Source organism: Monodelphis domestica, chromosome 5 (assembly GCF_027887165.1).
Source record: "Monodelphis domestica isolate mMonDom1 chromosome 5, mMonDom1.pri, whole genome shotgun sequence".
Taxonomy (NCBI): domain Eukaryota; kingdom Metazoa; phylum Chordata; class Mammalia; order Didelphimorphia; family Didelphidae; genus Monodelphis; species Monodelphis domestica.
Window position 1 is genome coordinate 37,055,675 of NC_077231.1, and position 67,156 is coordinate 37,122,830.

Sequence of the window (67,156 nt, forward strand, 5' to 3'; positions counted from 1 at the left end):
ATACCACTAGAAAAGTCAATGAGAGCACAGGTAAATGAGCTAAAAGCCCCACCAGCACAGAGCAGAGATATTCCAGGTACACTCTGAAGCCTTCAGCATTCTAAACTGAGGCACAGGAAAATCAGAGTGCTCAGGCAAGGAAGCTTCATGGTGTTGGCAACCTGCAGGTCTCGAAAACTTGGATGTGAGGCCCAGGGGCCAGGAGCACTGAGAGCAGGACATGTAGGGGCTCTGAAAGAGTGCTGACTCTGATTCTAGATTCTTCAGAGGGCTCTGAAAATCATAGCATTCTGAATGTTGGTGATCTAGGGAGCACTGAAACTTCCCAGGGTACAAGTGAGTGGAAATATGCTAGGGATAGTAGAAATCATGACCATGATCCCATGAAATGGAGATCTGGACAAAATAAGGCTACCTTATCTAAAAATCATAGGAGGGGATGGAGTCTCACTCTAGCACAAAGTCCCAAATCAGGAACTAAGAAAGGAGTTATGAATAAACAGAAAAAAGTACCAAAATATTATAGATCCAGAGATATCTAAGAGACAAACCTGGAGGAAAAGAATAACTCCATAACAACCATAATCAGAATCTTGGAGAAAAAAGTGGCTTGTTCATCAGGGCCATACACATTCCTGAAAGAAAAGAAAGTAAGAGTAAAAAATGAAGTTATAAGTGATCTAGGAATTTCAGAAGAAAAAATTATAAGAGAATAAATAGCCGAGAATGGAAGGTTGAAAAATCTTATCCAAAAAGTGTACTCCCTAAAAATTAAAATGAAACAAGCAGAAGTCAACCATGCCATGACACAACAAGAAATATTAGAACAAAATCAAATGGGTTCAAATCTGGCCTCAAACACTTCTTAGCTATGTGTGGGCAAGTCACTTAACCCCAATTGCCTACCTCCTAACACTCTTCTGCCTTGGAACCAATACACAGTATTGATTCTAAGATGGAAAGTAAGGGTTAAAATAAAAAGAACAAAGTCAAAAGATTTTAAAAAATATAAGAAAAAATTTTAATTTACTATTAAAACCAACTCTTCTGGAAAATAGGTTAAAGAAAGATCAGTATTAATAATTTATATTAATATTATATATTATATATATAATTATATATATAATTATATATATATATTATATATATAAAATATAATAATATATTAATAATAAATTAAGAGTCAGTAGATTGAGCGCTATCCACATTCAGAGAAAGAACTTTAGGAGTAGAAATGTAGAAGAAAAACAACTTCTTGATCACATGGTTTGATGGGGATATGATTGGGGATGTAGACTCTAAACGATCACTCTAGTGCAAATATTAATAATATGGAAATAGGTTTTGATCAATGACACATGTACAACCCAGTGTAACTGCATGTTGGCTATGGGAGAGGGGTGAGAGAAGGGGAGGGAAAGAACATGCTTCATGTAACCATGGAAAAATATTCTAAATTCATTAATTAAATAAAGGGGGAAAAAGTCAGTAGATTTTCTGAAAACTAGTCAAACAAAAAACCTAGAACCCATAAAAGAAAACTGTCCAGTTCTATTAGAATCAGAGGACAAAGTGAAAATAGAAAGAATCCACCAGTTATCTCCTAAAAGAAACCCTAAGCTGAATTTACCAAGGAATGTCATGGCCAAAATCAAGAACAAATTCCTGGGGACACATGTGACTCAGCATTGTGCAATCTTCAAATGATCACTAAGAAAAAAGAGCCACTGATTTGGGGAACCATGAAAGGGAATGAGTGCCCTCTCTTGCTTCAACTCATCTCCCTCCCCTCTGTTCTCCCAAGGAGTGGCATAAGAGTGGCCCTTCCTCAGCTCCAGTGGAAATGGTGACCTGGGGAAAATGGAAGCTAAAGTACATAAATTGGCTTAAGTAAGCCTAAGGTTAGAACCTTGGACTCCTGGGTATCTCTTTTGTTTTCTGTTCTTCCCTTGAGTATAGATGCCTGAATAATGATCTTGAAATGGACAATTTTAACCTCAATGACATGCTTGTGAGTTTGAGAGACTTAGTGATCCCAAATCCCAATAAGGGATTAGAGTAAATTTGCAGCCAAAGAAGTTTGTACCACCAGTGAGTACCACCAAGAGAAGGAGCTCCACCTCTGACCTAACTTGTCAGAAAGACATGGAGCAGGAGGCAGTTGTTCAGACAGTAGAAACTCAGGGTGAAATAGGAAAGCCAACTTAAGAGTCTTAGGAATGCTTCACAATTAATGTTTTAAGTATCTACCTCCTGAGAAAATATAACAATCGTTGAGTTTTTATTGATGCTTAAGTCTTAGTCAATGTGCACATATGTGTTTTTAGCACATCTTTTTTTTGTGGATGAAATAAATAGCTGTCTCATACCTGATCTACATTGTACATTGAGAACCATTCTATCCTCACCTTTTGGGGAGAACCTAGGCCAAAGTGAAACTCAAGTTAATTTCCTTTGGGGCTCTAGGTTCTGGGCATAAAGAACCAGAGAGCACAAGAATAATCCTAACAAGGACAGCTGGGTAGCTAAGTGGATAGAGTGCCAAGCACTCTATTCTAAGACAGAAGGTAAGAATCTAAATTTAAATTTTTTTTAATTTAAATTTAAATTTAATTTTTTAAAAAGTTGATGCTAAGATAGAAGGTAAGTGTTAAAAAAAATCCTAACCCTGTTTATTTGAATTGTATTTTGAGTTCTTCCAAAGCCTGTGTCCAATTTGCTGGAGTTTCTGTGTTTTTGTTTGGTGTTCCTTGATCTTCCTCTGTTACATTTGTTCTTTGTTCATTGCCTGGAGCTTGAGCTTCCCTGCCCTCTGATGGCTTGATAAGATTAAGCCTAGCAGAGTTGAATTTACAGAACTGGATGTGCCCTGAGGCCAAAACCTCAAGAAGGGGGGGGGGAGGCAATATGGAGTGTCTCCACTGAGTATCTGTTGATTCAGTGGATAGAGTGCTAGGCCTGGAGTCTAGAAGATGTGAGTTCAAATCCAGCCTCAGGGGGACAGCTGGGCAGCTCAGTGGACTGAGAGCTAGGCCTAGAGATGGGAGGTCCTAGGTTCAAATATGGCCTCAGACACTTCCCAGCTGTGTGACCCTGGGCAAGTCACTTAACCCCCATTGCCTAGCCCTTACCACTCTTCTGTCACTCTTCCCTAAGGTAAGGGTTTTATTAAAAAAAAAATCCAGCCTCAGACACTAATAGCTATATCAGACACTTATTAGCTATATTACCCTAGACAAGTCACTTATCCTCTTTGCCTCAGTTTTATCATGAGGATCATGCTAGCACCTACCTCATTGTGAGAATCAAAGACGACATTTGTCAAAAGTATTTAGCATAGTGCATGATATATAGTAGAGATATGTAAATGCTTATTCTCTATTTCTCTCTATTTCTTCCCCTTTTTCAAGTCATTTTTAGAAACTGAGAGATATAATGGCAGGCTCTTTTCATATTATCTGGGTTTTCATTATATATTTCAATATATTCCTATTATCATACAGCTAGTGAGTGGATAGAGTCAGGAACTGAACTCAAGTCCTCTGATTCCAAGCCAGCACCCTTTCCATTCCATATGGTACCTTCAAAACAATGATCTTAGCTGCATTCCCACAAATCCTCCTTCCTCAGCTCTAATCAAAGCAGTCTCTTCACTGTATTGAAGAGACCAAAGCCCATTCACTCCCTTTTCTGCCCCGTAATATCCTTGCATCCATTTCATCCCAATCTTGCCCTTCTTTCAAGGTCCATTTTGTTTAAGCTTGGTCCTTTCACGTCTTCTCTGTCCTTCAGTCCTCACGATCACCTGTGGACTCTTTGAAGCGCCTGCTCCCCACGTTAATGCTTGATTTTATGACAATCCTGCATTTCTGACTGGTATTTCATTTATGCTGGTCATGCTTTCCCACTTATACTGTATAATTCTGGAAGGCAGAGGCCATGTCTTCCACTTCATGCTCCCCACACCACCTAGCGTGATTTGGGGCATGGAGTGGGTGCTCAATAAAAGCAGAATGATCATTGTGCTGTGGCTCTTTTAGTTAGCATTTAATATTTGTCTCCGGTGCCACAGAAACAACAAAAATAATTGGCTATCAGCCTGCCTGAGCACAGACTCCTCTTGGGGGAGGTGGCCAATAGCATGCCAAAGTACCACAAAGGAGAGGAGAAGCTCATTAAAAGGCCAACTCCCAGACCTAGTCTGTGATTATCTTCATTTATTTTTATCATATGCTGAGAAGGAAGGGCTCTGTAGTGGTTAAAAAAGAAAGGAACGGGGAGTCGGGAAGCTTACTCAGTTTACTCCCCTCCTCCTGCATGCCTTTGGACTGCCCATGAGCAAGACTTTGCTTTCTACACCAAGTAATAAATACCCACCACTCGCTAGCTGGCTGGCATCAAAACTTTGATCTGATACACTATGGTGCTCTAGTAAAAACTGAATCTTAAGCAGAACTCTGAGAACTCGGGTCATCTATAGAGATGGGAGGAGATCTCCATAGTGTTGAAGCATCAGTCATGACTCCACCCAGAAAATACGCCAAGGGTTTCCAGCTCTATCCTGCCACCCCATGTTCATTTCCTCAGAGAAGAAGGGAATTCTAATTCTCCAATGCTGCCCAGGACACATACACATATGGTGCCTCCCAGACCAGTAGGGGAATTAGAATTACCCCATTACATTTTGCTTCCCCCCATTCCATTAGTGCTCTCAGATGTAGACCATTCACACTTGGGAGAAATTCTGTCTCTTTTCTGTTAGCTGGAAATTTCCTTAGCAACAACATCAAATTTCACCATCTACTTTCTCTGCTCCTGCCAAATGCTTCTGGGAGAAATCATATGACTAAGCTGCCTGGCTGCATGATAAATGCATGTCAGCCAGTCTCCCAGGGGCCTTTACTGTTGGAGACTTTCTCTTCTCTTTTCAAGTCACTAATACAACCATTTCCCTTTCCCTCGCAACAGAGGAGCTGGTCTCATATTTTACTGAAAAGCCTCACATCTTTCCTTCTTTGGCTACAGGTACAAAGACTGAAGTGGCCCTTTCCTTGGCAATCAGCTTCCTCTTCTTGTGCCCCTGATGTCCTCAACTCCAGGAGCTTGCCTTGCTGTTTCCCTAATGTTCTTTTTTAGATACATTTTTATTGCTATACTTTGTTTTCACACCACCTAAAATTCTCCTTGTATCTTTCCTCTACTCCTTCCAAAAAACTCATCCTTTATAATGAATTTTTCTTTTCCTAATCTTTTAACCCCTCCTCAGCCACTGATTCTTTTTCTGCTTCCTACAAAAATGCCCAGATACTCTCCATCCTTAAAAATGTTTATCCTGGGGGGAAGCTGGGTAGCTCAGTGGATTGAGAGCCAGTCCTAGAGATGGGAGGTCCTAGGTTCAAATCTGGCCTCAGACACTTCCCAGCTGTGTGACCCTGGGCAAGTCACTTGACCCCCATTGCCTAGCCCTTACCACTCTTCTGCCTTGGAGTCAAAAGGTAAGGGTTTTTTAAAAAAATATTTATCCTGCCCCCCCCCCCTCCAATCTATCTTCCTTTTATTGCCAGACTCTTAGGGGGAAATGTCCATTATTACAATTTTTACAATTATACAATTGTACAATTACAATTTTACAATTACAATTACAATTATTACAATATTACAATATCCTATTTCCTACTTTTCAGGCTCTTGAAAATCTAACCTCTTTCCTTATCATCTGACATCTTAACATCATCCTTATTATGGTCACCTAGTGATCTCTATTGCTAAATCCAATTGTCTCTTCTCAGGCTTTATTCTCTTTGATCTCTCCTTAGCATTTGATATTATTGACCACCCTTTCCTTCCAGAGACCCTCTTTTGGGGGAGTTTTCTTCACACTGCTCAGTCATGATTTTCTTCCTACATGTACCTTCTCAGCTTTCTTTCGAAACTTATTATCCACATCCCATTCCCTCTCTGGGGATTTGCTCTGGCGTTCTATCCTAGGCTCTTCCTCCATCTCTCTCTTTGATCTCCTGCTGAGGAGGCCCAATGAAATCATTCAACTATCATCTCTTTATACAAATGATTTTCAAATCTATATTTACATCCCTTATGTCTCTTCTGAGCTCCTCCTATGTCTCCAACTGCCTTCTTGATGTGTTTATCTGGACGTGTCATAGACATTTTAAACTTAACTCATCCAAAACAGGACAAAAAAGAACAACAGAACTTTCTCCCTAAACCCACTCTTCTTCCTAACTTTCCTATTTCTCTTAAGGGTACGATCATCTTTCCAGATAGGCTGCACATCTGTAATATGGGAGTCATCCATATAACTTTGCTCACTCTCAAGTCTCTACATTCGGTAATTGCTAAGTCTTGTCAATTCTACTTTCTCAATATGTCTCATACCTTTTGCTTGGAATACTTCAGTAGCCTTGTGATTTGTCTCCCTCATCCAGGCTCTCTTTTTTCTAGTTGGACCACAAGTGTGAGAGTGACCGTGTCACTTTTCAGTTCAATAAGCTCCATTGGTCTCTTCACTGTCTAGTATTTCAGATCTTTCAAAATCAAGCTCCATGCTAGCCTTTCAATTTGAATACAAATGAATCTTCTCATGCAGTCTATGTTCTGGACAAACTAGAACCTATTTACTGGTCTCCATCCAGAACCATTCATACCTAGAAGGCTTTCCTTCCTCATTTCTCTCTCTTGAAAACCCTATTGTCCCTTCAAAGGACAGCTTGAGTGCCATATCCTTCAAAAACTGTTTATTGAGGGGCAGCTAGGTGGCACAGTGAATAGAGTATAGAGTCTGAAGTCAAGAAAAGTTATCTTCCTGAGTTCAAATCCAGTGTCAAGATGGGAGTAACCTTCCCCTATTTATTCTTTAGATTTTAATCACCAGGAATGTATAGGGTGGAGGTCTATGACCCATGTGTGCTAGCCAGTGACAAATCAAAAATAACTGACTGCCCCCTGGGCAGTCTGAAGCAAAGTTAAAGCCGCCATTGGTATACCAAAGGCCCAAGAAGTGATGCAAAGAACTATCTTTAAATTTGGTGGTAGCTACCTGTGAGGGGTTCTTCCCCTTTGAACTTGGCCTTGGAGGAGCTTGAGACCTGACTACTTCCCTTTGTACTGACTCGTGGGTGAGTAAGAAGGGCTGATTCCCTTTCCTTGGCTTTTCTGGAGGCACTAGCCTCTGGAGAGGCCCCTTGTCTTGGAGGAAGCCTTGTGGCTGGAAGCCTTGTTTAATTAATCCTCTGTGTCCCCCTTTGCTGGGGCCTCTGAAGCCCTGCCTGGTTCAGACCAAGTTGGAGTATCTACCTCTCCCTCTCCCTCTCCCTCTCCCTCTCCCTCTCCCTCTCCCTCTCCCTCTCCCTCCCCCCCCCCTCTCTCTCCCTCTCTCTCTCTCTCTCTCTCTCTCTCTCTCTCTCTCTCTCTCCTCTCTCTCTCTCTCTCTCCCTCCCTCCCTCTCTCTCCCTCTCTCTCTCTCTCTCTCCCTCTCTCCCTCCCCCCCCTCTCTCTCTCTCCCTCTCTCCCTCCCTCTCTCTCTCTCTCTCTCTCTCTCTCTCTCTCTCTCTCTCTCTCTCTCTCTCTCTCCCTCCCCCCCCTCTCTCTCCCTCTCTCCCTCTCTCTCTCTCTCTCTCTCTCTCTCTCTCTCTCTTTCTCTCTCTCTCTCTCTCTTCTCTGCTCTCTCTCCCTCCCTCCCTCTCTCTCTCTCTCTCTCTCTCTCTCTCCCTCCCCCCCCCCTCTCTCTCCCTCTCTCCCTCTCTCTCTCTCTCTCTCTCTCTCTCTCTCTCTCTCTCTCTCTCTCTTTCTCTCTCTCTCTCTCTTCTCTCTCTCTCTCCCTCCCTCTCTTCTCTCTCTCTCTCCTTCCCTCCCTCTCTCCCTCTCTCCCTTCCTCTCTCTCTCTCTCTCTCTCTCTCTCTCTCTCTCTCTCTCTCTTTCCTTACTTTCACTCTCTCTATTTGTAAATAAACTATCATAAAAAGTCATTCTGACTTTAGTAATTAATTTGGAATTGAGTAATTAAATTCCCAACGACCATACTCTTAGATAATCAGTCCGACCATAAGTTTACCCTTCAGACATTAACTGGCCATCAGACTTTGGACAAACCTTTTAAACCTATTTGCCTTAAGAAAACCAACAACCAAACTTGTTTATTGTTTCTCCCAGTAATTAGTGCTTCTTCCCTTTTAACTGTGCATTAATTATATAGATATTTAAACGTCACATATGAATACCAGCATACATGTTCACATAAATCTACATGCTCATGTTTCTTAGGTATGTATATGTATATGCACACCTGTGCATATATAAACCCAAGTCCCCCTATGTTATTCCCCTGTCCATAGAATACGTTCCTTGGGCACATTAACTGTCACTTTTGTATTTACCTCCAAGTAGAGCGGTGAGTTGAATTGACTTCCTGGGCAAAATGGCACAGTTGGGCCCAAGACTCTGTTTCCAAAGTTGAAGACCCTTCTAGCTATCAGGACATTTAAGGGGACGAAGCAGAGATGAGTGACATTTTTGTCGCTTGACTAATCATGACTAATACTCGATGCAGAGCATGTAAAATACTCTCATTTCAAATCATATTCCATGAGAAGCGAAATGCACCCTCGAGGCGATGGTGGTATATTCAGAGATCTAGACCAGGTGGTAGAATATTACAAATTGATCCTAATCCAGCGAGCAATCAGAAACAGGGATGTATCAAATGCCAGGCACTAAATGATGGAAAGATGAAAAGATTTGAAAAATGAAACAGTGTTTTAAAAATACATACACTTATAAATAGCAAACATCTCTGCCCTAAATTTAAAACATACTCACTCTCTCTCAACAAATACTCATAATCAAGAAAAACAAATTCCTGCACTGACAATGTCCAAAAACATCAGTCTCCTTCTGTACCCTGAGGTGTTCCATCCATTCCCTTTCTGTGGGGAGGGTGGGGAGCATGCCTCCTCAGCCATTGGTCCTGTGGAAGAAAAAATTCTGCTTACATTCTGGAGGGATCTCAGCTGCGTCCCAATTTATCCCACAAGTCCTTTCCCCCCTGTTCCATTTGGATGGGCTCTTTTCCAATTGCAAACCTTCAAAAAAGTGCCGAGAAGTATTAAAAAATCGTAATGCTCTTCTTTTTCCTGCCAGCCTGAAGATTCAAGGCATAAAGATCCAGTGACAAGACAGCTGCTTTGCATCACACCAACCTTTTTACTATTTATATCATGTGCTAAAAATGCTAACTGTGTTACTGAAAAGGTTTATTTGAGATTTATTTTTACCTTTCCTTGAAAATGTGATATCGTAATTTTAAAACGATATTCATCTTTTAAACCCCAGAATACAGAGCTGCCAGAAGTATGCCAGAAAAAGCCCTGAAGTCTAAAAAGATCGCCTGCAATTAATTTTGTGTCTACAGAATGTCCACAATCCATTTGTTTATGCACCTTTTTTGGGAGCCATTTGCCCATTTTTTCCCTCTCAGTGTGGTGGTCCACAAAGAACAAAGAGCCTGCTCCTGAATGGCTGGCAGGGAGAAGCTCTCCAAAGCAGGCAAAGGGGCACAGAGCAGAACAATAGTTCCATACAGAGGCAATGAATATACTGCTTCTCTCTGTTTGCTGTACGTCCCATTTCCCTTAAATACTTATTCAGAATCAGGCTCTCCTGTAAAGTCTCAATAATTCCCCTTTTCTTCAAGGCTGGCTTTCTCAATGTGATCCTCTGATATAATTTCTGAGCAGGCAGTCAGTATGAAGAAAAAGGACTGGGTCAGCTTTCTTTTTGCAGCCTTGCTTGGCACCAAAATTCCTCTGGGACATGCCTGTTGGCCCCTTTTCAGCAGCACCATCCACAATAAAAGCCTCTTTCCTGGAGGTCAGAAATCAATCTCCCCTCGCCCATCTGCTTTCTTAGCAGTGACTTCCCGTCCTTCATGGTTAGGGTGGACTTTAAAAGATAACAGGTCCACTGCTTCAAAGATGCTCCCCTCCCCTCCTATCCTGCCTCTTTTTTAGCTTGCTTACAGCAATTTTCACCTCCCCTGCAAGCCACATTCACATGGGAAACTTGAGGCACAGGAACTCTCAACAGTCTTCGAGATGCTCCAGCTTTTCTGAAATTTCCCTGTTTGGGGGTGCAACAGGGAGGCTGTGCCTATGATTTCACTCATCAGCGTCTAGGCAGAGAGTTAGCGGAGGCACTGAGAGATCAGATGACTTGCCCAATGTCATACGAGCCTGTGTAGTGAAAATGGGACTAGGACTGGCCTGTAGGGCTCTGGGGCCACATTCTAGTCATTATGCTACCTCTGCTTTCTTAACCCCACATAAAACTTCCTGTCCCACAAAAGCATTTGCTAAAAGCAGACATCCTCAGCAGCGGAGAAGGCGAGCGTTTATTAATAGCCCCAGAATCCCCCATTGTACCAAGGCAGCCCATTTGGATTCTCCTGAGAAGCACCAGGAGTGGGACTACAGACCGCTTAGAGCAGGTGCTCCAATGGTTCCAAATGGCCAGAAGAGTTTGTTTTTAGTCCTAGAGAAACGCAGCCAATCTACGATGCAAAACGAAATCAATAGTTCTCAAAGTTCCTTCAGAAACACTCATTAAAACCTAATGTTATTGCTCTGAGGGAGCCATGACTCATTTCCATTTTACGGCAAGGGGATAAGAGGTTAAGTGCAGGGTTCTCTATTGAACAGGAGTGAGGAGTCCTGAGTTAGTTCTCAGACACTGCCTGAGCAAGTCTCTGTTGAATTGGTTGTTCTCAGATTGATTTCCCCTGGCAGCCAAACTGGCCACGGTGGCTCCTTTAATCTGTCATCCACGTTTTTGTTGAGAGCCTAGAGTTCAGAAAGGAGGCCTGCTATGATCACAGGACAGGTATGACAGAAGGAAATCTGCTCTATGAACTCTGTCCTTGAAGGGGAAAATAGATGCCTGGTTCGTCCAAATTTTCCCTCTGCTGAAATGCCAAATGGTGCTGGAAAGATTTTCATTATGTTTCCATGATTTTGACATTGATTCCTCTTCATTTTGTATCTCTTTCCACTCTCCAGAACACATACTCTACTGATAACGATTCAATCTAGTGTTCTTTTTTTTTAATTAAAAAAAATTCCCAATTAAAAAAATATTTATTTCCTTCCCTCTCCACCACTAGAAAAAGAAAACCCAATGAAACAATGGGAAATCCATTGAAACAGTAAGAAATATTGAGAAAAAATAAAGAATTCTTAAAAAGAAAATTGAATAGATCTGTAATTATTCATGTTAACGATCATTATTTTAACATTCAATTAACAAATATTAATAAAAATTAATATTTTAATATTTTAACTTCTCAACTCATAAAAATGTAATAACCTTTCCTTCATTCCTTTTCTTTGTTTCTGTGTTTTTTCATTTTTTTCTTTCCCCTTACCTTCTATCTTAGAGTCAATATAATATTGATAGGTATGATTGACAGCTAGGAAGTGTTTGAGATCATATTTGAACCCAGAACCTCCCATCTCTAGGCCTGGCTCTCAAACCAATGAGCTACCTAGCTGCCCCCATAACCTATTCTTTATCAATCGACAAACAGCAAGAACTTATATAGCAGGTACCATGGTATGATGTTATAGAAAGATGTTCACATCTCATAAAGGTTAAACATTTTGTTAATGTACTAACATCTCTGATAACAACTTTTTTCCCTTCTGTGACTCCATCAACTACAGCTGCAGAAGGGGAACGAAATCCCCTCTCCCTTATACATGTTGCTCTTTCAGGCCTGTGATGCTGCTCTCCAGGCATGGATATAAATGTAAATATGTGGCAACATCACCTGAAAACATCTTCACTTTCCGTCTAGATTTGTGATCTCTTTCACATAGCTAAAGAGGTGGGGAGGGTTGATCAGGAGAACTCTTCAATTGAATGAATCTTGCATCGCCTCCCTCATCAATCTGATAACACTGCAGTGTGACCCTTTGTCAGATGGGCATCTGTCCCACTTGAAATCTCCCCAGCCATTTGCCAATAGGGCTCCTGTAATTGATCACTAGTGACCGACCCTTTCCCAGTGAATGCAATATAAAAACAAAAGACATCAATGAAAATAAGGGGAAATTTTTTAAATATGCAAATCAGTAGGGAAAACTAACATACATACATACATATATATATATATACGTATATCATATGGTCTCTTAGCTGCAGCCCTCTTTGGCGAGTTCCAGGGCCCTTGCAGAAGGTGTGAGATCAAAGAAATCTTCAAATTGTGATCTGTCAGCCATAAAAGGGAACATAAACCAACTTGCTACTGAGCATTCTGCAGAAGTCAGCCTCACACATTAGCTTTGTGACTCCAGTGATTTAATCTTGTTTCTCCCCCCCCCCCAAAGAATATTCTACAAAAGGATACAGATAGAGATAGACTGAGGCCATCACTTGAAGACTGAGACCGAAGCTGAATATTGAGGCAAAGTGCAGGACCTGGTACTGGTTACCCTATCCAGAGGACCAGTGGTAGTGGAAGTAGCTTCCGAACTCCAGAAATCTGTATGCCTGTATACAGAACCCTGTATGAAAGGGTGTCTATACCAACCCCTCCAAGAATGCTAACTAGCTATACCAGTATCAATAGACCTTAAAAAAACAATCACAAGTATGACCATTACTGTATAAGGAAAAAAGAGCAAAATAGTGCATATCTATCAGATAGATATTTCTGTTGCTACATTTGCAAAGTAAATAAACAAATACTCATGACAAATAAAACAGATACATAACTCAAACATATGGCAATTAACATGTGTATTGATAAACATACATAATTACATTCAAGATACACTTTACATGGGCAGCCTCTTGCCTTATTGCCTAATTCAATATGTAATTTTTGATTCATCTGTAATACCACATTAGTTTGGCCACTGGCCAGAGGATCTAGCTGTTTTGCAACCTGCTGACCTTTCTTTCCCTATTTATACCTGAGCTGGTTGATGGTATGTATGTATGGTGATCATTATCATCATAGTTATAAATCCTGCCTCCCTGTTCCTGAGCTTATAGGAAGTACAGGTTGGCTAACAGTACTCCATACTCTACAGGTTGTCTCTGTTCCCTAAAAATCTATACAGCTGGATTTCTAGGCAGCAAAAGAGTTGCCTCTGGGGTCATTCCTCTTGTCCTTTCTGAACTAGGTTTCTTCTTTGTTCAAGGTAATGTCTCCTTTACTGGAAATGTCATTTTCAGAGCCAGTATATGGCTCAGTCTTTGCAGAACTGGGGTGATTTCTTTTGCCAGAGTTTACTCAGTCCACCTCTTTTCTCCACCTGCTCCTCGGAAAATTCAGTTAATTCTCCTATAAGTCACAAACAAGTTTGCAAAACAATTGTCTTGATTCAGCCTCCTCTCTGATGCTTTTCTGTAAACAGGTAAGCTGCACATTCTCTCAGTAATTTCATCTTGATTAGTTTTCCATCTGTCTGCTAACCAGTGTATCCCTTGAACACCAAAATTCCTCAGCTAAACTTTATCTTCTTGTTGGAAACTTGACAGGATCCTTAGGCATCACCATATTATCTATGTTTCTTGTTATGGTTCTATAGCTCTTATTGACCAAAGTCATGGCTACTTTCAGCTTCTCTCTCAGCTAAAAGATAAGGGTTCATTTTATTTGGCACCCACTGTTTCACCTGGTTTTGACTCTACTACCTCTACTACTACTACTACTACTACTACTATCACCACCACCACCACCATCACCATCATCATTCCTCCCCATTCCAAGTATCCTCTGGCATTTGAATCCCAGTTTTCACACTCCTTTTGTATATTATAGTCCCCAATTAGTTTATAAGCTCCTTTTTCTTATTTGTATCCCCAGAGCTTAACACAGTGCCTGGCACTTAAAGATTTATCATATCAAACCTTACTGGTCGCCAGGATTTATAGCATCTTCATTCTCCAAAATTCCAAAGCAAAGGTGGTTCTTAGCCAAACATAAAAAACTATAGTGTAAAACCTATGGCATCATTCATGGTGGAATTGTACACATGCACTAGAAGTACCACAAGTTGGTTCCACTGAGAGTTTTACTCTGGGACTAGAGTTTTGAATAAGTTCATTTGAAAAGTTCCGAAGCTAAGGGTCTTCTTCCAGAAGGTAACGAGTAGTACTATACTGTTGATACCTGTCAAAGCTAATATTTCTGTGGTGCCTTGCTCTTAGAATGGATCCTTGGGGGCAGCTGGGTAGCTCAGTGAATTGAGAGCCCAGCCCAGAGATGGGAGGTGCCAGGTTCAAATCTGACCTCAGACACTTCCCAGCTGTGTGACCCTGGGCAAGTCACTTGAGCCTCATTGCTTAACCCCTTACCATTCTTCTGCCTTGGAACCAATATACAATATTGATTCTAAGAAGATATGGGTTTGAAAAAAAAGTCAATGCACACAAGTGCCATAGTTCTAATGGTACTTAAATTCACCAAATAGACAGCACATGAGTTGGCAGAGCTTTTCTTTGCACACACTGGCTACAAGTTTCATATTTCTTGGTGATATCTGCTAACATTTTAGGCCAATAAAATCTGTTTCTTATTAGTTCCAGGGCCTTTCTCAACACTTATATCCTGTAAGCCAGTCTAGTTTATCCTTAAAAGGTATTGAAACTGCCCTTGAGACTTAATTGGCTCAAGGAGGATAAGGCTTGGCTATTTACACAGCTTCCTGGTGGCCTAAATACAAAAAATCCACAGCCCAAGGAGTCAATGGCGACTTCCTTAGGTTTTTGACTGTCAAGCCAACAAGACCAACACCGAGGCTGTCATTTGATCAACAAAGAGTAAGTAAGCACTTACTATGGATCAGAAGCTGTACTAAGTACTGATCCAAAAAAAGGAATAAACAAGCAAAACAGAACAACAATGCAGGCCTGCCATCAAGGAGCTTACATTCCATTGAGGGAAATGACATGTAAGTAACTAGGACTACAAGACATAGAGAGAATTCATGGGAGACAATTCAAGAGGACAAGGCATTAGTATATGGGAAGATCGGGAAAGAATTGCTAAAGAAGATAGTATTTGAGCTGAGTCTTGAAGACAATCAAGAAAACTGAGAGGCAGAGGTGACGAGGCAGAACACCAAAGCTTGGGGAACTACATTTTGCTCAAATGTACCATCGGTACCTTTATAAAGGGAAAAATGAAGTTATATCCAAAAGTTTTACAGCAGGTTTCTCTAATAAAGGCTTCATTTCTCAAATATATCTGAGTATAGAACTAAACTGAATTTATAAAATAAGAGCCATTTCCCCAAATGACAAATAGTCAAAGGATATAAACAGACAGTTTTCAGATGAAGGAATCAGAGCTCTCCATAGTCATCTGAAAAAATGCTCTAAATCACTATTGATTAGAGAAAGGCAAATTAAAATAACTCTGAGGTACTACCTCATAGCTATCAGAAATGACAAATCCTCGGGGGGACAAGGGGGAAAAAGTCACACTAATGAACTGTTGGCAGTGGAGTGAACTGGTCCAATTATTCTGGAGAACAATTTGGAAATATGCCTAAAGGGGTATATTATAAAACGTATCTCTTTGACCCAATAATACTACTAGGTCTGTAAAAAGGGATCAAAGAAAATGGAAAAGGATCTTTATGTACAAACATGTTTATAGCAGCTCTTTTTATGGTGGCAAAGAACTAGAAATCAAGGGGATATCCATCAATTGGAGAATACCTGAGTTTGTGACGGAGTACTACTGTTCTATAAGAAATGACAAGGGGATTGCTTTCAGATAAACATGGTTAAAACCTATATGAACTGATGCAAAGTGAAGTGAGAAGAATTTGTGCACAATAACAGCAATGTATGATGATCAACGGAATGACTTGGTTACTCTGACCAATACTATGATCCAAGACAATTCCAAAGCACTCAAGATGGAAAAAAATGCCACCCCCCTCCAGAGAGAGAACTGATGAGCACCAAGTACAAACTGAAGTGTAATTTTCTCACTTTATTTTTCTTGATTTTAAAAAGTATGGCTAAAATGGAAATATGTTTTGCATGATTTCACACATATAATTGATATATTGCTTACGTTCTCAGTGGGGAGAGAGGGAAAGAATTTGGAACTCAGGATTTAAAAAGAAAAGAATGTTAAGACCAAATAATACTTTTCTTTAAAAGAATGCATGCAGAGGGATTTATTTATTTTTTTAATCTTTTTTTATTATATTTTATTTGATCATTTCCAAGCATTATTCATTAAAGACATAGATCATTTTCTTTTCCTCCCCCACCCCCACCCCACATAGCCGACGCTTAAATCCACTGGGCATTGCATGTTTTCTTGATTTGAACCCATTGCTTTGTTGATAATATTTGCATTAGAGTGTTCATTTAGAGTCTCTCCTCTGTCATGTCCCCTCAACCGCTGTAGTCAGGCAGTTGCTTTTCCTCGGTGTTTCTACTCCCACAGTTTATCCTCTGCTTATGAATGGTGTTTTTTCTGCTGGATCCCTGCAAATTGTTCAGGGACATTACACCGCCACTAATGGAGACGTCCATTACGTTCGATTATACCACAGTGTATTAGTCTCTGTGTACAATGCTCTCCTGGTTCTCATGCAGAGGGCTTTATAAGGAGAAAGGCTGCCTTTATAGGAGATAGTGGGGAAGGAGGAAAGAGAGAGTGGGAAGATGTCTGAATAACATGAGATAGGAGCAAGGAAGGAGTTTTTTGTTAATGGTCTCAAATTTTTGGTGAAGTATGAGGCTCAAAAGGCACTGCTGGGTACGTGAAGCTGAGCCCAAGTGAATCAGTGATAAAAATCCTTTCCCTGCCATGGCTAAGTAAATTTCCTTTTGCTAAGTGTTAGATGGTCCGGGATGCCTAATTTTGGTCCTTTTCCTAGCATGAAGCATGATGCTGCCTTGAAAGAAGCCTGACCTACCACATTTGGCATGGTCAGCAGGATTGGATTGGAATGAACCTACTGAGGCAGGGAAAGGCAATGCTGAGGAAGAAGGGCTAGGAGTGGCTTCTCTGCTCCTGGCAGTGCTAGCTGAATACAAACAGGAGGTCCCCATAGACCAGGGGAGGGGTTAGGAAAGCTCCAGGGAAAGAGATCAGAATGTAAATTGTCTGCATGAATTTAATAACTGGAGATGTGAATGGGGTTTGCGTGTTTAAGAACCATATCCTAAAGATGATCATTGCTATCACAAGTCATTTGCTGAATTTGCCTGGTTTTTTTGGTACTGGCATATGAGATAGTGACCTCCAGAGTCATCACCTCTGGTGGGTCTGTGCCCTTCCTAAAGAACTGAATTGTGGGACTCCCCAAGAACTGTGCTCTCAGACTGCACGGCCCTTTTGTTATCTAAATGGTAGTTATTATTATGAGGCATTTGAGAGGTCACTGGGAACTATGCTGTGCAAGCATTGTTGGGAATCTTTGGAGTAAGGCATTCTGGAAGGAACTTAGAATGCTTGATCTTTCCCAGGAACTCAAAGACTTGTCCAAAATCGGAGAAATGAACAAATATGCCAAAGGTCCCGCAGTTGATTTGCTGAGGAGTTGGAGAGGGGAAGTATCCCATCAGTTTGAAAGAAGAAGAGACAGTTTCTGTGAAATGTCACTTTATTTCTCTCTTGACCTTCCCATGAGGGGTGGGCAAGGAGCCACTGTGAAGTGTTTGCCAGTACAGGCCCTGGCATGGGGATGGAGGGAGGCAGTAGCACTAAAGCATTCACGGTCTGGCAGACTCCACTGGTAGCAGCATCTGTGGCAGGGCTTGGCTGGATTGGAGTGGGATGGGTAAACAATACGCGAAACCCCAACATAGTGGGGCAACCAGGTCCTGCCTCAGGAGGGCAGTGCATTGGAGTGACCAACAAGCAGCAGGATGGACAGTGATAGAGGTCCCAAAAGCATTGCAAGGGGCATGGGCATGGGCAAGGCGAAAGCATACTCAGCAGAGATCTGCACTTAGCAGATCATCCAGAACTGATAGGGTGCCTCCATATTGTTTCAGATATAAAATTCAGTCATCGTTGGACAACTCCTTCCCAGGGGAAGTTTGAAAGACCGAGGTGGTTTGGGGTGGCTTGGTTTGGGGAGCTATGGGGGAAGGTGAAACTGGTGGTTCTGGATTATCCTGAGTATTGCCTCTGGAAAGGAGACAAATTGCCTGCAAGAAAGTAATGATTTTTGACTACCTTACTCCAGATGACCGTAACCCATGATGAGGATTGGTGACTGTTCTGGAAACATCCCCAGCTGTACTCTCACCCTGATAATCCAGATGCTACTGTTGACTGTCACCAGTTCATAGTAGGGAACCTACTGTAAACTCTAACAGTCCAGATCCTTACCATTCAGATGCAATATTTCTAAGGGATAGGAGAAGCCTGGAATTTCTGGTCTTTGATCATCTTGGTCACTGCTTCAGGGGGCAGTTGTTTTCCTCATTGTTTTGTGTTGTTTGGGGAGGGGCATTATTGCTTTTCTGCTTTCGTTTTTTTTCCCCCCTCCTCCAAGGCTGCATTTAGCAAATGTCTCATTTCCCAGAGACTAGTGCTCCCCATCCCCACTTAATTCTAGTGTGTTCCCTCTGCTGATTTTTTCCATTTATTCTGTAAGCAGTTGGTACTAGTTGTTTGCATGTTGTGTCACCCATTAGACTAGGAGCTCCTAGAGAACAAGAGTTGTCTTTTTCCATTTTGGTATGCTAGGCCTTAGCACAGTGCCTGGTACATAATAGGTGCTTAAATAATTCTTTATTGAATTATTGACTAAGTATCTAGTAATGGCTTTAAAGTCATTTAAATGGTGGAAGAGCCCCTAGAATACATTTGTTAAAACAACTCTTACCTTCTGCCTTAGAATCCATGCTAAGTATCACTCCAAAAGCAGAACTGTGATAAGGGCTAGGCAATTGGGGTTAAGTGACTTGCCCAGAGTCACACTGTAAGGAAGTATCTGATGCTATTATAGAATGCATTTATGATTTTTCCATCAATGGTTGGGGTATATTATTTCCCTTTTAGCTAAGTTAGTTTATTGAAACTTGAGGGCAGCTGGGTGGCTCCATGGATCGAGATCCAGGCCTAGAGATGGGAGGTCCTGGGTTCAAATTTGACCTCAGACACTTCCTAGTGGGGTGACCCTGGGCAAGTCACTTAACCCCCATTGCCTAGCCCTCACCACTCTTCTGCCTTGAGACTAATATACAGTATTGAGTCTAATGGAAGGTAAGGGTTAAAAAAAAAATAAAGTTTTTGAAACTCTGCTTGAGACTTAATTGTCTCCAGGCTACTGGCATAGCTTCTTGATGGCCGAAGTACATAAATTCAGTTCTCAGGGAGTCTGAAGCTTTTCTTGCAGGCTTCTGACCAGCACACCTTCATAGCCACCACAGAGAAAGGGATGCTACCCCCAACTTATTTAGCGCCGTATCTTTGCTGATGATCCTTTCCATGCTCCAGTCGACTAAGCTTCCTTTTGTTCATCATTAATATATTCTATATTTCATTGCAATTCTGTACTTAGAGCAATAGACTGGCTTGAATCAAGCTGGGCATACAACAATGGCCATAGACCTATCTACAAGTATAATCAACAGTTTTTAAGCGGATCAGTGCAGCATTGGACATCATTGCAAAGCTCCAGCTTCTACCATTTATCTCAACAATATGTTACCTTCAAGCAACTGGAACTTGAAGCTGTTAGCATCACTTTCTAAGCTTCCAGAACACAGCCCCCCAAATCCAAGCTCAAATACATGAACAGCTCTTCACTTTGGGGTCAATCTCGGCTTAAGTCTCTCATCTCCACAGTAGCACTTGCAGAACAAGTAAGACATGATGGAGAAAAAAATCAGGTTGGCTAAATTAATCAAGCATATCTCTTAGCATATGCATTAGTCCCCATCCCTAGTTTCCCATCGCTGAAAAGAAGGGAAGCTGCTTACATTTTCTTCATTTTTATCTGGGGTCCTCTTTGGTCATTGTAAGCTGTACATCACCGTATTAAGAAAATGCAGCTTTTCAATGCACTTCCTAAAATGTTGGGTCTAGAACTGGGAAATAAAATTAGATTTGACTCTAGGATTGTGGCCAACAAGCCACATGGGAGGATGTGTGGGGAAGCCATCAAATAAAGCGAGAAGGGGCCCCAAGTTGTAGACCATGTGCTGGATGGAGGGGTCACTGAGAGTGGCTCTCTTTGGATAACCGGTAAATCCTTCAGAGGGTATTGGGTCCAGGGAAGTCCTGGGTAAAAAGGCTGGCACCCATGGCTTGTGGACCACCTTGGTTTACGGTCGGTAGGTCCTAGATGGGATGGTGGCTTGCAAGGGACCTGGATCCTAGAATGTAAGATCCTTTTGAGCAAGGACTACTTTGAGTTTTGTCTTGTATATTCTCCGTGCCTTGCACAAAGTAGATGCTGAATAAGGCGTTGTTGGGTTGGGATCCTTTTTTGAGTCTCCTCATTTAGGTGAGAGAGAGAGGTTAGAAAGTACCAGAAGTTCTGGTAGAATGTCAGAACTGGAAGAGACTTTGGGAATGGTCTAGTCCAATTCCTTTCTCATTTTATCATGTGGAAATTGAGACTCCAAGAAGTTAGATGATTTGCCAAATCTTACATAGCTAATGTAATTACAAAGCCAGGACCAGGACCCTTATTTCCTGGTACTGAGTTAATTTCCCTTTGCACTTATCAGGGCAATCATTTATAAATGGAAGCCTCTTTAGGGGGAAGTATTCAATTAAGTACCTATTGGAACATATTCCAAGCACTGTGGTAAGCATTTACAAATAGCATCTGTTTGTGCTTTCTTCCAATTATTGCCAGCATCGTTTGTAAACATCTTTTCAAAAATGTAATCAGCTAACCCTCTGCAGAGAAATGAAAAAGTCAGTGGAGGAAATCAAGTCAGCATTTGCAGAGTTCAGATTCTTTGACTTTGGTGAAATGGATGAGTGGTTCTTTGTAAGGCTGGTCTAAGGGTTCATTTGTGCGGTGGAGACTAGCCAAGCCCTGGACTTGGGGGTGTGCATGGATTGATAGATTGATGGAATCCCCACATGGACTTTGGATTCCAGTTTGCTAACTTTGGAGCAGAGACAGGCTTTTGATTGGCTACTCAGTAGTAACTGCGTTGCCTTCAAATCTTGCCTTCTGGTTGCTCAAGAGAGTGCCTTGCTTGTGTTCAAATGAAGAGACAAGGGCTGCTGTAGGCTTTTAGGATGGAAAGGGTTCTCAGGCTTTTACTCCTACTGGGACCACCGCCATGTGACCTTTGAACGCATGGGTCTTCTGTTGCCTTCATCTTGGCTGTATTTACTCTTCCTGTTTTGAAGAAGCAGCTAATTACAACTCTAAGCTTTCGCAGGTCAGAATAGCAAACTCCAAAAGTCTGGGAGCTGGAGTCCAGGTAGGGATTTGTGGCAGGGCAGTTTCTGAGACCCTTAAAAGTATGCACGTGGTGCAGTCCAGGAGAAGCAGAGAACAAGACCTCCATCAATGATGCTGTATTTGGAAGTAAAGGCAGCGAGACACTTGCTTTGTAGCAAAGGTGTAAAGCATGAGCCGGCTCTTCCCAGGGACTGAAGTGACAGGCAGGAGAGTATGACCGTCACATTTTGGGGGAAGAATGTTTTATAACCTGTTTTTGATCTATCTTTGCAAGAAATATCACTTTGGAAAAATTAGTTGATGTTAATTGGCTAAAACTGAGGCATCAATCACTGGTGTTTAATGAGGGCAAGTGCTTGTTCAAGTTGATATCATCAGAGTAAAAAAAGATATTTCTTTCCCCTCTGAGATCATTCTAGAACTCTGATGGGGGTGCGAGGAATCTAGGTTTGCACTGAGGGACCCAACTCATCTGTGAGAATGGGACTTGGAATAAGAATACTCAGAGCCTATGAGGACTCTGCTCAGGCTGTCAAGCAAGCAGGTGATGACCATCTTTAGGGGGTTCTACACAATTATTCAAGATCTTTTGTCTCCCTACCTGAAGGCATGGCTATAGATTTCACAAAGAGATTTGCTGTGACTATTAGGAAGATGTCAAAGAAATGGCAAATTTTGATCTATACCAACTAACCTGTGTCAAAATGGAGAATTAGGGGGCAGCTGAGAGCCAGTCCTAGAGATGGGAGGTCCTGGGTTCAAATCTGACCTCAGACACTTCCCAGTTCTGTGTCCCTGGGCAAGTCACTTGACCCCCATTGCCTAACCCTTACCACTCTTCTGCCTTGAAGCCAATACACAGTATTGATTCCAAGATGGAAGGTGAGGGCTTAAAAAAAATGGAGAATTACTCAGTAACCAACCCCCACTGCTAGCCTTGAATCAGTCTGTACTTATAATAGTGCCTGTCTCTAATCCATTTGGAACCAGTAATGCCAGTATACGGATCTTGTTGAATGAATCCAATCTCAGGCATTTCCTCTGTTTCATATTTCGAGAACTTTGCTAGCTGGTCACATAATGGAAGCTATAGATGAATTGTTTGCTGAGACCCTCCATTTTAAACTGATTTTCATTTAACCCAGGAATGAACAGTTTATAACGGAGCCATTGGGGAAAACTGACACTGGGTGCTTTGCCATGATTTTTATCTCTAGTGTTTCTGGCACTAACTCAGTTCCCAGGCAAACAGAGGCATTGAAGGCCTAGCAACAATCACTAGGGTGCTTCTCGGTTGCTAGCAACAATAAATACAATGCAGGCAAAGAGGAAACTCAACCTTTCACATGTGCATAATGAAAACTGCAGCCTGGTTTCTCATTTCTTATTCAACAAAGACCTCCAAATGGGGCACCGCAGATTCTTCCTTTTCCCCTCTTTTTGCTAGATAAGGTATTTTTTGGTGCCGACTTTTCTAACAAGGGCACCTACATATATTCTGCTCTGTCTTGGTGTGCTAGGGACCTGTCCCCATGTATTATTTTGGGGTGAGAAATGGAGCCAGAAGTAAAAGATGGCCTTTAGGATTCTAAATAATCTGTAGCCTGGCACACGTGCTTGGAATTATGCAATAACCATAGGAATTGCAGTAGATTTCCATTCTTCTGAAATAACTCCTTCAGGAATATCATCTGGAAAGACCGCCTTCTCAAAGTTCTTTCTTTAAAAAAATACAGAAGCAAAAAAAGAAATATGAAAATAGGTCATTGTCACTTAGCAGTTTTCCCATGAGCTGTTCAGGGACATTAGCATGATCGCTGTCTTCCTTCCATCTCATATTCTTTTCATCTCAACACTTTCCTTCCTATTGCCCTTATTCCCCTAATCCCCAGCCCCTCTCTTTCTTCTCTTTACAGATCCCATTGATTCTTTACCCTTTCCCTGCCCTCTCCAAGGCAGCAAAACTCTCTGTAGTACAGTCATGTGATACCTAAAGTGATAAAGGAATACTGAAGTACCGGCCAAGGTTCTGTCTCCTAGCAGCAGACGACATGTTGCTTAGCAACCTAGCAAGTGAGAAAGAGTTTCGCTGTGTGACATACCTACTTCCACTGTAATCATCGCTAAGGCTCAGCTCATTAGTAATGAATTTGTTTAATGAAAGAATCTGCTTTCTAGACAGAGTCCTGCCACAGGGGGCCGGACTTCAGCCCCAGTACACCTGGGCCAAGGACCCATACTGATTTTATCATCTATATTGTCCTACAAATGGCTGGCGTCCCTATAAGCAGGTGAAGAACCACTTACCCTAGATTTAGTCTCTCTTTTGTGTGTGCACTTTCATTCAACAAATATTAAATGCTTACTAGATATTGGGGAATAAAAAAAGCTTATGGACTTTGGGGTTTAAGGGCAGGGCTTTTATATATATGTTCTAGTTAAAAACAGGATCAATTCTTTATATATTTATATATAAATATATATTTATTTGTATATAAATATATGTATATATATTTATTTATAAAGGTTTTGGAACAAAGATTGGTACTCAGTTTCTTAATCTGTAAAATGTGAAGATTGGGAAAGATGGCTTCTAAGGTCCTTCTTCCTCTGAATCTATCATTTATGAACCCAGGACAGAAAATCTAAAGGGTAAGAAGGGAAATGCATCTTGATAGCATTACCATAATCTCAGATCTGTAGATCTTATCTAAGATCTAATTACCATAAGAATAATCGAATTACCATAATCTGAGATCTTGTAGATCTCTACAAGTCTGGATCTCCAATGGTCAATTTATCCAGAGTGAGATGAGATCCAGGGAAAAACTGCCCAGTCATACAAGACTGCTTTGTTTTAGAATGCCGAATTATTCATTTATAATAAGGGATACAGTTTCCATGGGGACTAGAACATCTGCCTCCACTGGTTAGGCATCATATTTCTAGTGTTGAGGGAACTGCAGAGGCTGGTCAATTAATTATCAGGTCATCTAGTGAATACGGATTTGAAGAAAGTGTGATTGTACACTCTTTACATTTTTTATAATTAACTTAGCTATAATTAACAAACTCAAACATGTCAATATACAAAGACAAAAAGAACTGAGCTTTTCTTACACACAGTTTATTTTTAAAGTATGTTTTAAATCTAACAACACATGCCCTGTTTTCTTCTGTTCCTTTCTGAACTTGTGCTTTTTTCTGTGTATTTGTTAATGCTTTGTTGATGTACTTTTCCTCGCTTGTTTTTTCTTTTTACATGTCTATCATTACCCCCTAACTGATCGACTCCTCTCTCCATGTAAAAGTCCTTCCTTATGACAAGTTAAATGAAACAACTTATTAACACACTGGTTGTATCTGAAAATGTGTGTCATTCTGCAGTTGTATGCTCTTAGTGACTTTTTTTCCATCAAGTCACAACCGATTTTACCCGTCAGTCTTCTCCTTTATCATGATAACAGGAGCCACAAAAAGTGGGACTAGGGTTGGCTGGGCAGGGCACCATTTTTCTGGTGCAGGACTGGAGGAGGACTTTCTCATTTAAGATTGATGTTCCCCGATAATCTGAAGATAATTGACTAGCATTTCCCTGGCCAGTGAATGAAGATATTCCACTTGTTGTGATTGCTAAGCTCCCTCTCCACCTCTACCAATTGTACATTAATTAATTGGCATTCTAAAACAAAGCAGCTTCATATACGTTTGGTCAATGGGAGCTAGTTTTTCTCAGGATCTGCTCATTCCTCTATAAGCTGACCTAACTGTAAGGATCCTCTTCATTCTATTTGTATCTGTCCTTACTCTGTTCCAACAAACCATAGTTTTTGCATCTATATTTAAGTGTATAAGCAAGGGGTGTGTTTTTGATAGCTCACTAAAAATCAGAGACAACAGATTAGCTATGTCAGAGTTGATTAGCTCCAAAGATGATCTTTCCTGACCTGAATATCTTTTCCTAAGCCTAGGAATAAGTGCTTTTGTGCCCTGAGGCCATCTGTCCATGGAACATAGTCAAACATATATGTATATATGTGTATGTATGTAAACATAACAGATGGAACTACATTATATATACTTATACTGCTTACATATATATTCATAGCAATAGAGAACATGGCATCCCCCACCGCTGATGCAGAAGCACAAAGGTAGAAATCATGACTTCCAAATCTACTACCTCTCCATATTCTTCTTGCTTTCCTCTACCAACCTCCAGAGCATTCTCCAACATTTCTTAATCACTCCAGTACCTGGCTTACAATCTTCAGTCTCTTCCCCCAACATCTTTCTCAGAAATGTCCATATACGTATGGAATTCGTGCCATCAGTTCCATAATTTCTATCACAACTTTAGCCACCCACTGGAATGGTAACACCTCAGACCTTCTCCACTTACCTTCACATCTGACCACTATTTCCTGTTCTTTTATCTCTTTTAATCTACCCAAGCCTGTTTTTTGTCCTCGTGGCTATAAATTCCTCCATCTTTTTTTTTCTTTTTGTTTTCCAGTTCTTTAATCCTGTTCTCTCCTCCCTACTTAGCCTTGACCTATGATCAGCCAATTCAATAATACATTCACCCTCCTGCCCTGAAATGCCTTAACCTTCTACCTTTCCTGCCCTACCATGTTCCAATCACAAGTAATTCCCAATAGGAGCACAGGAAATAATGAAACTAAGCTTACTGGGTCAATTGCAAGTATAAAAGAAATCAGTCTTCATGTTAATAGGTATTTACACCATGTTACTAGCTGTATGGCTCTGGCTAAGTCATTTAACCTCTGTTAGTCTTAAACCACGAGAGAAGGAAATGGCAAAACATTCCAGGAACCTTGCCAAGAAAAACCTCATGGGCTAAGAGACAGAAGGGTGGATCAGTGGGATAAATGACCTCAGCAAGCTAGTGTTCGATAAACCCAAATATTCCAGCTTTTGAATCAAGAACTCACTATTTGACAAAAACTACTGGGACAATTGGAAAACAGCATGGGAAAAATCAGGTCTTAATCAACATCTCACACCCCATACCGAGATAAATTCAAAATGGGCAAATGACTTAAATATAAAGAATGAAATCATAAATAAATTAAATAAATTAGGTGAACATCTGTGGGAAAGAAAGGAATCTAAGACCAAACAAGAGATAGAGAACATTATAAAATGTAAAATGATTTTGATTATATCAAATTAAAAAGGTTTTATACAAACAAAACCAATGCAACTAAAATTAGAAGGGAAGCAACAAACTGGGGGAAATTTTTTTTATAACTCTCTGACAAAGGTTTAATTTCCCAAATATATAAGGAACTAAATTAAATTTACAAAAAATCAAGCCATTCCCCAGTTGATAAATAGTCAAGGGATCTGAACAGGCAGTTCTCAGATAAAGAAATCAAAATTACCAATAATCACATGAAAAAGTGTTCTAAATCCCTCCTGATTAGAGAAATGAAAATAAAAACAACTGAGGTACCACCTTACACCTAGCAGACTGGCCAATATGACAGCAAAGGAAAGTGATAAATGTTGGAGGGGATGTGGCAAAATTGAGACATTAATGCATTGCTGATAGAGTTGTGAATTGATCTAACCATTCTGGAAGACAATTTGGAATTAGGCACAAAGGACGCTAAAAGACTGTCAGTCATACCACTGCTGGGTTTGTACCCCAAAGAGATAATAAGGAAAAAGACTTGTACAAGAATATTCATAGCTGTGCTCTTTGTGGTGGCAAAAAATTGGAAAATGAGGGGATGCCCTTCAATTGGGGAATGGCTGAACAAATTGTGGTATATGTTGGTGATGGAATACTATTGTGCTCAAAGGAATAATAAAGTAGAGGAATTCCATGGAAACTGGAACAACCTCCAGGAAGTGATACAGAGTGAGAGGAGCAGAGCCAGGAGAACATTGTACACAGAGACGGATACACTGTGGTACAATAGAATGTAACAGACTTCTCTACTAGCAGAAATGCAATGATCCAGGACAATTCTGAGGGACTGATGAGAAAGAACACTATTCACATCCAGAGAAAGAACTGTGGAAGTAGAAATGCGGAAGAAAAACATATGATCGATCACATGGTTTGATAAGGATATGATTGGGGTTTTGGCATTAAAAGATCATTCTATTGCAAATGTTAATAATATATAAATATGTTTTGAACAATGATATATAACCCAGTGGAACTGCTTGTCGGCTCCGGGAGGGGGAGGGAAGAGGGGTGGGTAAAATCATGAATCATGTAACAATGGAAAAATAGTCTAAAAAAATTAATTAATTTTTTAAAAAAACCTCATGGATAGTATTGGTGTGCTATAATCCACAGAGTCATTACAGTTGGATATGGATGGGATGACTGGAAAAAAGCATGTCTGTGTAGCCTTTATAGACAAAGGGAGTATAGCTGGATGGAGGGACTAAAGGTTCATGGGACAAAAATGTTGCAAGAAATGGAAGAAGTTTGAGAACTTTTGGATCTTGGGGCAATGTGTGTCAGTTAGCAGCAAACTGATCAGAAGAAAATAAAATCATGAGTGGGTGGGGCTTTGTCTAACTCACTGACCCACTTAGGGAATAATCTATCTGGCTGGAATTTGCTGTTGCTGATGAATTTATCCCCTTCTACATCCTCCACCTCCTCTACTTCACGGCTGCTTGGTGAATAGATATTGCTTATCCTCATGAGTTTCCTACTTTTTAAATATTTGTTTACATTCTATCTTTCCTAATGTGTTTTGTTTCCAGGTAAAGATATGTTGATTTTTATGAAATTCTGAGCAAGTGTTCACCATAAATATTATTTCAGTCATGTCTGATTCTTCATGACCCCATTTAGAGTTTTCCTGCCAAGGATACTGGAGTGGTTTACCATTTCCTTTCCCAGCTCATTTTTATAGAGGAGGAAACTGAGGCAAAACAGGGCTAAGTGGCTTATCTGGGTCACATAGCTAGTAAGTGTCTGAGGCCAGACTTGAACTCAGGAAGATGAGTCTTCCTGACTCCAGGCCTGGCACTCTATTCCTAGATTTAACCACAAATCTATGTTGAAATTGTGTGTGTATATGTGTATGTCTCTCTCTCTCTCTCTCTGTGTCTCTCTGTCTCTCTGTCTCTCTCTCTCCCTTCTCTCTCTGTCTCTTTCTTTGTCTCTGTCTCTCTCTGTCTCTCTGTCTCTGTCTCTCTCTGTCTTTCTTTCTGTCTCTCTATCTCTGTCTGTCTCTCTCTCTCCCCCTCCTCTCTCTGTCTCTGTCTCTGCCTTTGTCTCTGTCTCTCTGTCTCTGTCTCTCTGTCTCTCTGTCTCTCTCTCCTTCTCTCTCTGTCTCTCTCTCTCTCCTTCTCTCTCTGTCTCTCTCTCTTCCTACCCCTCCCTCCAAAGAGTGTTTCATGTCACTATTGCAGGCTAGCTCCTAATGAATGAAAGGAAAAAGAAGAGTCCATTAATTCCCTCCTTAAAGTTTCACACAGAGAACACTCCTTTCTCTTTAAAGTACAGGCTTGTAGCTCACCAATAAAGCCATCTCTGGCCTAGGAGGATATGATTCACTTCAGGTTATTAATCACTTCTCCTGCGTATCCCCTAAAGGCTAGCTAGGGAAGCAGTGGCAGGTAGTACCACTGAGTTTGGGAATTCTTGAGGAGAGTATATTGTTTGGTTAACTGACTGATTGCCTCCCAGTAGGTATTAGTTAACCCTTCTGATTATTCCAGACTGGAACAACTCCCAATTTCTATTACTTACATAACAACACACAAAGGTTAGGATTTGCTGATGGATAGATAGATAGACAGACAGACAGACAGATAAAGAGATAGATATATACATTGTATATGCAGATTTGGAGACAGCAAAGTGCCTCAGTATTTAGAGACCAGGTCTGGAGACAGGTCTTGAAATCAAATCTGACCTCAGACACTTCCTAGCTAGGTGACCCTGAGCAAGTCATTTAACTCCAATTGCCTAGCCCTTACTGCTCTTGTGCCTTGGAACCAATACAGTATTGAATACTGATCTGGACTTTTGTGATTAAGGCACCTGTATTCTCTCTGGTTCAGAGCTAGGGAAGGAGAAAATTGTCTTTAAGGAAGGAGGGACCATCTCATCCAAACTGGGCCATTAGGTTCAGTGGTCACTCATCACAGCCACTTTCATTCACCTCAGCTGCATTATTTCTTTTAAATATTTAATTTCTTTTCAATTAACAAGCATTTAGGTTCTCTCCCTTAAACTGGAAAAAGAAAAAGAAAATCTGTATAGCAAATATGAATAGTCAAGCAAAACAAATCTCCACATTTACTAGGTCCAAAAATATATGTCTCAACTGTTCCCTGAGTCCATTACAATTCTCTTAGGAGGTAGGAAGCACTGTGGATGCTCATTGTCCTGATCAGAATTCTTTGGATTTTTTAGAAAGTTGTTAATCTTTACAATCTTGTTATTGTATAAATTCCTCTGGTTCTGCTCACTTAACTCAGTATAATGTCATTCAAGTCTTCCCAGGTTTCTTTCCACCTTTCATCATTTTTGAGAGCTGAATAGTATTCCATTGTATTTATATGTAATAATTTGTTCAGCCATTCCTTAATTGATGGAAACACCCTTAATTTCCGACTTTTTGCCACTACAACAAATGTTGTGTACACATAAGGCCTCTTCCTCATTCTTTTATCTCTTTGAGAAATAGTTATAATAGTGGTACCCCTGGGTCAAAGGGTCTGCACAGTTTAGTAACTTTTGGAGCATAGTTCCAAATTGCTTTCCAAAATGGCTAGATTAATAACATATAGTTCTACCAACAGGTCTCTACTGTTCCTGCTTGTCCACAGCCCCTCCAACAGTTGTCAATTTTGCCAGGCTGGTGGGTATGTGGCAGAACTTCAGAATTGCTTTAATAATGATTTGGCTTTATACTTACAGAGCATTTTTTCCTAATCGCTATTGATAACCTGGGTTTCTTCCTTTGAAAATTGCCTATTCATATCCTTTGATCGTTTATCTATTAGAGAATAGTGCTTACCCATAAAATTTGAATCAGCTTCTTTATCAGAAAAACGTGTGGCAAAAATGTTTTTCAAAATTATAGTTCTTTTATAAGCTTAGCTATATTAACTTTACTTGTGTTGAAAATGTCTTAATTAATTATCAATTTATCAATTATCAATTAATTATCAAATTATCAAATGTCTTAATTAATAATCAAAACAATTTTATCTTTGTTTGGTCATGAATTTTTTCCTATCCATTTAAGTAGTACTGTTATGTTTATTATATTGGTTTGGTTTACCCAACATGAGCAACTTGTTTTCTACAATTACTTGGATCTGTCTTTCCTTCCACAAAGAATCTTCTATAGTTGTATTCATAAAAGCCCTGTGTGTATGTTGGTAGTTAGATTAGCAAGTATTTGATACAGTATGTACTTAGAGTTAGAGTTAGTCTAACTCTAGCAGCATTGCTTACTGTAGAACAGCTACCTCTCTCAGAGTCTTTGAAGAAGAAAGCAGAGAAAGCCAAATCTGATTCTGTATCTGACCCTGAAAAAACCCTTATGATCTCAAGATGAACAGTTCATATGATCACTTTGAACCCTGTTTCTCACCTCTCTTCTCTGGAGTCTCTCCCAGAACTATCACCTAAAAATCCCAGAAGGCTCCATACAGTCATGAATTCACAGACCAATCAAATCCTAGGAAAATGTCTCCGTCTCTATGGTTACTCTGACCCAAGGATAGATTTAGCTACATGGTTGAACAAATTTCTGCTACTTAATGTTACATGGGTCTTCACTGCTACAAGTAATCTTTTTATTAATCTGTTATTCATTCTATCTCATTCTCCACAACTGCTGATTTTACATTCCTCTCCTCAACACCGCCATTCTACTCCCTCCCTTCTCGGTTTCAGCAGACAATTTATCTTTTCTTTTACTTCGTGCTTCTAAATTGGTTTTTCTTTTCACCCATATTTTATTTTTCCCTCCAGTTCTAAAGCAAAAGGAGATCTGCTTCCTTGCGATGGCTGTCTCTAAGTCCTATCTTCTGACCTCCCAGTTCTATCAACAATCAATTCAAATGAACAACTATTTATTTATTCCTTCTCTTTCATTTCACTCTCTTCTGGTGCTTTGTCCTCAGCTTACACACACATAAAGGTCTTCTTTATCTTGGAAACCCGTCTTTCCCTGTGCCACCCCCTCAGACAGTCATCATTCACCTTGACCTCTCTGAGATATTTGACACACTCACTATTTCTTTCTTAAAAATCTTTTGTCCTTGGCTTCCACTGCATAGCTCTCCTATCTCTCTGACCACTCTTTCACGGCCTCCTCATTTTTCTGCTGCCCTTAAACACGAGAGCACTCCCAAATCATCGCTAGTCATTCCTTTGACTCGTGTTCCCACTTTCATACAAATATGTTGCCCATATTTCCTTTTCCCCTTCCTTCCCTCTTACTTTCCTGAGAAAATAAAAGGCCTTGGCTGTGAGCTCTCTGCTGTCTCTACTCCATATCCCCAAAGCCTTTAAGATTATTCTCCATTCTCGTCTCCCTAATTCTAAGTTCTGATGAAAAGGTAAATTTTCATTTCACCAAGGCCAATTTTTACTTGTACCCCAGCAGTGTACCCACAATCACCCCACAACTACCAATAAACTTAAATGGCCCTTTATCTACCCACTGCTTACTTACCACTGCCTACAAACACACCCAGATCTCTCCCCACCTTAAAAAACAAAAACAACGAACTTACCCCGCCTCTACCATCAGCTCAAGATATATCATCTTAGAGATATATCATTTATATCTCTCCTCCCTTTCTCAGTCAAGCTCCTAGGAGAAAAAAAAAAGCTTGTCTATACTTGCTGTTTCCACTGGCTTCCCAGCTTTTCCTCACACAAGACACTCCATGTCCTGACTGTATATTTTCACTGGCTGTCCCCCACGCCTGAAATGTTCTCCCTCCTGACTTTCCCTGGCTTCCTTCAAGCACCATTAAAACCTCATCTTCTTCAAGAAACTTTTCCTGGGGGCATCTAGGTGATTGAGAGTCAGGCCCAGAGGAGGGAGGTCCTGAGTTTGAATCTAGTCTCAGACACTTCCTGGCTGTGTGACCCTGGGCAAGTCATTTAACCCCCATTGCCTAGCCCTTACCACTCTTCTGCATTGGAACCAATACATAGTATTGATTCTAAAACAGAAGGTAAGGGTTTAAAAAGAAAGAAAGAAAGAAAGAAAGAAAGAAAGAAAGAAAGAAAGAAAGAAAGAAAGAAAGAAAGAAAGAAAGAAAGAAAGAAAGAAACTTTTCCTGGTCTTTCTTGATGCTAATCTTTGCATCTGAAGTTATAACCAATATATTCTGTATATATCACAATTATACAAAGCTGTGTACATGTTGCCTTCCCCATTAGACTGTGAGCTTCTGGAATGGAGTAACTGTTGTCACCTTTCTTTGCCTAGTACAATGTTTGGCATACAGTAGACACTTAATAAATGCACGTTGAATTGCCTCACTCACCCTTTACAATCAGACTTCTCATCTCTTCACTTCACTGAAATTGCTCTCTCCAAAATTAGCAATGATCTTGTAGTTGCTAAATGTTATGGTCTTTTCCCAGTCCTTCTCCTTCCTATCTCCTCTTGGCACCATTTACCTCTACATCTTGTCTTCCTGAATAATCCCTCCTTCTAGTTTTTTTGTGATACCATCAGCCTCTTCTGGTTTTCCAAGTCTTGCCTGGCTGGATCCTTCTTCAAATTCTCCATGTCACACCCCTACCTCTGTGTATAACTAAGACTCTCTCCTCTACATACCCTGTGCATGTGTGTCACTGTTTCTCTCTCATTCTCTCCCTTTCTCTCTCCCTCTCTCTCTCTCTCTCTCTCTATCTCTATCTCTCTCTCTGTCTCTCTCTTCTCTCTGTCTCTCTTCTCTCTCTGTCTCTCTCTGTCTCTCTCTCTGTCTCTCTGTCTCTCTCTCTCTCTCTCTCTCTCTCTCTCTCTCTCTCTCTCTCTCTCTCAATGCCTAGAGGTTCAAATGCCATCTCCATGCAGACGGTTCCCAGATCCATACATGTTCGGCTCTAATCTCTTCCCTGCATTCCAGTCCCTCCTCTTCAACCACCTATGGATTCATTTTCAACCAAATATCCTATGGGGACCTCAGACTGTACACACTGAAACCAAAGCAAGCAGATTTTCAGCGTCCAAGTCATCTTGACTCTCTTAAATCAATCAGTTTCCAAATCTTGTGGATTCTACATCTGATCATCTTCTCGCATGGCGTACATAGCCTCATGACCTCTTGCCTGGACTGTTACAATAGCCTCTCAACTCATTTTCCTCCCTGAAGCTTTTCCCTTTCTAACCCATTTTCCACCCATGGCTGAAAAAGAGAGATATCCAAAGCAGAGGGATGAGCACTTCTTCCTCAAAAATTTCCAGTGGCAAGAAAGGCCTTTTTGGAGTAAAGGTAAGAATTCCCAAGGGTGATCATCATTACGTGTTGAAACCAATTTTTATTCCTGAGAGAATACATGTCTGGAGTGATTATGGAAGTCAATATGAAAACAAGATTTGATATGTAGTTTCATTTTCCACACCATGTTTGGTAATTCACTAAAGGGTCAAAAGGAGCCCAAACTATATCATTCCTTATTTCTTGAACTCAAAACATTACTGTTGTCATCCATTATGGACAAAATATTTTTGTTCATGAGAATAATACTGTATATGAGAAAGTTTATAGCTACAGTAGTCAATGAAATGAATAATTTGTAAGTATTAAAAAATGAACAAAGCTTTTGTGGCTGCCCATTGCATGGAGGATCAAATCCAAATTCTATTCAGCATTTGTAACCCTTCACAACCTGCCTTTAATCTACTTGTATATTCTTATAATATTTTACTTCCTGTGCAATCTACAATCCAACCCAAATGGCCTACTTTTTGCTCCCAACATACTATATTTCATCTCCTGTTCCTGTGTCATTTAGCTTGTGACACCTTTTGCACTCCTTCCTCTTCGAATCCCTAGCTCCCTTCAAAATTCAGCTCTTCTTACTTCCTACTGGAAGCCTTACTTGGTCCCCACCCCTCAAGTGATCAATGTTTACTTTTTTCTTTAATAATATTTTATTTTTTCTTCAACTTCATGTAAAAACCATTTTTAATCTTCATTTTTAAAGAAGTTGAACGAAACTCTCCCCCTTTCTCCTCCCCTCCCTTCCTGCTCCTTAAGACAGTAAGCAATTGGTTAGAGGTTTTACATGTGCAATAATGTAAAATATTTTTCCATATTAGTTATTTTGTGGAAGAGAAGTCAACAAAAATAGCATCGAAAATGAATAAAGTGAAATATAGTACGCTTTGGTCTGCATTAAGATTCTATCAGTTCTGGAGGCAGATGGTATTTTTCATCATGAGTCCTTGGGGACTGTGTTTACTTTTTATATATTTGTTTTTATAGTACATGTTATTGGATTCTGCCTCAGCACCTAATGGATTGACTAATTGACTTCAAATTTGCTATTTCCCTTCTGACCTCTCCCTAGAACTTTAGTCCTGAATCAGCAAAGTGTCAGTTGGATATTTTCATCTAGATGTCCTATCAGCATCACAAACTCGATGGGCCCAAAACTAAATTGAATAAGAATTCACATTTATATAGTGTGTTAAAATTTACTAGGTGCTCTTATACAGCCAAGTGGGATAGGTTAGGAAAGCATTGCTTTTATGTCATAGATGAGGAAACTGAGGTTTAAAAAAAGTAAAGTGATTTTTCTAGATTCATATCATCAGTATATGTCACAATTTGATCCCCAGACTCCTGCCTCCAAGATCAGAATTCTTTTCAATGATATTAAAGTACAGACAACATTTAACTGGGGGCTGGAGAGGGGTTAGGGCAGATCTTGTTTGTTTGTTTTCAGAAAATTTCCCTGATGGCTGAGATTTCTACAGAATTGCTACAAAATATATAAAAACAAGATCCATTACCCAACGAATAAATGGTCAATGAACAGTTTTCGAAAGAAGAGACAACCAAACAAAAATGCTCCAAGTCAGAACGTGAGAAGTACAAACTAAAACAAATTCGAGGTTCTACTTCAGACCCATCAGATTGGCAAAGATGACCAAAAAGAGAAACTGGAACTGTGCACATCTAGACCAACAATCCCGCCACTCCTCAGTGCCTTTTCAGATTTTCTATCCTTTGATATTCAGACTATTATCCTTGCTATGATTTGACTTTCCTCTCTCTCCAACCCAGGGTCCATTTCAAACCTACAAAGTCCTTTCCTGCTCTGTTCTATCGCCACCCTCCTCGTCAAATCTCTGAACTCAGTTGAAGGAGGGCTCACCATCATACTACCTGAATTCATTTCAATTTCATGTTAGACAACCTCAATTGGGTTCTCACTGCATGAACTAACTGATTCCTCCTTTCCCTCTCTCACAGAAGCTATCCCAAAATTCCCTTCACCCTTTCAAATTTATATCCTATCTCAGCTAAAGACAGTGCCTCTTCCTTTACTAAGAATATTGAGAGTGCTCCAGCCTTCTCTTCTCCGACTGTCATCATCTCAAAACCCCTGAATGTCATCTCCCACCATTTGCTCTGTTTGACCAGAATATGTTGAAAAGATGTCACGTTGCCTTGCCAAGGCCAAGCCCTCTACATGTATATCTGCTTTCTGTCTCCTCCAGCACAGCTGACTATGCCATCAAGTCAGCCTTTTGGATCTTCAACCTCTCCTCATCCAGTGATTCCTTCCCCATTGCTTTCAAACAGGTTCAATTTTCTCCACCTAAAAAAACAACAACAAAACCCAAAAAACTTGATTGAACTGTGATTCCCTCAAACTATCACCCTCTTTCATTCCTTCCTTTCTCAACAAAATGCCATGGAAAAGTTTTCTAAATTCACTCTCACCATTTCCTCTCTTCTCACTCACTCCTCAGCCCCTTCCAATATGGCTTCTGACATCACTCAGTAGAAACTGCTGTAAGGACACAAGACTTGTTCTGCATTGATTACACCAACGCTAAGGGGCCACGTTTGTTCTGCACAGATTATGCCGATATGATGTTGTATTACATGATAACATATTTAATTTTAAAATATTAAAAATAATAAAAACCATATCATAAAATATTGAATAATATCCAAATATAGAATTATGCCCTCTATGATAATACTGAGATACCAAAGAAAAGCCAGCTTGGTAATGAATAGGTTGGATTTGATTTGTTAAGGTCAGTTAGATTAACTGAAGAGGCTGACTGACAAGAGTCCAGTCTTGGGCAGCAGCAGGACAGAGTAACATGGTGGCACTTCAAGCTAATCCCAGATCAGGTTAGACATCATATAGAAAGAGAACAAAGAAGGCAGAGTGCCAGGGATAGCTTGGGTTACACGCAAGTTTTCCCAAGAAAGAGTTGGAGCTTCTTTTGCTATTTACATTTACTCAAGGTTGTTTTTAATTCTTTGGGGGATCATAGGTCACAGTCTCACTCCGGCCACCACCACACAACTGATCTTTTCAAAGTTACTAATAATTGCAAAATCTGAAGGTCTTTTCTCAGCTTTAATCCTTCTTGACCACTCTGCTGCATTTGGCACAATTAACTACCTTCTCTTTCTGGATAGTCTCTCCTCCCTGGGTTTTTGTAACAACCCCCTCCTGCTTCTCTTCCTACATATACGAACATTTTTTCTCAGTATCTTATGCTGATTCACCATTCAGATCACATTCACTAATTATAATTATTCCCCAAGGTTCAATCTTGAGTCTTTTTTTCTCTCTCCACATTCTTTCTCTTGTTAACCGTAGAAATTCCAATGAGTTTAATGATTATCTCTATACAGATTTCTATATCTAGCCCTGATTATACCTCTGAGCTTCATCCCTGCATAACTGATTGCCTAGAACTGTGTTGGGGAACCTATGGCACAGGTGCCAGAGGAGGCTGTTGCCTTCCACTCTCCACACATGCCTAAGGACATTTCTCACATCATCAGCCCCTCTGCCCAGCAGTCCAGTGGGAGCACTGCCTGGGGTAAGGTGTAGGGCTCACATGAGGTGTGAGGATTGCAGTTTGGGCACTCGGTCTAAAAGGTATCATTGTCCTACTATGGCATAATTCAAGCTGGACATCCCAAAGATATGTTATATTCAGTATGTTTGAAACTGAACTCATTATCTTTACTCCTAAACCTTTCCCTCTTCTAAACTTCCTTATTTCTGTTGAAAACACTTTCATGAAAACATAAGAGACTTGTAAAAAGAAGGAACTATTTCAGAAGCAGGTTCTGAAAGTCTAGAAACTGAGAGGAAAAAGTAGGGCCATACAGAGCTGAGCTAGAAAGAACTGGCATTCAGAGATGATCACCAAAAAGAAAAAGTAAAATTGAGTCATGGCAGAGAAGGGAGACATGAAGTTCATAATTTAAAATTTTATTTTAAAAACTATGAAAAAGAAAAAAAGAAGAAAGTAAACCTACTAGGCTGTTGAGAAAGCTAGAAGACCAATTTACCTTCTGGCCTTCCCTGTTTAATTTTCCCCCTGTTTTCACTTCTTTTAGAAAGATCGAGGTCCAAGACTCCACCACAAATTTCTTTACTTTCTTCTTATGCTCATACTTATAGTAGAAGTCCTGAAACCTTTTCCCCTTGACTCGTCACTCTGTTAGATTATATTATTTGGACAGAAAACTGGTTGTCTATAAGTTATTAACAGAGTCAAGGCTGAGATAGATTTCCCAAATGTGGTATGAAAGCTCTGGAGCTATGGATGTATCAATCTTAATAATGAAAGAATGTATAACATTCCCTACCCAAACATTCCCTCCAAACCCAATTTCAGAATCCAGTCATTGAAGGATTCTTTCTTGTGCAATTGTTTGAAACTTTTAACTTGATAGGGCATGAAGCTTACATATGTACAATAGAGAGAATCTTCTGTATTTATGTAATGTAGACTTTGATAAGACCCCTGGGCGGGTGGCCTGTGTAGATCACCATTTGGTGGGAAAATTACATGTTATATTCCCTAATTTAATAGACTTGTTAAACTCACAATTTTAAAAAAAGATAATTTAATTTTAAAAAATTAGTTATCATTCCAATCTAGCCCTGAAACCCAGGTTATTATAATAGCCTCTTAAATTGTTTCCCTATTTCCTTTCTCTCCCTTTAGCCTGCATATATCTGACATATTAATCTTTCAAAAATACTGTTTATATCATATCACATTACTGTTTAAAAGCCTATCATAGCTCCCCACAGTCTATGGAAGCAATTCCAAACTCTCTCTCTCTTCTTCTCCCCACCGCCACCCCAATATGTTCTAGTCAGGCCAGACTCATGTTTGTCTCTGACTTTGTACATGTTTCTTTCCCTACTTGAAACATGCTTCCTTTTCCACTTCTAATTTCAGCTCAATACTTCTGTTAAAGCCACACTCAAGTCCTCCTTCCTCTATAAACTCTTTCTAGGCAAACCTTACTTTATTATGATCATATTCTCAGAAAATTTTAGGTGGAAGATCTTAAAGATCATCTAGTCCAATCCCTTTATTTTACGGGTTAATATAGTTTCAACGTACTCAATACTTCCCTTCCCCAAGATTTCTACAGTCCATTCACGGCTAAGACAGGTTTTAGCCTTCTCAGCCGTCTCTTTAAATCCCCACCCTATCTCCAGTCAAAGACATGCTCTCAGAAACAATCCAAGACCAATAATTTATGCCTTGAATTTAAATCAATATGTTATACCTCCAGGGACAGTGAACATTTTGTACCTTCTAATTAGAGGAATTTTTGAGGTGGTAGAGGAGCAGGGAGACGTCTCTAATCTTCATATGAGATGCCCTTATTTCAGTTACTTGAATTATGCTATACCTGGACTTTGCTGTGTTTTAAAAATATAAATACAAAGTATAACTATCAACTAGTGAGTACTATTCCCTAAGTTACACAAGAAAATTAATCTCAATAATGATTACATCTTTAGTTATGTCTTGCTTTTTCAATTGAATTATAAACTTCTCAAGGTCAATGGCCATGTCTTCTATTTTTTTATTCCTCAGTGTGCCTAGAGTAGTGTTGAATATACTTTATAAATGCTTTAAAAATATATAGCACCTACAGGAGGAGGGGGAAGAAGGGAGAAAAAGAATATGACTCATGTAACCAGGGGAAAATATTATAAATTAAATTGATTAATTAAAAAATAAAATAAAACATGTAGCACCCACTAACAGCAATATAATTATCCAGGAAAATTCTGCGGGAATTATGAAAAAGAATGCTATCCACATCTAGAGAAAGAACTATCAGAGGAGAAATGCAAAGGAAAACATATGATTTATCACTTGTTTATTTGGGTATATAATTTGGGGCTTGGGTTTTAAAAGATTATTATAAAAATTAATAATATGGAAATAGGTATCTAGTGATAATATATGTATAACCCAGTGGAATTGCTTGTGAACTCTGGGAGTGGGGAGGGAAGAGGGGAGGGAAACAACATGAATCATGTAACCATGGAAAACATGTATAAATTTGTTACTGGTATAAAATAAGGAAGAAAAATTTAAAAATATGTAGCACTCCTTCTGGACTACGCCCTCCGATTCACACTCATTGCTTCAGGTTGGTGGAGTGACTACATTCAAAGTACTCTGCGCATCTGTGTCCTAAAACTATAGATCTTGGGCCCCTGCTATTATGTTTACCTTTAGTAGTTAACCATGAGATGCCATTAGATCAAAACAAAGTCATTTACTGAGATGGTATTTATTATAAGAACAAAGCTACAAAATGGGAGCATGTTCTCTCATAGCTCCAATGGGAAGAATAAGAATACACAAAGAGTCCTTAGCAGAGAATCACACACTTAAGGAATAAAAGTGGTGAAGACAACTGACTCATGCCTCTGATACGGTAGGATCTCAACATCCTTTCTTTTCTCGTGTCTTTATATTGCCTCACTCTGGGCATGGTGTCTCTGCAGGGCATGTTGCTACATTTGGTTCTCTGGTCCTATACTCTGCTGTGTGTAGGTATGTCCAGTAAGCAAATAGTTCTGGTGCAAGACACTTTTGTCAAAAGACACTTTTGTCAATGGGAGTGAGAAGACAGATATCCCTTCCTTCCTACCAAGAGGTTGGTCCTTCTTCCATTGTCGGCTCTCTTCTCAAATCTAAACCTTCCACTCATCAGAGTTGGCACCTACCTTGACACTTCTTAATGTATCTTGACTTTTAAAAAATGGAGACAGGAGGGAGCAGAGCAAAGATAGAGGAGAAAGGACGGGGATAGATAAGCCTGATTGCTTCCAAATTACACTCAAACAACTTTGACATAACACCTCAAAACAAATTCTGGAGGGGCAGAATCCACAAAAGAAAGGGGTGAAACTATTTTTCAGCCCAAGACACCTAGAAAGTTGACAGAGAAGTGTCTGTCACACCAGAGTGGGAGTGAAGCACAGACCAGCTCACCAAGGCAGGTTCTACCTCAGCAACCCAGCATGGGTTTTGGGGGGGTGGGAGGGTGGGGGCTAAATCAACAACAACAGTTTCTGGAGCTCTCAGTCCATTGATGGTAAAGGAATCTGACAACTGGTCAGAAGAAGATTAAAGGGGGTCCCTTTGCTGACTTTCAGTGAAGTACTCTGTTGCATTGCCCACAAGTAGATCCAGATATCAGACCTAGGTCCCAGTTCTTGGTCCCAGGATGAGAAGGAATACTAATACACCAGCACTTTCAGCAACAGGGGAGCAGGGAATCCTGGTCACAGTTTCAGGGTATAAAAGAGTGCTTATGATTGTTCACAGGCCAGAATGCAGGACAGGAGAGTATTAGACACATCTCTCTTTATAGTATACCACCTTGGAAGAACTGAAAACTTATAGATTCCCCATAGCGAATTTTGAAAGGAGTTGCACAATAAACCCGAAATTTGGAACAGTTCTCCCTTTACCACAGGAATGGAGCCCTTGAACTTGAACATTTTTAAAAGTTAAAAGTAAAGGGAAAAAGCTGGAAAAATGATCAAAGTCAAAAAAAAAGAAAGAAAAGAAACTTAATATTCTGGTGACAGTGAGGACCAAAACCAAAACCAAAATGAATTCAAAAGAAGATAACAAAATCAATATTGTTGCATCCAAAACATCAAAGAAAAGTGTGAATTGGTCTCAAGCACAGAAAGAATTCCTGGAGGAACTCAAAAAGGATTTTAAAAATCAAATAAGAGAGGGAGAAGAAAAAATTGGGAAAATAAATTAGAGAAATACCAGAAAATCATGGGGAAAGTGACTTGGTAAAGGAGACACAAAAAAAATTTGAAGAAAACAATATCTTAAAAAACAGAATAAGCAAACTGGTAAAAAAAAATGGCCAAAAAATTCACTGAAGAAAATAATTTTTTAAAAAACAGAATTGGTCACATGGAAAAGGAGATAGAAAAGCTTCTTGAAGAAAATAATTTCATAAAATTAAAATTGGGCAAGTGGATGCTAATGACTACATAAGATATCAAGAAACAATCAAAGTGAAAAAATGGGAAAAAATAGAAGAAAATGTGAAATATCTCTTTGGAAAAAAACAACTGATCTGGAAAAGAGACCCAGGAGAGACAATTTAAGAACTATTGGATTACCTGAAAACTATGGTAAAAAAAAAAGAGAGAGAGAGAGAGCTTAGACATCTTTCAAGAAATTCTCAAAGAACACTGCCTTGATATTTTAAAACCAGAGGGTGAAATACAAATGGAAGAATCCATCAATCACCTCCTAAGGTTCCAACATGAAAACTCACAGGAATATTATAGTCAAATTCCCAAACTCCCAGGTCAAGTAGAAAATATGGCAAGTAGTCAAAAATAAATAATTCAAACATTATAGAGCCACAGACAGGATAACACAAGATTTAGCAGCTTCCACATTAAAGACTCAGAAGGTTTGGAATAATATTCCAGAGGGCAAAGAAGCAAGATTATAACCAAGAATTACCTACTCAGCAAAATCAAATATAAGCTTTCTGGGGAGAAATATATATTTGATTAAATAGAGAACTTTCAAGCATTCCTGATGAAAAGACCAGAGATGAAAAGAAAATTTGACTCTCAAATACAAGATTCAAGAGAAGTATAAAAAGTTAAACAGGAAAGAGAAATCATAAGAAATCCAATAAGGTTAAACTATTTACTGCCCTACATGGGAAGATGTTACGTATAACTCTTAAGAACTTTATCATTATTAGGGCTATTAGAAGGAGTATAAATAGACAGAGGGGAAAGGTGTGAATTGAATATGATGAGATGATATCTAAAAAAATAAAATTAAAGGGTGAGAAAGTGGAATACACTGACATAATGGGGAAGACAGAGGTAGAAGGGAGTAAATTATATCACAAAACAGAAGCACAAAAGAACTTTTACAGTAGAGAGGGAGATGGGGGAAGTGGGGAGGAGTGTGCTTGAACCTTACTTTCATCAACATTGTCTCAAAGAAGGAAGAACATGTGACTGTATGTGTAAAATTGATATCATATTGTTTACCATCTCAGTGAGGTTACAAGGGGAGTGAGAGGGGGAAAGAGAGAACCAGAGGCTCAAAAAAAAAACCCAAACCCCAAATGTTAAAAATTGTTTTTACATCTAATTTGAGAAAAAATAAAATTGTGTGTGTGTGTGTGTGTGTGTGTGTGTGTGTGTGTGTGTGTGATGGGAAATGATGTTTCATTCTGCCAGCCAATAGCTGCTTTCAATTTAGTTTAATTGAGTTTGAAGGAATTAAGCACTTACTGTGTGCTAAACACTGTAGGGCTCTCCTAACAAAGCTGAGGGCTTCTTCCGGAGGAATGAGGGCAAAGAGGTATGTGTCAACTCTGAGTTACTAAGGTCTGAAATAGCAAGTGAAAGTTTAAATTTGTTTTCCACCATAACCAGCAAGATATACTTTAAGAATAGGGCAAAGCAAAAAATGGTTTAAACATGTATTGATTAAGCACTAGCCACACTGAACACTGTCAAATATTTTACTGATAACTATGCTCAGGGTAGAACCAAAGGGCCAATTACTAAAGTAATTTCAGATATTCAGGGTGACCTACTGGGCTGGGAGTCTTTTGAATACTCAAAGGGAGAAATTATTTAAAAACATGTTCTTTGAGGGGCAGGTAGGTAGCTCAGTGGATTGAGAGCCAGACCCAGAGACAAGAAGGCCTGGGTTCAAATTTGATCTCAGACCCTTCCTACTTGTGTCATGTTGGGCAAGTCAGTAAGATAGGAAGGAAGGAAGGAAGGAAGGAAGGAAGGAAGGAAGGAAGGAAGGAAGGAAGGAAGGAAGGAAGGAAGGAAGGAAGGAAGGAAGGAAGGAAGGAAGAAAGGAAGAAAGGAAGGAAGGAAGAAAGGAAGGAAGGAAGGAAGGAAGGAAGGAAGGAAGGAAGGAAGGAAGGAAGGAAGGAAGGAAGGAAGGAAGGAAGGAAGGAAGAAAGGAAGGAAGGAAGGAAGGAAGGAAGGAAGGAAGAAGGAAAGGAAGGAAAGGAAGAAAGGAAGAAAGGAAGAAAGGAAGAAAGGAAGAAAGGAAGAAAGGAAGAAAGGAAGAAAGGAAGAAAGGAAGAAAGGAAGAAAGAAGAAAGGAAGAAAGAAAGAAAGAAAGAAAGAAAGAAAGAAGAAAGAAAGAAAGAAAGAAAGAAAGAAAGAAAGAAAGAAAGAAGAAAGAAAGAAAGAAAGAAAGAAAGAAAGAAAGAAAGAAAGAAAGAAAGGAAGAAAGGAAGAAAGGAAGGAAGGAAGAAAGGAAGAAAGGAAGAAAGGAAGAAAGAAAGAAGAGAAAGGGGAGAAAGAAAGAGAAAGGGAGAAAGAAAGAGAAAGGGAGAAAGAAAGAGAAAGGGAGAAAGAAAGAGAAAGGGAGAAAGAAAGAGAAAGGGAGAAAGAAAGAAAGAAAGAAAGAAAGAAAGAAAGAAAGAAAGAAAGAAAGAAAGAAAGAAAGAAAGAAAGAAAGAAAGAAAGAAAGAAAGAAAGAAAGAAAGAAAGAAAGAAAGAAAGAAAGAAAGAAAGAAAGAAAGAAAGAAAGGAAGGAAGGAAGGAAGGAAGGAAGGAAGGAAGGAAGGAAGGAAGGAAGGAAGGAAGGAAGGAAGGAAGGAAGAAAGAGAAAGGGAGAAAGAAAGAAAGAAAGAAAGAAAGAAAGAAAGAAAGAAAGAAAGAAAGAAAGAAAGAAAGAAAGAAAGAAAGAAAGAAAGAAAGAAAGAAAGAAAGAAAGAAAGAAAGAAAGAAAGAAAGAAAGAAAGAAAGGGAGAGAGAAAAAGAGAAAGGAAGAAAGGCAGGAAGAAAGAAGCAAAGAAAGAAAGGAAACAAAGAAAGAAAGAATATTCCTTTCTCTGCCCCAGCTGATGAAGTAGTCTTTTAAGCCTTGGTAGTCAGATATCATAGCCATTTCTGAGCTATCCCCTCCAAATCATACCTACTCCATAGATTGGGAGAGGAGATAACTCTCCCAGCTTCAAGGTACTCTATGCAACCACAGCCCTAAAACTATAAACCACAAGCCTAGGACACAGATCTAGATTATAAAATGAAGATATTTCTTTGGACTTCATTTAAGATCTTAACACCTTATTGTCTCTTTCCTGTCCTTAAATTGGGCTTCATCAATTGGACTAGAGGGAAATCAGTTGATTGGGGGGGGGGTCTCATGATCAGCCCCCTCCCCTTACTATGATATAATAGTAAAAATACTTCAGTTAGTAAAATAATGTAAAGTTATAAAAATCAAGTGAAAACCCAGAAAGAGATCTTTCCTCTGACTTCATTTCTTCTACTTATAAGCATGAACCACAGAATTTAGACAGAAGAAACCTTAAAGATGATGCAGTTCAACCTGCAGATAAGGACATTGAGACCAAGAGAATTTAAATAACTTCCCCAAGGTCACCCAGACAGAAGTAGACACTGCTTGTTCATTAGCATCCCCTCCAAAAAAACCCAACTCTATATCTACCTCTTTAGTGCAAGGTGGAAATTGGCTCTAAAAATCATATGAAATATTTTATTTTCTTTCCCGAAATCTGCACATAGAGTAAATGTGATGATGAGGAACAAAAGGAATAGATTAGATACTTCCCTGCTCTACCATTTAAATATTTAATAGCCAGCAAGCCTCAAATGGAGTCTCTTCTTGACCTAGATCTTACTGTTACCAATGCACAACAAAAAGTTCATTTACATAAAGCATATAATGGCTCTGAGATAAATTAAAAAATTCAATTCCAGGAATGCTCCCTCTTTCTTATTTAATCCTTTTCAACAGCACAAAGAACTGGGGGAATGGTGTAGTTTTTCATCAATCTTTTGTATCACAAAACTAAATCAAATTCAGGGCGGTGTCTCTTTATCTAGAGAAGGGACTGGAATGATCTTGTGTCCGCAGTGCGCAATGCAGTAGTTCAATAGCATTGGAATTTATGTTCTCAGAATATTAAGAGAAACACCTGAGCCAAAAATTCAGTTAAGCCATTTTTTAAAAATCCCAATTGTTAGTTGTATTTCTGAGATGAGAGAATGTATTTAGTGGGCTCTATTAGCTTTCCCTCATTCCTTTTTACTGAAATATAGCTAAAAACAAAGAAATGAAACCAAAATGAGATGTTAAAGCTATTCTTCCTATAGAATCTCAAAGAAACAGATAAAATAAATGTGTAGTGTTTTTCTAAATATAGAAAATCTGACCTGATGAAGAAAATCTGTGAACTACAAACTGAAAAAATAGCTGGTTGCCTTTCTTAGACTACAACCTGCACCAGCTGTCTCTCTGGCCCTTCTTTCTTCCCTTTCTGCCACACCCTGCTTGCTAGTCCTACGGGAATGAATGGGGTCTGCAGAACACTGTAAGATGTGCCTGAAGATCAAATATGACTCTAACAATGAAATAGAGTATCTATTCAGAAGAAATCATGGCCAGTGGAGATGAATAAAATAACTAATATCTTTCCTTTTGATTTTTCATCTGCATTGTCAAAATAGCACCCTGGTTTCCATACTAATTTTACATTAATAATCAATATTGACAATGCAACCTTTTACATTGCAAAAAAATAAAATAACAGCTATCTGGAGAAGGAGCAGAGGCTATTTAGGTTATTTGTGACACTTGAGAAATTCAGAGCCTATTGTTCAATAGCAATACATACCTATAATACCAATAGCTACAGATCCATGACACAAAAAAAAATTTAGATTATTTACCGATTTCAATGTATGGAGGTAACTGATTATATAAATACCAAGTTGTTAATTCCTGTCTGGTATTTTTTTTTCTGGTATTTTTTTCAACCTACCTCTTGTCCTATCTGGTGGTCTCAGTTCTGTAATACTTATATTTTCCCAGCAAATGGAAAGATAGACAGTAACTGTCCACACAGGACAGTTGTTCTACTTAATCTTTCCTTTATTTTCTTCAGTACTAAATCAGAAGAAGGTTGATTCATTTTAAGAAGCAGAAACACATACAAAATACATTCAAATAGTGTGCTATTAAAGGAACATTTCCCATTTAATAGAAATCCCTCCCTCCCACTCCCCTTTTCAAAATATGTTCATTAAATCTAGATCATTCTCTTGTTGGACTTTTTTGTGGGGGTGTTCAGGTCTCTGTGGAGACTTCTTATTGGGCATTCTTAGATTAAATTATTCTCCCATTTATACTTGGCTATAATTTTACCTGGTCACAAAACAATATCTCAGAATAGTTTGGAAATAATTCTGCAATAAAATTCCATCTACAGCTGCAACTTGGAAACAAATCATCTCCTTTCCCCAGGTCCTCCTCCCAAGCATCATTCCACTTCCCCTGACACTACACTTTTAAAGCTTATAAAAAGGTTTCAACCCTCAGCCAATGGCTACTGCAGTTTACTTCCTAAAAGAGGGAGAGAGGCCTGAGGTCCCTTCCTTACTTTACTTCAACACAGTCTGCTTTTCAAGTAAAGAACTAATCCTACAAAGGTGGCTTCAACTGTAGTTTTGTGGTTTAATCAGTATAAACTCATCCAGCCACAGCCCTCTTCTCCCCCCCCCCCAGCCCCCACCCCTGCCACTCCCTATGATGGATGCTAGCTTGCTAGCTGCTTTGCTTGGTCTCTTTGTCTGAAGGATGCAAACAGTCTATGGATGCTAGAGAGAAAGGGGTGGGGAAGAGATTACCTCATCCCATGTTGTGTGGACCAATCACAGTTCTCTGGTCTTGGCTTCTCCGGGCAGACAGAGGGGTCTGGACCAACTGGAAAAAGCCCTAGCCCATCCCCATGGTGACAGAATTGTATATAGGGAGCTGTATTGGACCATGTGCAGTAGGTTCTCTTACATCGACCGCCTAAGAGTCGCGCTGTAAGAAGCATCAGCCTCTCTTCTTCTTCTCCCTCCTTGACTCAGCAGCCGCAAAGCAGCAATCATGGTAAGGCTCCCTCTCTCCTTTGTGGCGTCCTAGGGGCAAGGAGTTCTCTCGGGAAAGTGGCTAATTGCTACTGCTACTGGAGAAGGAAGCTCCATTTCTCTGCAGCTTCTTAGAATCGCTGCTTTGTTTGTGCCGGGCTAACAGACTTCTTGTCCTTAAGCTTTAGTACGCAGGCATGGCGGTGCGGACCGAACTGGGGACGGAGGGCTGGAAAACTCCGCGGAAGAACAAAGGGGAAGGGAGGGGGATGGGGCAGTGGTTAGAGACCTTTCAGTGCAGCATAGGGCTGGTCACTGCAGGCCATCTGCCTGGGATGATGCAATGTCCTGAGCCTGAGAACCAGAGCTACTTCCACTGCCTCATGTATATTTATGTGTTCGTGTTACTTTCTGGCTGGCTGTTCCCATCCCCCTTCTCCCCCGCCCCCCCTCTCTTTGACTGCAGTCTTGGGCGGGGCGGGGTGGTGGGTGGGGACAGGGGCACTGAAGGGGCTGAGCAAAGAATAGGCTTCATCCAAACCAAACCAAACCAACAAAAATTAGACTATGTTGTGTAGAAAAACAAATAGAATATTCATTTCCCCCTTAAATGCTGGTTTCTGGGAGCGCTTTCGGTAGAGAGTAAGGGTGGAGTAGGGGGCGGAGTTTTATTGGCTTTTTTGTCTCGGGTCTATCACCTTGGAATCGCTCTTGAGCAGGAAATCATTATTTTTTTAAAAGGTCTCTTAATAAATTAACGATCACATAAAAGTAGCGGGGGGGGGGGGAGAGGGGGGAGTTCCTCCCCACCCCAAAGCAAAGCAAAACAAAAACCAAACAAACAAAAAACCTGGTTCTGAAACTAGGGAGCTCATCTCAGTTTAGCCTGGCAAACCCAAAGGGTTTCTTGCCTTGACAGCTCACCCAGAACGAACAAGGTGCTCATTTTGCAAGCCAGGGTAAAGTGCGGTCCCTTCAGGACCCTGGGGAGCTGTCCTGTCTCTTCTTCCACCTGTGCAAGAAGTCTATCAGTGAATAGACAGTAGAAATGGGAGTCCTAAAGAAGATGGAGACAAAGAGAACTCTCTAGTGGATGTGATCAGAATATTCCACAAAAGGCAGGATATGTTGGAATGCACTAGAAATCTGAAACAGACCGAATCTCGTGATGGGTTCTTGTTTTTCCTTGTTTGGGAAGAATGCGGGAATTCTGAGTTTAAGAGATTGCTTTTTCCTAAGCACTTCCAGAGAAGGGGCTGGAAAATATTACGTGGGAAATTTTAAGAACAAACCCATAAAATTCTGATGTAGACAAAGAATAATGTTTTTCTTTCCAGTTCCCCCTTTTCTGCTCTTTGACGTGGAGGCTGGCTTTTGTTCTAGTGCCACTTCATTGATTCATTTCAATTGCCCCCACAGAGAGTCCCAGGAGGGGCCAGAAGAGAAGAACTGGCAAAATGCTATAGTAAGATCATGCAGCCAGGTGCTGGAATGAGAGATGGCTATGTTAAATAATACAGTAGGTGCAAAGCAGACCGCAGGCAGAGCAGAGAAAATGCAGCAATGCACCAAAAGGACACTTAGCTTTTATTGATTGGAGCTCTGATTGATTCCCAGATTGGGTGTGGCCTTCCTTTTTCAATAACAGATGGATGTCTATGCTGAAATGGCAGAACCCTGTTTAAATGGAATCCCACTCCTAGGGAGAAAGGGGTGGGGTGGAAACCATGCTTTCCTAAAGCTTGAAGAAATATTCTACATAAGAAAAATAAGGTGTGGGAGACCAATTATCATATAATCCTTAACGAAATTCATTAAAATCCATATTCTCTTGACTCATGCTTATTCTCCTGCAAAATATTTCCCCAAATTTCACAAATTATTATATTTTTACCTGATCTATTCATGCCCTGCAGTATGAACAATGGATTTACACAATGTGCTGCTTTGGCCAATACAAAGCATTGTTCAGACCACACCCAACTACATTTCTAGAAGATCGTTTTCTGATATTTATATGATAGATATCAATTTCACAGGTGGACCTAAAGAATAGCAAGACATTTTTGTAATAGTAATAAAAAATTTAAATAACTCAAGTCTAATTTTTCAATTTTTTCTAATTTTTTTTTCTGCAGCGTGAGTGCATCTCTATCCACGTTGGCCAGGCTGGTGTCCAGATTGGCAATGCCTGCTGGGAGCTGTACTGCCTGGAACATGGTATCCAGCCTGATGGGCAGATGCCAAGTGACAAGACCATTGGGGGAGGAGATGACTCCTTCAACACCTTCTTCAGTGAAACGGGGGCTGGCAAGCATGTCCCCAGAGCAGTGTTTGTAGATCTGGAACCAACTGTCATTGGTATGTTTAATTATAATGCCCCTTGAAATTCAAATCCACCAATATCAATTTATAATGAACCAATCCCAAAATTAAATTCCATTTTACCTTTTTTCATTTGTCTGAAATAAGACTGTTGGTTTATTTCCAGATTTGACTAAGTAAAACCTTGAAGAAACATTTTTAAGTAAAACAAAACATCTTTTTCAATTCCTGACCACTTGTTTTTAACTTGGCAATTAATAAGAGAATTCAGAATGACTCTCACTTTCATGGTTTTCTACCTTCTTAATTTTCTTCCTTTCTTTTCTTCAGATGAAGTTCGTACTGGAACTTACCGCCAGCTCTTCCACCCTGAGCAACTGATCACTGGCAAGGAAGATGCTGCCAATAACTACGCCCGTGGGCACTACACTATTGGCAAGGAAATTATTGACCTGGTTCTAGACAGGATTCGGAAGCTGGTATGTTTTATCTCAAGATGCTTTGGGATGAGGGGAGGAGAGAAGTAGCTTCCCAATATTTTTTTAAAAGTTAATGTATAATTTTGGGGCTGATTCTTCAGGGTTTTTTTTATGAGTATTGTATACACAAAGGGGAGAAATAGATCGAGTTACCATTTTACATTTTACCATTTACGTTTTACAAAAAAATTAATAGTTTTTCAAATAAGAAAAATATTAAGTAAATACAGCCAAAGTGAGGGGAGAGGCCAAAGAGAGACCATGTGACTTTCTTCACATCAAGGAAATGACATATCTGTAGGCTTCCTTACCCCTAAACACAGATAAATAACAGAAAAATCAATAGTTTTCACAATACATCTGTGCCTACAAAGGAGTAGTCATAGTCCATGAAAAATGCCTTCTTATGTTTATAAAATAACAAGCACAATTATCTTTTTTTTGTTCCTACTTACAGGCGGATCAGTGCACAGGTCTTCAAGGCTTCTTGGTTTTCCACAGCTTTGGTGGTGGGACTGGCTCTGGTTTCACCTCTCTGCTGATGGAAAGGCTGTCTGTTGATTATGGCAAGAAGTCCAAGCTGGAGTTCTCCATTTACCCAGCCCCACAGGTTTCCACTGCTGTGGTTGAGCCCTACAACTCCATTCTGACCACTCACACCACCCTGGAGCACTCTGATTGTGCCTTCATGGTAGACAATGAGGCTATCTATGATATCTGTCGCAGAAACCTTGATATCGAACGCCCAACCTACACTAACCTGAATAGGCTGATAGGTCAAATTGTGTCCTCCATCACTGCCTCTCTGAGATTTGATGGTGCCCTGAATGTTGATCTGACAGAATTCCAGACCAACTTGGTGCCCTACCCCCGAATCCATTTCCCTCTGGCCACATATGCCCCAGTCATCTCTGCTGAGAAAGCCTACCATGAGCAGCTTTCTGTAGCAGAGATCACCAATGCTTGCTTTGAGCCTGCCAACCAGATGGTGAAATGTGACCCTCGCCACGGTAAATACATGGCTTGCTGCCTGCTGTACCGTGGGGATGTGGTGCCCAAAGATGTCAATGCCGCCATTGCCACCATCAAGACAAAGCGTACCATCCAGTTTGTAGATTGGTGCCCAACTGGCTTCAAGGTTGGCATCAATTACCAGCCTCCCACTGTGGTTCCTGGTGGTGACCTGGCCAAGGTACAGAGGGCTGTGTGCATGCTGAGCAACACTACAGCCATTGCTGAGGCCTGGGCTCGCCTGGACCACAAGTTTGATCTGATGTATGCCAAGCGTGCCTTTGTTCACTGGTATGTGGGAGAGGGCATGGAGGAAGGAGAGTTCTCTGAGGCACGGGAGGATATGGCAGCCCTGGAGAAGGATTATGAGGAGGTTGGGGTGGATTCTGTTGAAGGAGAGGGTGAAGAGGAAGGAGAAGAGTACTAAAGTAGCACAGGGATGCTGCTTTTACAGGGAATCGTGTATTGTTTTAAACATTGATGAGATTTTGGTTGATCAGTTAATTTGTATGTAATAGTATATACTTGAATGTACAATTACTGATCTATGTTGTAAAATGTGGAAATTTTGTTAGAAACTCAAGCTGGCCAATTATCTGAAGGGTTCTGAATAAAAGCATTCCCTGTCTTAGATGATTAGTGTCTTGTGTTTTCTATTTCATTTGTCTGAAAAACATTCTATAAGTAAGCACTAAGGAACACTGAAAGAACAACTATAACATGTAATAGATATCCTCAGTCCTCATCCTTCTTGGCCCCTTGGCAGCACTTGATATTGTTGATACCCTACCTAGGCTTCAGTTTCCTTTCCTGTAAAATGAGGAATCTGGACTGGAAAGTTTTTGAGTTACCTTCTAATTCTAAATCTAAAATCCTATGATCCTCCTGGATTCTCTCTCCTCTTTGGGTTTTTAGAATACTGCTTTCCCTTGGTTCTTTTCCTATCTTTTTTTCCCCCCTAAAAAAAAAACAAAAAAAACTTACCTTCCACAGAAGGGCAATAAAAGCTAGGCAATAGGGGGTAAGTGATTTGCCCAGACAGCTAGGAAGGGCCTGAGGTCCGATTTGAACCGAAGACCCCTGTTTCTAGACCTGGCTCCCAATCCATTGAACCATCTAGCTGCCTCCCTCTCCTATCCTTCTGACCACTCATTCTCAGGTTCCTTAACTGGATCATAGATATACTCCCTGTAAAAGTTAAATTTAGTCTCTACTGATAAAAGTATTATATTTTATGAGGTTTATTAAAGATTATTAAAAAGCAAGGATACAAAATAATAAGCCACCTGCTTAGGGCTGATTTATCCCATTCACAGCCTAATTACTACATGTTGCAATGTTTCAAGTTGAAGAAGAGAGAGCCAGAAGTAGGCGTTTGCAGCCAGTTTAAATACAATTTGTGTTCTCGCCCAGGTGGGAGTCTCAGGTGAGATTATAGGGAATTCTAGGAAGTACCAAGGACTTCTGGAGATTGAAGTCTGGGGTTCAAATCTCCATTTTTACATTCCCCCCTTTGATTGTTATTGGGAAACCAGTTTCCCCAAAAGGATCATGAAAACATAATCAACTTAAAGATTACAATAATTTGAGGATAAGAGGAAAAAAGAACAAAACCAATATTTGCTAGCCGCATTAAAAAAAAAAAACAGTTAGGGGGAAGTCCCCTTTGGCATGAAAGTATACATACAAATAAATGTTCAATCAACCACACCCAAAGTTCATTCTTGATCTCTGCAGCTTGTGGTCTGGAGGCATCTTCAAGGTGTCTTCTCCAAACAGTTCAGTTTCTGGATTCAGAGAGGTAGCATCTTTCTTAACCTAAAATTCTTCTCAAAAGGAATTTAAACTTTGCAATTCAAAATAATAATATTTTTACATCCCCCAAAATTTAGGAACCAAAGTTCTCTCCTGAGCCCTTTTCTTTTTACTTTCTATACCATTTTTTAAAAAAATCAGTTCTCATGAGTTCAATGATCATTTCTAAGTAGATAACTCCCAGATATTTATATCCAGTCCCAATCTCTTCCCTTGAGCTCCAATCCCATGTCAACACTGGATTACCAAACTGGTTGTCCAAATACAACATGTCCAACACAGAATTCATTTTCTTCCTTCCAAACCCGTCACTGACTACTGAGGGTATCGTCATCTACCCAGTCACCCAGATTCTCAACTTCAGCATCATCCTTTACTCCTCACTGATTCACCTACAGAGCCAAGCAGTTGCTAGATCTGATATTTTTATCTTCACATCATCTCTTGATTCTATTCTCACCATTCATGCAGTCAACACTAATTCAGAATCAGCGCTTCTTGTCTAGTGTTCACCTTCCAATTGGTTTCTCTTCCTTAATCCTTCCCTTTCCTAAAATGAAAGTCTATGTAACTACTTTACTCAAAAAAGTCCAAAAGCTACTCTCTAGTGCCCCCCGGATCAAATATAAGCTCCGTTATTTAGGAATTTAAATTGTTCATGACCTACATTTATAACCCTATTATACATTCCTTCTCTCCCCAAAAGCTGTACTCTATCTGTATTCTTCTTGCTGTTCAGCAAAATATGACACTATTTTCACATCTCTGCATTTTTACACTTTCCTCCATGCCTAGAATGCCCTTCCATCTCTTATAATGTATATAATATACATAATAGAATTATATTATACATATATTATTATATATATTATGTACATATATATTATATACATATAATATAACAATATAATTTCTTCAAAATTCTGCTCAGGCAAATCCTTTTAAGTGAATCATTTCTTCATTCTCCCTCACCAAAAACTACTAAGATCCTCAGAAATAAAATTTAGCTTGCAAGTTTGGGAAAATAGTGCCTCTCAGTGCCCTCCGCAATTCTCTAAGACACAGCAGTCACAGCACAGATGACACCCCACACCAGGAAACAGAATTTTATCACCTGGAAAAAATCATAAGTCCAGTCTCTGTTTATTTTGTATTTACTTATTCATGTATATGTTGCCTCCCTCAAATGTAAACTTTTTTTTCCCCAAAACCCTTACCTTCCATCTTGGAATCAATACTGTGTATTGGTTCCAAGGCAGAAGAATAGTAAGGACTAGGCAATGGGTGTTAAGTGACTTGCCCAGGGTCACATAGCTGAAAAGTGTCTGAGGTCAAATTTGAATCTAAGACCTCCTGTCTCTAAGCCTGGTTCTCAATTCACTTAGCTACTCAACTACCCCCTCCCCCCACAAATGTAACCAGAGACTTTCATTTTTGTCTTTATATCCTTAGTGCTTATGTTTGTTAATTTTTCACTGATTCTCTACCCAGTACCTCAGTTACTCTGGGAGTGGAATTAAGCATTGCCCATTTCAATTTGCCCTATACCTGAATCTGTGGTCCCTAGTACCTATTTTCTGCCTTTTGCCTGTTGTTAAACCCTAGCCCAGATTGTCTTCCCCAGTCTGGTGGATCTGTCAAATCCTTATCTCCCTGCCATTCCTTGATCTGGGTTATCTATCCACTGACCACACTTTGATTCTGATTTATCTTTTCATCTCCGCATGCTTTTTGTCCTTCAATATGTCCATTGCCCTCATGCTGCCCAGGACCCCTAATTAAAGCCAAACTTCTACTGATATTCCTCATGTCCTGGACATACCTCTACACCCTCTCTCCTATGGAAAGTCTATTTTTCAGACAGCTATTCCATTAGAAAAGACCTGAAAACCAGTCTCTCTCTCTCAGGTAGGGCATCTGAATCTAGGGAGCTTGGAAAGATTTCAGAAGATCCATGAACATGGATGGGGGAAATGGCATCTTTAGTTTTCTCTAACCTCTAACAGAAATTTGGCATGTTGTTCAATGATTTAAAAACTTTCTGAGAAGACGTCCATGGGCTTCACTAGACTACACCAATGACACAAAAAGCCTGAAGCATCCATGACTTATGGTTTTATTTCTTGCCCTTCCTAAAAGTATGTCATTTTGAAAGAAATAATGCCTTTAAGTTCACGATCAAGGGGCAAATTAAGGCTATAATTGTGGTCACCATCAAGAATACAGTGATGATGAAATGTGAGCTAGGGACTTAACAGTGTGCTTTCCATTACAATTTGGAATTCTGGTATATTTTCTCTATACAATAAGCCCTGCTCTGCCCTGAGATAGAAAATTCTCACTATTTTATTCCATCAGCTAGGCAATTCATGAACAATCACTTATTTAGTATCTATTATATAACAGGATCTGTATTAAACACTAAGGACCGGAAAAGAAAAACAAAAACCGTTCCTGCCCCTTAATATTCTAACTAAGGAGCCAACATGCACAGATGCAGGTATATACATGTGGGTTAAGGATGCTCTGGTCCCTCTCCCAGAGCCAGCATATTTCCTATGCTTGCTCAGAGTATCAGGGGCTAAACCTCAAGGCTCAGGATATGTCCCTTCTTTATTTCCTCCACTAGCTGCTTCTCCCTCTTGTTAGGGGAAACTAAGTAACTAGTACCCCATCCAGTTATATTTAACCACAAACATCAATTAGCTTTTACTAAAGCTAGCAAGAACAATTTGCCATCTTTCCCCCCAGTATCTCCAGGATATACTCTCTCCTAGACTACTTTGGGGTCTCAGCTCAGATGCTATGTAGTGTTAGTCTAGATGCAGCATGCCTGCTGAGTGAATCCTTCCACCAGCCCGAGGTCCTAGAAGTCACTGAGGAAGGTCATGCCTTGCACTGACACTGTTCTAGCTACCAAGTCTTACCGGGATTCTAGCTCTTGGATGACTGTGCTTGGGAATCATTCAAGGTCAGAGACTTCACTCCCTTCACTTAGAATGGAAAAACAAACAAACAAAAAGAATGAGGACTGTTTCTTGAGATCTTATGACCTCAAAGAGAGTAAAGGCCCTACTCTTTATAGCATCATTTCTCACCAGACTCCATGAGCAGAAAGAAGTGTTATCAAGTTCCCCCAGATGTGAATGAAGCCAAGAGAGGGCTGAAGGTATCAAGATGCCAATAGTTTCAGCCATGTAAACAATTGAAAATGAGAACCTAGGTTCAAATGCTGGCCTCAGACACTTCCTAAATGTGTGACCCTAGGCAAGTCACTTAAATCCAATTGCCTAGCCCTTAGAATCAATACTTAGTATTGATTAAGTATTAAGTATTGATATATATATATATAAGTATAAGTATTGATAAAGTATTAAGTATACTTTGAGTAAGTATATTTGACATCAATTCTAAAACAGGAAGCAAGAATATAAAAAAGTAATCTTGGTGAAAGATAATGACTCTTGGACTTAGCATGTGTATGTATGAGGGGAAACAAGGGAAGCATATCTGACAGATATTAGGAAACAGAAACAATGAGGTGATAATTGTTTAGTTATATGGGGTGAGCAAGCATAAGAAGTCTAGGATAACACAACGTTGTGAAACTGAGTGACTAGAAGGACAGTGGCACCTTCAACAGAAGGGATCACAAGGTGGGTTTTGAGGACAAGACAATGACTTCTGTTTTGCACACTTTGAGTTTGAGATGCCCAAGGGATATCCATTTGGGAATATCTGATGAGCATGTCATCATGTGTGACTGGAGCTCAAGAGAGAGACTATGGTTAGGTACATAGATCTGGGAGAAGAGATAATTATAGACAGAAAGAAATTAAATATTATGGAGGAAGGATGATAACAGGCTGGAGAAGATCAAAAGAGATGGGATCAGCTGAATATTATGACATTTAGCTTTGGTAAGGAGGTCTACTGCATCAGAGACAGGAAGAAAGGAAGAAAAAGTGGGGCATGAAGTCAAAGGATTTTGAGATGATGAGAAAGGCAGAAGAGGAAGATCATGGATAATGGGCCCCAATTTTCTTGAGAAAATTGAGAAACTGTGGGTGGTGGGGGGTTGTAGGAGGCTTGAGGAAACAAGAGAAGGTCCTAGAATTGCTGTTGTAGTAAGTGGGTTAAAGAATCATTTAGGGAGGAGTAAAAAGATCACCTTTGTGAAGGTCCACTTGAGATTGAATAACAAATTTATTATAGGGAATCCAGTCAGCATGATTATGTTGCTTCCTCTAGTTCTGTTCAACAGCTTTTGAGAAGACAGATGGTGAGAGGAATTCAGAATTGGGGTTTGGCAGGTAATGGTAGGACAAAGAAGCAAGAGATTCAACAGTAGAGGATAGTGTTACATTGGGTTGTTTTTCTAGAGTCAGTCAATACTTATTAATTAAATATTGTGCCAAGCACTATACTGAATGCTGGGAATTCAGGGGGGAAAAAGAAAAAAACATTCTCTGCCCTCAAGGAGCTCATATTCTAATGGATGAGAAAAAAATGTAAGGAACTACCTACTTAAGAGTTATCTAGTGGGCATCGGGGTAGCTCAGTGGATTGAGAGCCAGGCCTAGAGATGGGAGGTCCTGGATTCAAATCTGCCCTCAGACACTTCCCAGCTTGTGACCCTGGGCAAGTCATTTAACCTCCATTGCGTAGCCCTTACCATTCTTCTGCCTTGGAGCCAATACACAGTATTGATTCTAAGTTGAAAAGTAAGGGTTTTTAAAAAGAGAGAGATACATAGTAGAGAGAAGGTCCTCTCAGAGGTAGGCACCACCATTGGGAAGGTGGTTTGAGAAGGATTAAGGTGTAGGGAGATATAGTGGGATAGGAGGTTATGGGCAGAATTCAAATTTCTTACTCATTTGCCAGGTGAGTATATTGAGGAACAGAGAAGTTAGTATGTTTGAGAGAACATCTAAATCTAAGGTGAACTCCTCTAGCATAAAGGCAGAAATTGGGGCGGAGAGAAGTACTCATTGGATACTCTGGATTGGGTGATAAACTGGCTATAGTTTTCCTCAAAAGAAGAAGAGATGCCTGCATGAGAGCAGGAGAGCGTCTGAAGTGGCAATAGGGAGCAAAGAGTATTGAGAGTCGGTGACAAAACAACTTTTACATTTCTTTGTACTGGCAAATAAAGGGCAATTCAAGTTGTCTTGAATGGTGAGATTCAAATGTGGAAATCTCTTTGATATGAACTAACCCAACTAATTTCAAATAGTGAGATCAAATAAAATAATAACGGCTTATCTAAATTAGAATAAATCCCAGTCACTATGGAATGGATTCATGCATTCAGTAAAATTAGTTTTCTAGGCTCTCACTAATCATCTGATGCCTCATAGTAGTAGTCTCTCGGTGACCGAGAATGACTATTGTCTTTGTGCAGTTTCATCTATGGTGTACCCTCATGTGGCTTTGGAGTCCAAAGGCTGAGGCGCAGAGTTTGTGGCACATGGGGCCTGGGACGCCAGTTGTTACGGGAGGTGCGGCTGTGGCCTGGTGTCGGCGTTCACGCACAGCGGCAAGATGTCGACGTTGCTCATCTTCAAAGGTGGTGGCGGCATGGTTAATGTGGGTTCTCCAGCTGCTTCTGTCAGAGGCAGCGAGTTCTAGTTGCTTTGGTGTCATGCCAGCCCACTTCAAGTTGGACTTTAGCTGATCCTTGAATCTTCTCTTTGGTCGGCCTTGTTTCCTGAGTCCAGCTGACAGTTCACCATAGAATACCTGTCTTGGTATTCGCTGTGGGTCCATGCGGATGACGTGTCCAGACCATCGTAGCTGGGGTTTGAGGACCAGGACTTTGATGCTGGTGGAGTTGGCTCTGTCGAGGACTTCCTGGTTGGTGATTCGGTCCTGCCATCGGATCCTCATGATTGACCGGAGGGAGCGTTGGTGGAATTGCTCCAGCTGCTTCATGTGCTTCTGGTACAGTGTCCATGTCTCACAGCCCTACAGGAGCGAGCTGAGGACCACTGCGTTGTACACTTTGAGCTTCGTCGCAGTGCTTACACCGCTGTGTTGGAGGACTTTGGAGCGCAGCCGCCTAAGTGCCTGGCTGGCCTTTTGGATCCTGGCATTAATCTCATGGTCTAGGGACCCGTCGTTGGCGATGGTGCTGCCCACGTACTTGAAAGTGTTGATGTTAGAAAGCTGCGTGCCGTCGATTGTAATGCACGGCTGGTTCGTTGGCCTCCCTGGTGCAGGTTGGAACAGCATCTCTGTTTTGCTGAGGCTGATAGTCAGGTCAAACAGTTTTGTTGCGGTGGAGAATCTGTCCACAATGGTTTGGAGATGGTTTTCTTGGTGGGCCATAAGAGCACAGTCATCTGCAAAGAGAGCTTCCAGGATGAGTCTCTCTGTTGTCTTTGTTTTTGTGGTCAGGCAGCGAAGGTCAAATAGTGAGCCATCCAGTTGGTATTTGATGTAGACGCCCAGGTTAGACCATCACAGCATGTCGTAATACTTGGGGGTGAAAAATAGGTTGAATAGTACCGGAGCGAGGACACAGCCTTGTTTCACGCCACTGGAGATGTTGAAGCGATCGGAAGTCTCTCCACCAGATAGGACTTCCCCTGTCATGTCGACATGAAAGAGCTGGATCAGTTTGACAAATTTTGCTGGGCAACCGAGCTTGCTGAGGATCACCCACAATGCGTCCCTGTTCACTGTGTCGAACACCTTTGTCAGGTCTATGAAGACAATGTAGAGACTCAGGTTCTGCTCAAGGCATTTTTCCTGCATTTGCCTCACTGTGAAGACCATGTTGATGGTGCTGCGATCTGGTCGGAAGCCACATTGTGATTCAGGCAGGTTCTGCTCTGAAACAGATGACAGGAGTCTGTTGAATATAACACGGGCGAGGATCTTTCCGGCAGTGGAGAGTAGTGAGATGCCTCTGTAGTTGTCACAGGCTGCTCGTGCACCTTTGTTCTTGTATAGGGCTACAATGGAGGCATCTCTGAGTTCTGGGGGCATGTCTTCCTCTTCCCATATGCTGGTCAGCACTATGTGGAATGCCTGGAGTGCCTTTCCTTTTAAGGCCTTGTACACCTTGGTTGGGATCCCGTCTTTACCGGGTGCCTTGCCTGCACTCATTTGTTTAATGGCTTTTTGGACTTCCTCTATTGAAGGAGGGACGTCAAGTTGTTCAATGGTGAGGTTTTGGGGGATCTGGTCAAGGGCGCTTTGGTCGACTGAAGAGGGTTGGTTGAGAAGCTGACTGAAGTGTTCTTTCCACCTGTTGCTGATGCCTTTTTATCTTTTATGAGTGTGTCACCGTCAGAGGATAGCCTCATATCTAATTTCTATTCTATGTGTATATCTATATATAAATATATGAGCTTAACATTATTCATAGACAATCGTAATGTTCCTTATGAGAAAAACAGACTTCTATTTTTTATTTAACTGAATTTTTATTCACTGAAGAACAATGCATGCATAGTAGTTTTGGGGAACAAACAAAAAATCCACATGAAATAGAATCCACATCAATAAACACCTACAGTATTCTAGGGGCTTGGTATGCAGATTTTTTTTTAAACCTTTACCTTCCACCTTAGAATCCATACTATATACTGGTTCCAAGGCAGAAGAGCTAGGCAATGGGGGTCAAGTGACTTGCCCAGGGTCACACAGCTGGGAAGTATCTGAGGTCAGATTTGAACCTAGGACCTCCTGTCTCTAGACCTGGCTCTCAATCCACTGAGCCACCCAGCTGCCCCCCAGATTTTTAAAAAAAGAACAGTCTCTGTCCTCTAGAAGCTTACCTTATGCTAGAAGATATGGTTGGTTGCAACAGGTCAAAAGTAGGCAAATACAGAGTATACATATACAGCAAATGTAGCCTAGATGATATAAATCACTCCTCAAGTCTATTATTTAACTCATAGTTACCATTTTCATTCTAAAGGAATGCAAGAATATGTCTAGATAGTCCCTTATTCTTTCCTAAAATATTAGCATCTCCCTCATCCACTAATTAATAATCTCTGAACCCCAACTCTTATTTACTAAATATTATTGATTAAATAAACTGGAAAAAAACTCTCTTCCCATAGACAGTTGCTCATCTTCAATTATATATTAAAGTCCCAAATCCCCTAGGTTTAAGGGCATATCAGTGATACCCAAGTAACTTACTATAGAAAGATTAAGACAATACTAACGCAAAGACATAAATTATTTGTGTTTTATCTGTCAGAAAGATCACAACTCCTAACCACGACTCTACTGTTACTCTTGAATTTTACTTCTGAAACACAGCCTTTATCATTCTGTTCTCAAGAGTGTAACTAAAATCTGCTCCCCAAAATTATCTTTTTTATTTATTAATAATGGTTAAAAGTTTTAAAAAAAGGTTTTTTTCCCATTCTTTTTCATTCTTCACACAGTTTCCTATCAAGTCATAATGTTTAAGGCAACTGGGTGGCTTAGTGGACAGAGAGCCAGGCCTGGAAATGGGTTCAAAATCAGACCTCAGACACTTCGTACCTGGGTGTCCTTGGACAAATCACTTACCCCTCCCCAACTGCCTTGCCCTCATCACTCTTCTGCCTTGAAACCCATACTTAGTATTGAATCTAAGACAGAAAGTAAAGGTTTAAAAAAAAAAGCCAGCTAGTTATTAAGTCTCTCTCCAAAGAAAGCAAAATGCAAACTCTTTAGAGATGGCATTTAAAACTCACACTATTTACAGATGATAGTTCAAAATTGTCTCCTCACTGATTATTTAGGAACAAAATAAACACATCAGTCTTGCCTCTGCCTTCTCAAGGAATCAAAGTTAAACGTACTGTTAAAGATTCCAAAGCCTCTTTAAAAAAAGACTGATGCTTTTATTGTTCATTCGCTATGCAAGAATTCCCCTTCCCATAAACCCTCTTGAAACAAAAGTGGACAGTTAAGCAAAACAGCCATTTGATCCTGGCCAGAAAATGCATTATTCATTTGTACCTGTTTCACCATCAGTCCCAAGGACTGTCATTTTTTTTTCACAGTTGTGTCTCTAGTGATGCAGGCAAAGTGTTGATCAGTGACATCTTTGACAAAACTTGGCCTCAGCCCTTCTCCACAGGGAGTAAAATAGGACCTTATTGTGGGTCTACTGGCAACACACCTTGTGGGTCCCTCTCCTCTAGGGAGTAGGTGTGGGTGGAGGATACCCCCCCCCCAAGGGAGAAGGCCTATTATAGACAGCTGGGGGTGCTAATTGGTCTGTGGGCATTCTCCCTGATCAACACACATGGCACTCAGCTGTGCTCTCAGGCACTGGTTGGTCATCCCAGAGGGACCCGCCCTCCCTCATCACTAGCATCTCTCACGGAGTCTTACAGCCAGTGGGCACCTATGAAAGGTTTGTTGAATGGGTTCCAAGCTGAACAGGAAAGGCCAGGTTCCATTCATTCATTCATTTACTCAACAGACATTTATCCAGCACAATTCTTAGGACTGGGGGAAATGCAAGTTTCCATTAGACACTCTTTCTGCCCTCATGAATCTGTAGAGAAGCAAGCACAGACAGCTACAATACCCAGGATTCAACTAGAGACACTCTAGAGATGCTATGTCAGGGCTGAGGGAAAGGCTCTTCCTGACTCTGCTTTGGGGCTGCATCATGTAGTTATTTCAGCCAGCCTTTAAAGGCGAATAAAAACTCAGTCATTCTGAGTAAAGAGACAGAAAGATATTTCAGGCATAGACAAGAACCTGGGCAATTAAACGTATGTAGCTATGAAGAAATGGAGCCTATTTGGGGGACAGAATGCTTCCAATATGGCTGGAACACAGTAAATAGAAGAGAATAACAAGACCTCTGGTGGGGAAGGCAGAGTGAGGTCAGATCGTGGAGAGCCTTGGAGGTTTGGCATAGCAATTTGACCTTTACTCGGTAGAAAATAGGGAAATCGTGACAATTAGGGAAGATAGTAGTAGTAGTAATAACTGGTCTGGAAAGTTTTTGAATCAAACAGGACTGGGAGCTCAAGGACGCCAGGTCCCTCCTCTCAGGCTCTGTGTGTGCTCAAACCATCTTCCTTTCTTTCTATCAAAACCTCCTCTCCAGAGGGCCTCTGGTAAACCTATTCACACTGAGGAGTAATGGCAGATAAGGATGAATGCCTCCCCTTCCAAAGGATCTTGGAGGCACAGCAACAGTATCTATGGGGTCTATCAGAGAAGGAACTGAAATTGGTGTCATATATACAAAGTAGCAGGAACATGAAGAAAAAGAAGAAATTGCATTCCAAGCCCACAGGACAAAGAAAACAGGAAGGTTATGTTACTGAGTCAGATTTGATGTTCAGGGCAAAAAAGGAGGAAGAAAATGTGTCATCAGATAAAACAGGAAGTTGTTTTATTCAGGATGGCAGAACTGAATCCACAGAGATGAGAGTAGAAAGGAATTAAGGAGTTAGTAAGATCAATATTATTAAGAATTTAGTCACTAAGAAGGTGTGTTTGACTAAAGCAAACAAAACAAATAAAGTATTATACTAGTCTAATTAGTTGACAGCCAGAGTAGAAACTATAGATGTCTTACAAAGACATAAAAAGGTATGGATTTACTGAATATTGGGGCAGAGTAATAATAATGACAGCTAAAATGTGCATGGCACTTTAGGATTACAAAGCACTCTACATAAGATCTCTCATTTGATACCCTGAGAGCTAAGTGCTGTGAATATCTTCATTTGACAAGTAAAGAAACTAAGGCTGAAAGAGGTTAAACAACAGCTACTAAGTGTTTGAGCCAAGATTCAAACCTTGGTCTTCTTGCCTCCAAGTCCAACACTCAATCCGTTGCACCACCTAGCTGCTGTAAAAAGAATGTTGAGTATCAGTCTCTGCCACTTAATAAAATGACCCCAAACTCTCCAATCTTTATCTGTAGAATGTGAATAATACTTCCACTCTGGTTTGTGTGTGTGTGTGTGTGTGTGTGTGTGTGTGTGTGTTATGGGATTGTTGTGGGGGAAGCCCTTTGCAAACAGCAAAGTTACCATATCAATTTGAATTATTAATATAGAGTTTTATAAGACAGCAATATGCAAAATGTCTGCCTGTAATAAAGAAATCAAAACTACCAATAAGCACATGAAAGTGTTCTAAAATTCCTCCTGATTAGAGAAATGCAAATCAAAACAACTCTGAGGTATCACCTCACACCTAGCAGGTTGGCTAACATGACAGCAAAGAAAAGTAATGAATGTTGGAGGGGATATGGCAAAGTCAGGACATTAATGCAGTGTTGGTGGAGTTGTGAATTGATCCAACCATTCTGGAGGGCAATTTGGAACTATGCCCAAAGGGCGATAAAAGACTGCCCTTTGATCCAGCCATAGCACTGCTGAGTTTGTACCCCAAAGAGATAATAAGGAAAAAGACTTGTACAAGAATATTCATAGCTATGCTCTTTGTGGTGGCCAAAAATTGGAAAATGAGGGGATGCCCTTCAATTGGGGAATGGCTGAACAAATTGTGGTATCTGTTGGTGATGGAATACTATTTTGCTTAAAGGAATAATGAACTGGAGGAATTCCATGTGAACTGATACAACCTCCAGGAAGTGATGCAGAGTGAAAGGAGCAGAACTAGGAGAACATTGTACACAGAGACTGATACACTGTGGTACAATCAAATGTAATGGACTTCTCTACTGGCAGCAATGCAATGATCCAGGACAATTCTGAGGGACTTATGAAAAAGAACACTATCTACATCCAGAGAAAGAACTGTGGGAGCGGAAACAAAGAAGAAAAACAATGGCTTGATCACATGGGTCAATGGGGATATGATTGGGGATGTAGACTCTAAATGACCACCCTAGTGCAAATATTAATAATGTGGAAATAGGTCTTGAGCAACAATACATGTAAAATCCAGTGGAATTGTACCTTGGCTATGGGAGGGGGGTGGGAGGAGGAGAAAGGAAGAACATGAATCATGTAACCATGGAAAAAAATTCTTAATCAATTAAATTAAATTGAAAAAATGAAAAATAAATTCTAAATTAATTAATTAAATAAAAATTTAAAAAAGTCTGCCTATATTAAAAAATTATTATTAAATTGAAACAAAAGGCACAGGTTTGAGGGCCCAAAATGTAAATGTGTGTCAAATTCTAAAGTGTCTCAAAATGTATAAAAGAAGTCAACAGAACTATGCAAGATAAGGTCATTGTCTTTTTAATTTAAAAAATTATATTCTAAATTGAGTTATAATAAATACAAACATTGTAAAATACAAATCTAAAAAAACAAATAAGGAACAAAATCTCAAATAAAATCATATTAAGTATTTCTTTTATACTTCATTAAATCCATGATCTAATTGATGTGGGCATGTCTTCCACCAGTGCAGATTGTAACCCAAGGCTTCTTATTATATGAGGTTTTTATCCATGTCTTTCTACAAATCCTCAAAGAGAGATCAATCCAAACTTACTACAGCCAACTCCTCTAAGTCCCTCAGGATCTAATGAGTGTCTGCTGAAGCACCTGGTTGCTCCATCTTTCACCCTTCATTCTTGCTACATGGCCAGTCCTTTTTCCTCAATAATATCTTTTGCACCACTTTTTGCAAATCTTCAATAGGAATTACACTTCAGCCTTTTTGCACTCATTATTAAATCTTTTTGAGATTCAGTGAGACATAGTTGACAGAAGGCTAGATTCAAGTCCTGCATCTCATATTTTCTAGTCATATCACCACGAACAAGTTCCCTTAATGTCTCTGTGCATTAGTCGACTCACCAAGATGATGTTACAGATAAGTAACCTATCTACATTGGTAGAGAAAATTTCCAAGTTGTGATTTCCCTGGACCCAGGTTGGTAAACCCATGGCACTAGTGCCAGAGGGGGCTGCTCCCTTCCCCCTCTCCACTGTGCCTGAGGATATTTTTCACATCAATCCCTTCTCTGCCCAGCACCCAATGAGAGAGCTTCCCTCCCCTGTTTGGGATAAGGGGTGGCTCACATGTTGCATGAGGGTGTAGTTTGGACACTCAGTCTTTAAAAGGTTTGCCATCACTACACACCAATGAAATCTGGAATCCCCATTCTGCTCTCAATAAATATATTTCCCAATTTCCTTTTAATTATCTAGAGAAAGTAGCATTCCAGAATTCACAGCTATGTATTACCAGAACATGAATGAAAAAAAGCAAAGTTGATTTTAATGTCAGGAAGTACCCAGAATTGCTAAAAGAAATATGCAATCTTCCAAAAGAACTACTGGCATATTTAAAATATAAATGTTAATGAAATAATAAAAATAACAAATGATTAGTTTTGAATTCTCTTCTGAATTCTTTTGATCTTATCCGTCTCTCATAATTTATGTTTGTGTGATAATAAAGATTTGTTGTTATTATTATTATCATATATAATCATAGTCAATATGCATATTGATCTATTTGGTTTGTTTTATTCATATTTCTTATTCATCTTTGTCTTTCTAATGCTCTAGTAATATTCTGTTATTAATAATCTAGAGAAACTTAGACACATTAGGAATTTTCATAAAAAGAAATAACTATTTTAGAACCAGATAGAAATGCAAAGGATCTGGAAGTAGAGGACCACAGTTAGATAAAGCTGAGCAAAAAGAAACTAGCTTTCCAGAAGCAAC

General features: G+C 40.1%; 1 protein-coding gene and 2 long non-coding RNA genes across 3 annotated transcripts; 1 reads left to right on the forward strand and 2 right to left on the reverse strand.

Annotated features, from left to right (window-relative positions):
- Window positions 1-8,152: 8,152 nt before the first annotated feature.
- Window positions 8,153-11,201, reverse strand: LOC130454473 (uncharacterized). Its single transcript, XR_008912069.1, has 2 exons — window positions 8,836-11,201; window positions 8,153-8,729 (listed from the first exon to the last, which is right to left on the reverse strand). It is a non-coding gene; the product is annotated as an uncharacterized LOC130454473 (long non-coding RNA).
- Window positions 11,202-32,192: 20,991 nt separating this feature from the next.
- On the reverse strand, window positions 32,193-47,782 carry LOC130454474 (uncharacterized). The gene is made up of 2 exons (XR_008912070.1): window positions 47,650-47,782; window positions 32,193-32,272 (listed from the first exon to the last, which is right to left on the reverse strand). It is a non-coding gene; the product is annotated as an uncharacterized LOC130454474 (long non-coding RNA).
- LOC100010436 (tubulin alpha-1A chain) lies at window positions 47,539-52,323 on the forward strand. The gene is made up of 4 exons (XM_056798325.1): window positions 47,539-47,899; window positions 50,016-50,238; window positions 50,533-50,681; window positions 51,139-52,323. The coding sequence occupies exons 1-4, from the start codon at window positions 47,897-47,899 to the stop codon at window positions 52,117-52,119; spliced, it is 1,356 nt and encodes a 451-aa protein (XP_056654303.1). The 5' UTR covers window positions 47,539-47,896; the 3' UTR covers window positions 52,120-52,323.
- Window positions 52,324-67,156: the final 14,833 nt, after the last annotated feature.

What these genes read in the sequence shown, in the direction of transcription:
- LOC100010436 (XM_056798325.1), top strand. An exon ending in TCTGGAACCAACTGTCATTG is followed by an intron (nt 50,239 to 50,532) that starts GTATGTTTAATT and finishes TCTTTTCTTCAG; the next exon opens with ATGAAGTTCGTACTGGAACT. An exon ending in TAGACAGGATTCGGAAGCTG is followed by an intron (nt 50,682 to 51,138) that starts GTATGTTTTATC and finishes TCCTACTTACAG; the next exon opens with GCGGATCAGTGCACAGGTCT.